At 40.4% G+C, this 60,948-nt stretch overlaps 1 protein-coding gene across 1 annotated transcript; it reads left to right on the top strand.

Annotated features, from left to right (window-relative positions):
• Positions 1-24,843: 24,843 nt before the first annotated feature.
• Positions 24,844-37,417, top strand: TMEM64 (transmembrane protein 64). Its single transcript, XM_030943376.1, has 3 exons — positions 24,844-25,797; positions 31,315-31,470; positions 34,186-37,417. Exons 1-3 carry the CDS (start codon positions 25,030-25,032, stop codon positions 34,378-34,380), a joined length of 1,119 nt encoding a protein of 372 aa, XP_030799236.1. The 5' UTR covers positions 24,844-25,029; the 3' UTR covers positions 34,381-37,417.
• The last annotated feature ends 23,531 nt before the right edge of the window (positions 37,418-60,948 follow it).

Genomic DNA, 60,948 nt, shown 5'->3' with positions numbered 1-60,948 from the left:
ATTCTGTTAGATCTCAAACAAAACTGATTATCTTGTTCAAAAGTAAATTCTGCTTTCAGTTATTTCATTCTAAATATATAGGCAGTTGTTCATGGTAAATAAAAGATTTCATCATTGTTGTTGTTTAAAGGCTCAGAGAACACTGTCCTTCATGTATAAATTAGAGGGTTTTTAATCAAAATAGGACATTTTTTGCTCCACTCCAACTCCAAATTGATATTGTACTCTATCTTAATTTTTATTTCTAATCTGTTCATGCTGGGCTGCCTCATGCAGTTCTATATAGCTACTGCATCTGTGCCATCTTGTGGTCTGCACAAAGCTTGTAACGATTTTTACTTTGGGAATTAATCAGAAGTGCAACAGCTCGTCCTCAGCCACAGCCAAAGGGGCATGGCTCACATGGCACCCCCCTGAGCAGTGGTCCAATTGCTCTGCTAAGGAGAGGATGCTTCACAGACAGACGCATGCCCAAAATGTTTCAGGTCTGCAGGCTACTGGTTGGCAGGCACAGAGAGCAAGGCATGTCAGGATGTCATTGTGGTAATGTCCAGAGATATTTTCATCTTCAAATTGTGTTTATCTCCTACTTGGAGTTTCAGTAACTCATAGCAAAAGTATATGTAAGATTTTCTATAAGATCCTTCATTTTCCAATGCAGAGGATTTATAACCAACCCTCTGCCATTACAATTCAACTTCAGCTGTGAATCTGAATGTTGGCTGAATTCCTTATTGAGGGCTTGCTGCTGTTCTTGCCAGTCTTTTCCTTCTTTGCTTTTAGGAGTAGGAGGGTCCAAAAAGGGACAGATAGATATGATTATTTCACTTATGACCCCAGAGCTGAGGAATTGCTTGCTCTGATGTAGGACTGGCCTTTTAATCCCACCATCAGCATACTGCTTTGAGACCAGTCTCTTCCATTGAGAGATGAAGTGGTTTCATTTAACTGCCATGCAATTTGGTATCCCTTTGGCTTCTGTATGTCCAGCTGCAAACAAGAACTGCCTTTTGACTACCCATGTTTTCTTTTTCCTGCTGCAGGATGGTGGTGCTCCAGGTGGCCCTTCCATATTTTTAGTAGCTGCTGTTCCCAAAACTGCATATGCTTCCTTTCCCCTTTACTGAGAAACAACCCTGCTTCCTGCTAGTTATCCTTCCCTCTATTTTCCAGACTAAACATATTCATGGCCAGTTTATTTCCATGTCTTGCTGTGTCAGCTAAAAGTCCTTTTCCTTCCCTGAGGTTTGGTCTTGATAGCTTTACAGAGAATAATTATTTCTTCTTTCAGCTTTGATTCTGCTGAGCTAATTAAGTTAAACTTTTTAATGTTTCTCTCATTAAAAGAAGCTGTCAGCTCCCATATCATGTCTGCTTCTGTGGACTGGTACTCATTTGCTTCTCTTTTTCAAAGTAAGGAACAAGGATTTTATGCCACCTTCCAGAAAGGGCTCACCAGGAGAATGTCATTATATGTCCTGACCTCTTTGCTAAAATTAGTGCAGAATCACAGAATGGGTCAGGTTGGAAGGGACCACAGTGGGTCACCTGGTCCAGCCTCCCTGCTCAAGCAGGGCCATCCCAGAGCACATGGCACAGGATTGTGTCCAGATGGTTCTTGGATATCTCCAGCGAGGGAGACTCCACCACCTCTCTGGGCAATTTGTTCCAGTGAAAGGTCACCTGCACAGTATAGAATTTCTTCTTCATACTCAGGGGAACTTCCTGTGCATAATTTTCTGCCTGTTGCTTCTTGTGCCCTTGCTTAGCAACTCTGAGAAGAGCCTGGCTTCATCCTCTTGACACTCTCCCTTTAGATACTGATAGATATTGATGAGGTCCCCTCTGAGTTGTCTCTTCTCAAGGCTGAACAAGCCCAACTGTCTCAGCCTTTCCTAATAAGTGAGGTGCTCCCATCCCCTCATCATCTTCATCTTCTTCTGGACCTGCTCCAGGAGCTCAGACAATACTTTTGTTTCTTTGAAAATAAATCCCTGGTTCATCATCTCCTTTCAAATGATCCACTTGCAGTCTGCAACACAAATCTCATTGCAGGTCCAAGGGGCAGGATCTTACAACATATTTCATGAAAGATCATCACACTATTTTGACTCCATGCCCTAAAGATCCTCCTGCATGATATTGCAGCCTTCTGCTTTGTCACCTCATGCCAATATCAATTAAAAGTAACAAAGTAGGGATGAAAACTCTCTTTCTGTGGTTGTTGTCTGTTTCTGCTCAACACAGGAACTCGCTTTCTTGAAGAGTTTGCAGATGACCTGGCAGGGCTGTCAATTGGACTTGAGTCCAGAAGATTTTGTGGTGTTTGTGCAGCCCTGAAAACTCTTCTGAAAGTGTCCATGCTGAAGGGAAGTGGGAGGCATCCCCTTCCCTGAACTTGCTGGCTACTGAAGCCCTCCCTGGAGCATACACTTGCAGCCCAGGAGAGGATTTGCCCTGGAGGAAGGAAGGGAACTGCCTTGTAACACTGGCTGGGTAATGCAGCTCAGGGTCCAGAGCAGCACTGCGTTCATTTGCTCTGCAGCCCTGGAGCACCTGGTAGGAAAATCCCCTGGGAACATATCGGGTTGAGGGGGGAATAACAGCGTAAGTGCTGGTACAGAAAATTACTAACCCACCCCAAACCGCCAAGAATCTCTACTACTAACCTCCTTCAGGCATAGCAATTTTATTTTCAACAGAATCAGTTTGTCATCTGTCTTGTTCCAAACTTCATGCATTTTTCCATTTTTTTTGTGAGTTTCTTTACCATTTATCTAGCAGATATGGTCCCAAGTGACAGCACATTAAATGTTTTCCTGGAGTTCAGATAGATGAGATCTGCATTTCCTATTTAGATCTCTCAGCACATCAGAGAAGCTTGGTCTGGCGTGCTCTACCATTGGTAAACACAAGCTGCCTTTGATGTCATTTTCTATTAACTTCTGTGAGCCAAAATTATTAGAGATGTGCGGTGTTTCTAATCAGAATTCAGAATTCCCACGAGTCTCATTTTTTATTTTTATTTTTGTTCCCTTCACAGTTGCTGATACATTCATGAGTAGCAATGGAAGTGTAAATAAGTATACATATCATGTTCCTGAAAAGCGGGAGATCAACAGCTGAGATTGCTGAACTCCATTAATCTACAGATCAGGTGCAGCACAAGCTACAGCCTTCAGAAATGCTGCTTCTCTGGAGAAGTCAGGACAGGAATAGCTCATGCAAAGGCTCCAGACCTAGGGCTCTCCCCTGCCCAGCTGGGTGGCTTGGGCACAGCCACGGGCTGTCCTCTGGCCACAGGGGTAAGTGCTCTGCACAGCGTGGGCCCTGCTATGGAGTCAGAACAGCATGTGGCTCTAAGGTTTTTATTTTCAGTACCTGACTCTTGTCTTAACTTTCATGGATCTGCTATTTTTCTCTTCTCACCTGGTGCAATTTTTGCCATAAAAAGCATACAAAATCCTACAGGTTTTCACCTTTCAGCAAAATGACCCAGGCTGCAGGCATGCTCTGGTTTCCCCTTTGAACACAAATCTGCCAGGAGACAAATACTCCCCCTTCCTTTTAGGTTTTTCGGTCATTTTCTCCAGTCTCTCAGAATTAAAGTGCTAGAACAGTATATTTTCAGCAAATGTGCCTTCTGATGGCTCTAAACCAGAATTAGTTGAATAGAATAATAATATTTGAATAATCTTTCCAACTTTCCACATTAAAGTATTTGCTCAGAACTAAAAAATAAATTATCAAAGATGTTCGTGAATAATGATTTGACAGAAGTTTTAAAACATAAAAATGACATTGACAAATATTCTACCTTAACATGTAAAAGGGACAGAAAATATATGTTACTTTTTTTAGAAAACAGAGTTTATATTATTTATATTTTGGAGAATAAACATGATGCTTGTATTAATTTAAACTCATTTTGAACTTATCACATTTAGATAAAAATCAAAATTGTCATATGATGAAACAGCATGAAGGTGGTTTTTATAGCATTCTTCAATAACATTCTTCTTTGGTTTATTTGCATTGTTGTTGCCAGTGAGTTTCTGACATGGAACACTTCAGAAATTCTGAATCTTGCCTAACAAGTCATTAAAACTAGAGATTTAAAGCTGTGCAAAGCTAGTCTCCTATTTCCCTCTGCACGACATTCAGCAATTTTGTTTAGTCTTCAGAAAGCTGCAGTGCATGGAAAGAAGTTTAACAGTCATATCTGGTCCCCATCTTATCTTCTTTCCCTCCATTTTGTATTTCAATTCCTAAAATTCAAAGGGGGTAAACAGGTTAAATGAGAGCAGCAGAAATAAAATGCATACATGTACAAACCCCATCTGCACAAAGAGCACTGCCCACACTAAGCCTTTCTCATGGATAAGAATTTGGGAATTAACAAGGGTTAGTAGCATTTGTCGTGTATTTGATTAAACCATGGAAGCTATTAACAGGATGATGCCCAAAGATACCTACTAATGGGCTATCAATTCCTGCAAGCCACAAATTAAAGCAGGGAAAGTGCTTAGAGAGAGAGAGAGACATGGGCAGTGTTTGCAGAAGCTGGCACGGTCTGTTGAACACTCCTGCCTGCTGAATAGCACTCTGTGTTTAACTGCAGCATCTTTAACAACTCAAAGCTGTTAGCTCTCGATTCTGTTTCTTAAGTAGAAAGTTATTTATTTTCAGAAGAGATTACAAGGAGGTAGCTTTAATTTTGATGAATATGAGATGAAATCCTGTGGTGGATACAATGCATAAAAAATTAAAAATATGGCAGATGTAATAATTCCCCTATTTGTCTTTGATTTGTCAATATGATTATTCTTAGGCAATTCCAGTTTCTTGACTGATCAAGGATTAAAGTCTGAAACCTTTGTAGAGAGAATAACATTTATGGAGATGTGTAGCAGATGTAATTTTCCCTTTCTATTATTATTTTTGTAAATATTCACAGGAACCCAGCTGAGGTCTCTTCTATCTCTAAGAGACAAGATCTTCATAGCCCCAGGGGTCTTGGTCCAGAGTAGTCTTTCCTTTCATTTGCCTCTACAATCATGTTATTCCCATACCAGCTTCCTTCCCAAAAACCTTCTTGCTTTGCACCTTGCAAAGCACTGGATGGTCCATCCTGGTGCTGGCTGTCCTGCCTACCTGTTCAGCAGACATAAATGGGGAACAGGAGTCTGCCTGGGAGGTGGCATGCACTAGAGGAAAATCAGTGCTGAATTTAAGGATAGCTGGTGGATGAGTTATATAAAGTCTCCCTCCCTGACTTGTAGCTCACACTCAAACAGTCTGCACTGCTCTCCTAGCTTCTTGCACGTGGCAATAAGGTGGGTATTTATGACAGAGTCCTTGACTCTCAGCATAGCCTTAATTAACAGCTAAGATTTACCAGCCTTACTTGCTTTGTGTTGCCAACAATGAGGAACAAGGCAGTTAAACAGTAAACAGAAGTATTTATCAGATGGATCTCACTTGAAAAGGAAGCAAGTTATGTGTAAGAAATGTCAAAGACACTAAAGCAGCCCTTAGTAAAGGAACATTACCACAGCCCCCTGCAGCCTGGGAATAACTCATCTGCCAACTCTGTACTGTCTGGAGAAGGGGCAAAAGTACATCTGCAGAAGACTGAGGACCTAGAGAGGCTGTAGCCTTGTCTCACTGACCTGGCGAGATTCCTGAGCTGCACAGAGTGTGTGCACCCTCTTCTCCTCCCAAATGGGCAATATTTGCTGCACAGGTGACATGTGCCCAGAATGTGCTGGTCTCCTCATTATAACCCCAGAGCACCTCAGCCCCTGCTGCTTCTCGTGCCGTCCTTTGGGGGAAAGCCACGCTGCCTGCAGTGTGCACACAGTCTAATTACACTTCCTTGGCAAAGGTCAGATTTTCATATGTGTGCTCAGTAATAAAAGTCTGCTAATCTCTGGCAATAAGCCTTGATTCTCATATTGGTTTTTGTTTTACATTTTTCCCTGTCCTTCAGAACGTTTGTTGCTTTTAGAATCAACCAAAACCAGCCTGACAAATATTTGTCAGTAGTTACCTCTGACAGTTTCCTACCCACAAATCTTTTGTTTCAACTCCCTTTGGCCCTGCTGTGTCCTGCCTGTCTTGCAAGCTGATCATTATTTCTTAGTTCTTTTCTTTGTGTTCGTGAAAATGGGTTTCCAGCTAAAGCAAATCTCCATCCACTTCAATTGTAAAAGCAGGCAGGGAAATTACACAACAGGTCTGCAATGTGACTCCATCCTCCCTCTAATTCCCTATTAACCTCAAGAGAACCAATTAATTTTTTTACCATGGTTCAAGTACATCCATTCTTTGGAAAGCTTTTTCTTGTTAATTGAGATACTGTCTATGTATTTTTCAACTTCAGACCTTACTCCTCCCTTCTAATTTTTTTAGATAAGCTTCTTTTCCTAATCTACCCATTTCACTCTGATCACCTCTTTAAAAGCAGAAGGGCCTCATTTAGCCAGCACTCACATCCAGTATGAAAAACTAGATTAAAGCTGGGGTGTGCTGTAGGTTTATAGCACTTACCAGTATAGTTTGATATCAATATTTAACCCTTAGGCAATCTTCCATCTGTAAAATACAATGAGCTGTAATGTCTGTAATACATTTTTGTACTGACAGATGGAGTAAGAGACTCATGCCTAGAAACTGTGATAGTGGTAGTGGTAGTGGTAGTGGTAGTGGTAGTGGTAGTGGTGGTGGTGCAAAAGTCTGTCCAGCATTTGAATAATTGTGTCAGATGAACAAAGTATAGAAAACAAAGGATAAGGTAAAAAGGTAAGAAATTTAAAAAGGTAAGAAATTTATTCCAATTTCTCCTTTGGGAAATGAAGCTTCATTAAAAACTAAATTATCTGAAAAATGCACTGCTTTTCATGAAATTCTACGATCAAAAGAATTGAAAAGCATTTTAACAATGCTTTTGTGTGTGATTAATTTGGATCCTTTTCAGAATAAATTTTTTCATGATTGAAACTCAAACCTCTTTACTAGTTAATTATCTTAGGGTAATGCATTTAAAATTTCCTGAAACAGCTTCTCCTCTAGAAACTGTCTTTTAAGAAACTATAAAAAGTTGATTTTCTTCTCATTCAGAATGAGCACAGTTTTCAAGGAGTCAGAACTTCCCTACATACTATAATTGGAGTGATGGTATAACAAAGGTAATTTGAGAGTCTCAGTGGATATGATAGGAAAATTTAGAAATTAATTCCAAGGATTAAGAATTAGTTCCTACATGCTTCTATCACCTCTGCACATGTAAAATTTTGTGGGAAAGGTAGTGCTATGTTTTTTGTTCTGTGTCTTTCCAGAAGAAAAGCCAAGTGCTCTTGATCTCTCTCTTACTCTTGCTGATGTCTTAATACTGATGTCAGTCTACATCTATATTATTGTAAATGCTGACTGAACCTGTGTCACCATATGTTTAATGCTGGTGACCTTCAGGCCACCTCACAGAAATGTGCTGGTGTAAAATGCTAAATATGTACCACTGGAATACATTACTGGGACACACATCAGAGCTAGGTACTTCATTATTAATCTTACAACCCACGAGTCACTTCCATCACGTATATTGCCACCAGTCAAACCTTCTGCACCTGGAAATCTGCTGATTCTGGGAACTTTACTAGCAGGTCATGGGACAGAGTAAAACACTGGCTAGTTCTGCTGCCTATACAGTTTTAACAAATGAGCTTAAAGCTTTGCTTTGTTCCCAAAATAAGCAAATTCAAGCAAGCCTATAGAGAAGAAGGGTGTGATTAGTTGCTGATGATACTTGCACAAATTTCAGTTGTGTTAGCACATCTCCAGTTACACTACAGCCACAGGTTTAGACAATTATCTTTTAATTACCAAGATGGTAACTGTTTATTCATTATCACTATATATCAATTAACAGTAATAATGGGAACTGAGTTCTCCTTCTTATTGGAGATTTTCTCTCTCTTTAACTCAGTGATCCTTTCCTTGTGCTCACTTTACTGAGAATGTAACTCACATGAGGAAACAACAGCATAATGGAGAGTGCTGCCTATGAAATTTTCCCAAGCCAGCCAAATCATTTGGTAGCTGTACTGGTTTCAAACTTATAGGTCTAAAAACAAGTTTTTGCTTTGGTTTTGTACTTCAGAAATAGGAATCAGAGGTATCCCTTGGTACTTATGATGTGGGTTCCCCAAATAAATTCTTTCTTCTCTTTTCCTCTTCTTCCTTTCCCCCTTCCTTTCCCAGGTTCCACTGACAAGTCCTTTTTCTACTTAGAAGATACTAGAAGAAGATTAATCTAACTAGTATTCATTAACAGCTCCATCTTTAACTTGAAGGATGAAAGTGGTTCTTGATTGGGTAAGGAAGTGAATATGAATAAAGATCATTGCATATAGAAGACAGGGTCTGAGGTCTGAGAACCTCTATACCCAGGTACAAAAATGGCTGCATATGCTGGTTTGGAAAAGTTAGCTTCAAAACTAGAGGGATGGGATTTAAATTCATCAGCAAAACCCCTTGGAGTTAAGTCACTGCATTTTTGAAATACTGAAATTTAGCAGAGGATGAGTTTGGCAGCTGTAGAAACTTAAAAGAACAAAAGAATTTATACTTCCTTGTTGTACAGACAATTTTGCCATCAAAGCAGGCAAGAGATTTTGATTCCTCTCTTCACTTTGCTTTTGTGTGTATCTTGCAGGAACTAAAGTTTATAGTCTCTCAAACTGTACATCAACACTGAAAAAACCCCCATGGATTGGATGGTTTGGCAGAGGTTCTGAAAAAAAAACCATCAGTGGAAAGAAATTTGATGCACATTTGTTGGCATAGCAGTGAATATGAACTGAATTATGCATAGAAATATCTTCTGTGAGCAGGAAAACAGCATTAAGACACTCTGTTTCCCTCAGGACTTCATATGTAACCAGGGGCAAAATTACAGAAATATTAATTTTCTCCTTTGCTAAGGTTATGAGCAGGGTGCAGCAATCCTCACCTTGTGGCACTCTTGTGAGACATGTTCTTCCCATCATTTCTAACTAAGCAGCTCCTGAATTCCCTCCTGTTTGTGGTCCCAAAATTCTCTTGTAGGCTTCAGGTGTACTTAGAAATCATAAACACATTATAAATACATGCTGAGTATTCTGAGTATTTTTCAATAGAGAATTGAGAAATCCACTCTCTTGTATTTTTCTCCACGACTTCCCTTTCCAATGCCCTCCAGCAGAAAGAATAAAGCTTAACAATTTATTTTTGGCGAGCAGCAAAGGGAACATTCTAAGTGCTGAATAACCTGAACTAATCAGGTTATTTTAAGTATAAATGGCAAGAGAATCTAGATGAAAACACAAGCACTTCTTTTATTGGATGGCTGTATTTGCACTGCTCTTTCTTTTAGGTGCTTTGGCTCTAAGTATTCCTATTACCTTTTCCTTGAGTTCCTGGTCCTCAAGCTGGCTCTTTAAAGCTATACAGGTTATAAAGAACTATAATTTTGCGAAATTATATCTGCTTAAAGGGGGTAAACTTGCTAAGACATACCTGGAGATGGGCAAAAGATAGATAGTTTTCATCAAGGTCTCACTCGTGGCCAAAATCTCTCTGGGTAATGCAATTAGAGTTGCTAATTCCTGAGGCTTTCCCAAGAGGGAACCTGGCCTAATTCAGAAACTGATGGAGCTCCACCCGCAGAGCCAAGTGGGAGGGAGTCTCACCTGCTGCAGTGTGTGCATCCATCCAACTGCCTGCCTGAAACCAGCACAGAGCTGGTCACATGCAGGGTACTGTAGTCTGTGCAGTTTGCACTTCTTTCTCTGGAGTTATTTGCATTTTCCTTCTCCTGAGCTAAGGGAAATCACAGTGGACATCTTTTCAGTGGTCTCAGAAGAGACTCCCCCTCCCACGTTACTGGCCAGTGAGAGTTCCATAAAGGATGAGTATTTGACAGGGTCCTGGGCTCATATTGTATATAATACAGATAAAATCAACAGTTTATTATAAAGGGCAAAGATTAATAATATGCTCTCTAGGAAAATCTGATTGTCATGCTGGTATTCTGAACATGAGACAACGACAGACAATATACATTATTATAGGGTCATGATGGCCCTAAGCAGATTAGTTTCACTTTGAATCTCTCCTAAAAGATATGTGGCATCTTTAGATTGACTGGCTTGTAACATTTTTAAAGGAGCCTTACTGAATGCTGAAGAGGGCTGCCAGAGAGATGTCCTTCAAATATATCTTTTGATTTTTGTCCAATAGTTAAACAAGTGTTTTTCCAGAAGCTGGCCTGTGTTGGCTGCCTAAAAAATGCTCAGGAAGGAAAAAAAAAGAAGAATTTTCTGTTTTATTTTTAAGCTTTCTCATTCCTTAATTAAAATCTTAATAATGACACAGTCCTTATTTTCTTTAATTTTTTTATAATTTTTTTCGTTACCTAGGTTGAAAAGTGATGTCTGAAGTAAGCACCAGGAATAACGCCTTTGTGGCAGCTCCCCTTTCCTGAAGCTGCATAAGCTGTACAGGCTTTCTTGCACATACTAGTTTTGGTCTCCTCTGCACTTAAACAGGACTGTTTCAGTTCTGCAGAAACAGAACTGCTTCAGTTCAGAAGCCTGATGAGATTATTTCCTTTACAGGGGGTTCTTCTGTCTTAAAGTCATGTTTATTCTTTTAATTTTGAATTGTGCTGCTGCAGAAATATAGGAAATAAAAAATAACCACTGTGGTAGCAACACTACCTGTGCTAGTACAGGGTATGTTTAAATTTGATTCCAAAAAATCTGAAAATGGAGGATCATGTTTATGTGATAATCCACATCTTAAAGGAGAGGACTTAATGCTGTACTGGCCATATATGCCAACAATGAGGAAGAGCCAAAAAATTTACCCATGTCATGAGTTCCCCTAAAAGCAAAGGTCTGTTAGAGACAGGCTGCTTGGCTTCCCTCAGTGTGCTTCTCCTCTCCCCTCTCCTCCCCTCCCCTCTCCTCTCCTATTCCCTTGCTAGGGTTTCCTCTTGCTTCAGCTCTGAGAAAGAAATCTCTTGGCTGTGTAGTTTGTCCCCCCAGCTGACCAATTTTCCCTTCTTTTGCCCTCATGGTAAAGCACAGATGCTGTTGCAGACACAGTGGAGATCTCCTGCAGATCCGTGTGCTGCATCTGCAAGTATGTGACACCAGCAGAGCAGTTCCATCACTCTCCCCCAGGACAGCAGGCATGGCAGACCCTGTCACCACACTGATCATTTCCCTCCTGTTGTGTTGCTTTGAAATCACAGCTTCCCTTTTCAACTCTGCTTCCAAACCACAGAGACAGTTACAGTCTGTGTGAGGGCAGGAAACATGGGGAAATATTCTGGGGCTTTTTACATGTACTTTGTTCTGAACTAAATGCTGGCATGAAGAGGAACAGTTCAGCATCCATCAGGTGTGCTATAGACCCACCACCAGCCACAGGTGACCTAGTCCAGGCTCGTCTTAACAAACTACTTCAAACCAGCTGGTTTTATGTTAACAAAAGGAAATACAGGCTACATATGTGAATTGACTTTCTTAGGAGTTCTGGGTGAATTGTGAATCCCACAGCTGTTCCCAGGGGTGGCAAGCACAGCCTTTTCACATTCCCAAAGAAAGGAGAGCTTCCTGTGCTCTGAAAATAACCTCATCAAAATTTTGCACATCAAAGCATATCATAAAGATACTGGGTGCTTTTGTTAAAAAAAAAAAATAGAACACTTCTTTTTAAAGCTCTCCTTTTGCTGAAGTTTCTCTCTCCTGTGTGCTTCCTTGGGACTTGTCATGATTTCCTACCATCAATCAATCATACTCCCCAGTGAGTCAACTCATCCGCTCATCTTCACCTCCCTGCAATTTCCCAACGAGGTTAGAAACAGCAAATTGCTGTAATGTTAAGTAATAAACCCCAACCTTTTTATGACTTGGCTGTTGCTTATTTTTCTCTAGTGGATACCAATAAAATAGAAAGAGCTGCCTTGAGCAGCACATCTGAGAAGCTGGAAAGCTTTTAAGTGCGACAGGTTAGAAGAGGTCTTCAGAGACAATCTCTGGTACTCTCTAAAATTAACTCCTTGGGGAAATCCTAAATAATTCTGCATAATTAGAAACCTTGTAATTGGATGCAGCAGAGTTACAACTACTTTATCACCTCTGTTGAAGCAGCCTTCTGTTACACTGAAGGCTAAGTAAGCCTGACTGCTTCTGTCTCCTACTCTGCACATGCAAAATCTCTGATGCCAAGGAGGATAACTTCTTTTATAGCTACTGTAATGTCCTATTGAATCAGATCAAGTTTTCAGCTATGTAACTACTTGTTGTAAAGAATTTTATAAATCTCCCTCCTCCAGTTCGTTACCTGTTTAGAGAAATAATTCCTAATGATGGGACAATACCCTGAAGAAAGAGGCAGGGAGGGGAGACAGGTAACATGGCCCTTAACCTTCTCCTGGTCCATCCTTCTTTAGCCTCTTCCAGCATGCACATGGATTCAGACACAGTGTATGAAGCCCCACACACAGCACAGTTCCCAGATCTAGATAAGGGTTGGATCCAGCCCTGTTTGTGTTTACTATCCACTAGTGACATTCTGTGATCATGGTATATGTACTGAGCCAGAAAATATATTGTGAGAAATGTGTAGCAGAGAAATGACGAAGAAATGTATTCAAAGTAAAAATATATTCTGAATAAATGTTTTCTGTATGCTATCTGAAAGATACACATTGCAAATAAAGTCTTCTGAGAACATGAAGAACATATATGGGAGTAGTCATCCTGGACTTGCCAAAGGAAAATCCTACCTGAGCAACTCCATTACCTTGAATAGACTCAATTTGTAATTTCTGAAATAAAGGAATAACAACAAAGATGGGAAAGGGCTGCTTAAACTTAAATAAGTAAAGTGGTATTAAAAAATCAAGACAATAAAAAAAATGCTTTGTGGATTCCAAATGTCAGTGTAATGAATTGTTCCTCAATTTGGTGTGTCTCTAAAGGGTAAGCTTACAAAAAGCTTCCTCATATCTCTTGAGAATTGTCCTGGGTTAAGGTCAGTCCCTACTGGGATTGACTTTATCACTACAAACTAAGTTTATCATCAGATGTCTTAATTCTGAAGCAATCTTCAAAGATATTGCCTAAGAAATGTAATCTGCCTTCTGCCCAGCAAATGGAGGAGTGGACGAGTAGTGACCGATAAAGTAACATGAGGCATCTGAAGGGCTAAAAGTTTAAAGTGCATGACAACTTTTAAAGAAAGGGGCAACTAGGAAACAATAGGGTGAAATCATAAAGACCAAAGGTGTTACAGACACCCAAGATACACAATCTTTGCTCTCATCAGAAACTCAACACCTCACATGCAGTTTTCTTGCCAGTTTTCTGATTTCTTTAAAGAACTGCTTCATTAGACTCTTCATGAGATATTTCAGAAAGAAAGAAAAGAAAAGAAAAGAAAAGAAAAGAAAGAAAGAAAGAAAGAAAGAAAGAAAGAAAGAAAGAAAGAAAGAAAGAAAGAAAGAAAGAAAGAAAGAAAGAAAGAAAGAAAGAAAGAAAGAAAGAAAGAAGAAAGAAAGAAAAGAAAGAAAGAAGGAAAACAATAGCTACTGCAAAACAAATCAACCACAAAAACATGAAAGCCCCAAATAACTTTTTAATGCTATGTATTCAAATAAGAAAGATGTGATCCTTTTTTACACTTGTCAACCTCTGTTAGCATAATAACCATGCATAAGTGAGAAAAGTAGTTTGTATTTGTAACACAGTTTTCCCTGGAATTAGCCAATTAAATTACATTGCTCATAGTTTAAGTCCATTTGGAAATTAAGCACCATGTAGCTGCTCATTCGAAGCCCCTTCTCTCCCCCCAGCCCAGTGGAAAGGGGAGGAGAATCAAAGTAAAACTTGCAGGTTTCAATAAGAACAGTTTAATAATCAAAACCAAAGTAAAACACAGTAATAATGGTGAATTATAGTAATAATGACAAAAAAAAGGGAAGAACAAATGATGCACAGTACAATTGCTCATCATCCACTGACTGTTGCAGATCCCTCTTCCTGAACCCTGAATGGTCCCCCCTTCTGTGTAACTCCCCCAGTTCATATACTGGGCACGATGCTCTGTGGTGTGGAATATGCCTTTGGCCAATTCAAGTCACCTGGCTATGCTCCTTCCTATTTTCTTTTGCATACCTTGTCTCTGGCAGAGCATAAGACAAAAAAACCCCAAACCCAAAAAATCCCAGCCCAACCAACCAAAAAAAAACCTCACAAACCAACCCTAAATGCCTCCCCCGCAAAAAAACCCCACCAAACAAACAAACAAAAAAAAACCCCACCAAATCCCAAACCAAAAACCCATTGACTAAAGCAAAGTCCTTGACTTAAACACAATTTAGCAAGAACCAAAACATCAGTGTGTTATCAACATCATTCTCATTCCAAATCCAAAACACAGCATGGTAACGGCTTCTGAAAAGAAATTAATTCTATCCCAGCTCAAACCAGGACAGTTACCTATATTGAACCAAGTCTTCACAGTTTGGGATCTCTGCACATTGCATGTCAGTGCTCCTCAGGGCAGTACAGGCCCTTAGTGACAGCAGGTGCAGTTTGTCCATGGATTCAGACAAGAGGTAATTTACGCCTCTGTCATTACTGCTGTGCATGTCTATCCTTTGAGGAGATTTTTCTAGATCTAGATGAAGGAAATTCCTAACATCTGATTTTGTGGGGCCATAAAGGCTTCTCCTGGAATCCAGCAGTTCTCTTTTGGCACCTTAGTTCAAGGTATGTGATACAGAAAAAGTCTGTAGCTTCACAGGTCAAGGAAAAAGGCACCATATCCTTTTTCTTACGATTGCAATAAGTCATTGTGGAATGGAAAGGGTCATACAGAGGTGCCATGGTCATGCCAGAGTCTTACTCCAGCCATGTTAATTCCTACAGAGCATATAGTGTGTCAGAGAGAATCATCAAAGTCCATATATTGGGTGCACTTGGTTGCTCATTGTACTGAAGGATAACATTAGCATGGCATACAGTAACTACTTGCTCAAGTTATTAAGTATCACACACAGTCAACTCCAAATGATTTTTGTCTTTTTATTTCTAGTCAAATAATTATTTTATGGAAATTTTTATGCACTGTATAGGGGGTGAGGTAGAATTTACACTTTAAAATGTACGAATTTCATAGCAAAACTTTTCAGTATTTTTGTATGTCTTGATAGATGTGAGACTAATCTGGAAGATCTTGATGTCTAAAGAAGAAAATTAGGAATACTTCATATTAAGGCAAATTTTTGCTGGAGTGATGTGGAGTTTCATTCAAAATTCATTAAAAATTGTGCATAACAGCTCTTCACTATTTCCTTTGCTCTTAAATGATTCCTGTATTATTTGACAAATATCAATAACACACATAAAGAAGAATTAAACTAAATATTTTTGAAAAAAAACCCTTATTCGGTTATCCAGTTTCCAGTGAGGAATATTATGGTGGTGCTGCTGTGAGGACAGAATGGCATCTCAGCTGGTCCTGGATTAGTACTGGTGCTTGCTGCCCATCTGACAGTAAAGTGATAAAGCAGCAACAGCTGATGAGGGGCATGAAGAAGGTAATTTGAAGAGATCTGCATGCCTGAAGCAACTGGTGTAACTGCTTGATAATACACACCTGCTACTCCATGGCCATAGGCAGAATGCCAGGAAGAATGCAGAGGAGGAAGGGAAACAGGAGTGAACCTCCCACTGCTATTGACTGGAAACAGAATAAAGGATGATAAGTGTTACCACTGGGACCATACAGAATGACAAAGCTAACAGTTTTCTAAACATGGAGCAGTATAAGGCATTTATATATTCAAAAATGTTTCATGAAGGAACACAAACAACACTGAAAGAGTGACTTCAGACTATGCCAACAAGATTGTGAAAAACAGGAAGAAAATTTTGTGAATTCCTCCTGTTGCACAAACTTACTTTTAAAAATCCTCTTTACATCTTTTAAGAAAAAAAAAAGTACCCACAAAAATAGAAATATGTATAATAGGAAAAAAAATCCGTTTTTTATCCCAGTTTTGGTACTAGTTCCCTGTGTTTAACCTTTTGTTTTATTTGTGATCACAAGAAGTATGAAGAAAGCAAAGATTGTTCAGAGGTTTTACAAAGATAGCTAGTTCAATGTTGTAGAAAGTTTTAATGTGCTCTTTCAATGAAGAAGATATTCTCTGGTCAAGTCAGGACTTCTACAAATGTTATCAAGCCCCCCAAGATTTGAGTGGCTCAAGATTTGAATCAAACTTTGCAATTTGTTTTTTGGTTGTTTCCCAGTAGCTCTAGCTGGACAGTTATGATTAAGCAATTGCATTGCGAATGTTGTATGCTTGGCTAATCTTTTGTTTTAAGAAAAAAGGAAGACAATCCCAAGATGAATGGGCTGTCTGGATGAGAGCCACCAGGAGTGAAGTCAGCAAAACTCAGCAGTAACTGGGGAAAAGGCAATTCTGGCAGTCACAGATTGTGACCATTGACTCATTGACCACCTACTTAAAGCAGACCCCAGACTCAACTGGAGGGAAGAACTGCACATGCAGACTAATTAGCAGGAGGAGCAAGAGATACAACTAATAGGAATTTGAGTATTAATTAGTAAAATAAATATGTATTCTGTAACCAGTGACTGCTGATGCCTTTGTTTGTTAAAATGCATAGTCTTGATGATCAGGAAGCCAGCCTTTTGTGGGTTATCTCCCTACATTGTGCAAACCAGAATAAAAAATTGAAATACCTCAACTTGGTGTGTGAATTGGTGCTGCATATCAGGGAATGAGCAGCACAACACAATGGTTCACATCAACATTTGTGGGAGCAATAATGGGGAATGACTCCATTTTGAGGCTGAGAACTTCTTCCTGGGCTTTGATATGCTGCTGCTGTGTTTATTTTCTAAAGCAACACCTGGGTTTGCAGACTGCCTGTTTTGCCTGATGACTTGGAAAGCACTCTAGAGCAGATTCATTCAAAGGGACTATATGCTTGATTTACAGTACACATATTTTATAAAGGCAATTTTAAGTGCTTCAAGGGACAGCTGGAGGCAATATATCCAACACAAAATGCTTATACAGTGTTTTGAGAATGGAAAGTACACAAGAGCCAGACAGTTGAAAAAAAATACTGTGCCCAGTGAAAACTGGTAAAATTGAAATTGTTATAATAAAGATTAAGAAGCAATGGTATAGGTGGCTCAGACCTCCAAACAAACACATTCAGAAACAAACTCTAAATCCAGGTAAAGAACTGAAGAAGGGATGAGCTATAGAGCTTATCCATGGAAATTTCTGTATGCCTTCAGGTTTTGTGAATGTCTTTGCCTGAAAATGTCTACCAGTGACATGTCTAGCTTTTCTGTGTGTTTAATAATGTTGTATGCAACTATTTACAACATTCCTTTGGGGTTTTTTGGCTGTAGAGAGAACAGTTTTGACGACAGTACCGTCAAAGTGGGCAGACCAATATATCTACTTACATGACTAACACCTGTGTGCTGCCAAGTCTTTGAAAGATCAAGTTTGGAAACCTCCTTCTGATGTTATCTAATGATATCATTTGAACCAGGTTTACTAAATAACTTCAGTTTAAACACATGCTTTTGGGTATCAATATATGAGCATTTTAAGTCAGTCTCAAAGTCAATAAATAGTTTCAACACGTCTAAATATTTTTCAACACAGCTATTTTGTCTCTGTTGAACCTGCTAAGAGGTACCATTTGGAAATATTTGTTTTCAAAAGTCCAAAATACCATGCACCTGGACTCCTACTTGCCTAAGCTGTGAGCCCTATAATAGAGATCTGCTCTCTACACAGGCCTAATATTTAGCAAACACCCTAATCTTAATTACTGTGTGCAAGGCTGTCTCTTCCAGCATCACAGGTTCCTTCTTCCTGTTATGGAAAAGCTGCCCTCGAGTGCAGGAAAGGGTGCACAGAGGTTGTCGTGGATGGAACAGGTTTGGGGTCAGAGGGAGCAGGCTCCTTCATGCACAGACCTAGTCCCTCTACCCTGTTTCTCATCCTTTTTCTGTATAACTCCACTCAAGTAGGACTAGAAAGCATTTTTATGTTTACAGCATCTCTTGTGACTGGAGGAGAGGAGGAACAGGGCCAAAAAGAACACACAGCCCTTTTTCATGTGATTCCCTATCAAGACTAACATCCTTTAAGTCCTTTCAGCCCTCTCCATCTCATCTGATCATTCATTTATTTGTATTCTATGTCTCTCTCCCCAGATGCTTGATACTGAGCACCTCTTACAAGTTCCTGTGTGCCCACTGAGCCTGCTGAGGACTACTGAATGCTTCAAAAGAAAGACAGGACACACCAAGCCTTGGGCAAAATCTTTGCTGCAAATTTAATGGATGGCTGTTATTGCAACTACATTGTGTCCCCAATCTCAGCTGCTGGAGTAGGGGTGCAGACACCAGAGCCTAGAAAAAACAGACAAGAAGTGGAGTTTCCAGTTCACAGTTGTGGCACGTAGGAGGTGAGACCATTAAGAAGAGACTTTTCCAAGCCCAGTCATAATCTACATCTCCTTTAAACTATACAGTAGAGAAGAGCCAGGCTGTCTACTGAACTCTGATTTTGGGGGCTTCTAGTTAAAATGCTCTTTTGCCTGGGGCTAGGGTCATAAGAGTCAGAATGGGAGGCAAATTAGGCTTAAAATCATGTTTTCACCAGTGTTGAATAAAAAATGTGAATGTTCTCTCAGAGGATATTTGTAACTCATCAGTTAGCCTAGCTTGAAACTATGAATAATAAATAATTTAGTAGATATGCTACAACAAGGATTATAAACATGCAAAGTGATATAAACAGCGCCTGGGAAACACTATAGGGAAACACTCAGATGAGCTCTGCCTTTGATTTTGGAAGCTGAGATTTTTTTTTTAATCCTCATGCTCTACAAAGGCATAAACCCCTGCTATGTTCAATGCCTGCCAGCACCATACTGTGGTTTCTTAAATAAAGAAATAACAACAAAGATGAAGAAGGACTGCTGAAGCTTTGCTCAGTAAAAAACAATTATAAACCAAGAAAACACAAAGAAATTAATCCATAAGCTTTTTTTTTCTTCTGATCTAAGACTGCTGTAACTGATGGCCTGATTTATACCCTCAAACTTAAATACATGTTTGTTTATCCAAGCTACAAACTTGATTGTTTGCTTCAGAGCTGACTTGAAGCTAACCTTAAAGCTGCTTAATAAAGCTTAATAGTAAAACTCAGTCAAATGTTAGTGTGTTATTAAAACAGTCTCTGCATCTTGGGTTATCCTTTCATGTGAAATACTTTTACAAAATCACTGAACCAAAAATATTAGGTGAAACTGACCTCCAATCCATAACCTGCTAGGACTGTACCCTTGCTGTGGAAAAAGTGAAAATGCAGGCTACTTTTCTGTGCTTTGCAACTTACTGAAATATACTTTAAAAGCAAATATGTGAAAGAGATAGATATATCTTTTACATATGGGATTGCAGATGTATCAAAGGGAATGCAATAACTTGTTGAAGAATATCAAACTATATTAAAAGACATAGATGTGTGGGAACTGATGAAAACATGACATTAAGGATGTGCTAGCATTTCTATTTACTTACAGCCCTCCCATTAAAAGTGCCCTGAGCATGGTATATATTTAGCTACAGTTCCTCTTTTAGTCACTTCAAAGTGGAGGAGAATCTGGGTGTAAACAGCCTCAATAAACGACTTCACCAAGAGAATTTCCTGTTCCTCAGATATGCTTTTCTCACTGTATTTTGTTTCATGATACCCAAAATTCCTTTGGAAAATACACTTTCTAGATCTTAGTGCTCCCAAGAATTGCCTCAAGCATTCTCTTGCATGAAAATGAGGATTCCTAGTTTGTGATCCTGGTAGAAGTAAGTAATTACTTGGCTAACATTTTGAGGTGCATCTAATGATTTCACTATGCAATTAAGGAGGACACAATTAATTTAATACTTGGGACTTCTTCCACAGCATGCCCTTTCCTAGGGCAACCAATGTTAGTCTAATCCTCAAGAGGAATTTTGCAACTTCCAAACTTCAGGCTATTCTGCATTACACCAATAGCCCCTGACTAAGGCATTTTTGGGCAACAAAGCAGTAATTTCAGGGAATGAAAAACTGGCAGAAGTTTTTTCTCCCAACCAAAGGATGTCCTTTTCCAAGGAAGAATTCCTTGTGAGTCTTTCAGATTAATCAGCTTAATTTTTCCATTGCTTCAACAGGTAGGCAACTGTAGATAGATCAAGTATGCAGCTGTATTTTCGCCTTATGTATATGGAAAGGTTTCTCATTTCCTCTTTCTGGTCTAGGACACTCTAATGAATATCAAAAATCCTCACTTCCACTGAAATGGACTTGGTTTTGATGTGTCACTATTTACATAGTAAGTCATACTAGAGTGATGCCTCAGAATTTTCCTTTTCAATGTAGATATTTCAGCACATTGCTTACTGTATTTAATTTTTATTCATGTCTTACATAGAGTTGTAATCAAATTGGCTTGAAATGTTTCTTGTAAAATCGTTGTATAAACCATATTTCTTAAGTAGACGCATGTATGAAAATAAACAGATTCATTTTCTGAATTATATGAGTTGATGATAGTATAACAAATCCTTCAGTGTTTTTAACATGATTATATGACACTTATGTGGGAAATTGGGATTATATATCAAGTAATAAAGTTTCTGTAGACACCTAATAAATCAAGCTGCAAAATAACACAATCTGGATTCTCACCCCAGGACTTAAAATCTCTTTCAGGGATAAATAAGGTTTGTGCTATTTAATATTTTTGCTTGTTTATATAAAGATTTTTTCTAAACTAGGTAGCTCCTGGTGAAAGTAACACAAAATTTGTTATCTATCTTGATAGGTATTGGTCCAAAAAATTATAATATTAGATGATCCCAAGTTGCAAATAGTGCCCTTTCTCTTCTTATACCTCCTGTTCTGATGCAGTAACTTCAGAACTATCACCTTTCATGGGGAATCCAAGCAATGTCATAAAATGCTACATGATACCTTGTTTTCCTTCAGCACAACTGTCATTCACTTTGACAAAACTGTGAATGCAGATGTATTTAAAATACAACAATCCAAATCAGTGGGGCCCAAGCTGTGGGGCTTGCAGACCTAACTTGGTCTACCAGAATAATTTCTCTGGTCATCACTTGCTCCTTGCTAATACTGTCCCCCACATCTTTGCAACTCATACTCTGTTTAACAGCAAAAAGTGTATTCCCTGCATGAGTTTACATCCACCTTCCTTCAAGTGGATGTAAAGGAATCTATACCAAGGAAGACTGCAGGCCAGATGGAGGAGCTTTCAGTAAGCCTGCTGTGGCCTAAGAAACATTACTCCTGACATAGGGAAGCGCACTCAAGGCTGCACTTCCCACCAAAGGATCTCCACAGTAATGCTGGCAGACTAACAGGCATTTAGAAGTACACTGGTGTTATGGTTCTTAATATCATTTTCTCAAAAAAGTCCTGCTTCTCTCTCCCAAAGAGCAATTCAGAAATAAATATGGCAAGTTTTCAGGAGCTTCAGAATTAATTTAGGTCCTGATCTTCAGCATCCCTATTCACTGTGGACCAGTTGCATGGACCTAAATGAGTCATGCCTTTCATTTCAAATTGACTCACATGTTTAGTTGGGTGTGTTTGCATGATAATAGCCCTTCAAATAAAAAATGAGACAGAAGAATCATAGTTTCAAAACACAAAATAGCATTTCTAAGTTGCTTGTGCCAGGACAAGGAAATATCCTCAGCCTACACTGCAGGCCAGGAAAAAACACTTATCTGGCAAAAATTCTTTAATATCCACTACCATCTATATAATTGTGAGAGCATCTTTCTACAGAAACACCTTTTCTTGAAGCAGAACACTTGAAGCTGTTACCCTGTGCCTCTCAGGTTTTACATGTATTCATTGAGAAAGACCAAAATTAAATATTAAGATAGGTAAGAAAACAGCTCACATGATAGATGAGATAATGAAAATCTAAGTAAGTAGATCCATCTAAGAAGTATAGCAGCAGTATTAGTTGATGTAATGCAATAATTTAAACACATATGAACTAAATTTATAATTCTTATTCCTACTACTTCAAATAATTTCCAAAAGTAACAGCTGTGCTTTTTAAAAGAACAGGTTAAACAGCATTTGCTGCAAATTATTCACTAAATCAACTATCTACCTGGGGAAAAAGGAAAAACAAACAAAAAGCACTATTTTTTTTTTTGAAGGACAAAGTGTTTGTCCAGGAACTGTGTGCTCAAGAGCTTGCCTAGTTTTTTAAGTGTAGTGATTGGACAGATAACTGCTTTTCCGCACAGATCTTGCCTTGCTTGTATCATTGCAACTGCATCATCCATGGTGCAGGAATATCCTATGATTCACTGACGAGTAAGTCTGAAAGGCAGACCACTTTGTCCGGCATTTTGTCTAGCAATGTGCCAATTTGGCACATTTTCAAGGGTGTGTGAGATTGTTGCTTTTCCCTTCAGATGGTAAGAGCGTGCTGGGAAGGCTCAGAGGAGCCAGCTGACACTGCCTCTCATCTCTGTAGCTGTATCCTCTGTGCATGAGGGAGCAGCTACCAGCCCCACCCAAGTCTTGCTGAATTCCTGTGGCCTCACTTGAATGTTTATCCAAAGATGCTCCATGACCGTGGTCTGTGTCACTCAAAATCAGACTATTTGTTGCCTTTCCTTCCTAAGCTATTGCTCCAGGGAACAGAAGAATGCCAGGATTAGCTATTTTTGGGAGCCCTGGTGATAGATAAGGTCAAGGAGATTCAGCCTGTATATTCCTAGGGACTGGAAAAGCATGTCCACTAACTAGTTAATTTTTTTTTATGGGTTAGAGTGTAATATCAAAACTGTCACTTAGGTAGACCATTATGTTCTTCATACTCTCTTGTGGTCACTTTTCAAGTACATTTGCTGCGATTATAAATACAGAACTCTGTAGATTTTTGAGTGACAGCCAGAAATTCATTCCAGCTCAGAGTACAAGGTTCTGCACTTTAAATACAGCAATGGAGGGGCAGTGAAAAGCTGTAACTCTGTTAGACACTTCCACACAGACTTTTTCCTGTTTGATGAAAGTAACTGCATTGAACAAAAATATATGCAAGCCGAATCCACATCAAAAACATATGTGCTCTTAGTAAAAAACCAGAAATCAGTATTTTGTCTTCCTGTTCTACTAACTTCCAGCTGTTCTACTAACTTCCAGTTTGCTGAAATGCCTTGCTGAATGTACAAGCATGCCCATCATCCTTTACCAGCTCCAGTGCAGGGTTTTGTTGACATTATTATTATTATTATTACAATTCCGGATGTACGCCCTGCCTGTGTTTGCATGCAAGCAAAGAGTGAAGACAAAATCAAATGCTCTCACTCAGATACAGGTAACAGCAAGTAAGCAGGTTATGCTGGAGATATTTATCTGCAATTTCCCTGCTGTACAGAGTTTTTATTCTGGTGTTGGCTCTCAAAGATATCTGTCATTTTCTTAGGCTGATTTGCTGGTTTGCCCAGATTATATTGTTTCTACCATTGCACTTTGCAAGGGCATAATTGCAGTACTTAAAAATATGTTCTTAGTTTTGATATCTGTTTGTTTGTTTCCAATCACCCTTTAACCTTTACAACCTACACGTATTCTCGTTTAATACACGCTCGCAAATTTCCCAGCAGGGGAGCATAACTCCACTGGAGTACGTTGTATACATAAGCGTTGTAAAAAAACCAAACCCTTTCTGCACCTTGCCATTAGTAACACCAGAGCAAAAGCGACCGACGAAGCTATCGAGCCTCAGCGAGGCTCCTGAGAAAACACTCCTCTAAATGGAGCCCTGACTCTATGTCCAGGCTGTTTCTTTCTTTCTGGCAATGCCTCAAAACTCAACCTCAAACCGTGCCAAAGTGGGTCTGAGCCTTGGGGCATGTGAGCCACGTTCACCTGGCGCGGAGGTGCCGCGGAGCCCGGGCGCACCGGCTGTCGCCCCTCGGCTCAAAGCCCGGTCGCTGGTCGGGGAAGGCTCGTTCCACCGAAAGAGACGGGCAAGCCGGGATGTTTGCGGTACAAAGCCCTCACGTAAGAGAGGGAGACGTGTCAAGGGAGCGCAAGAGTACCAGTACAGCCAGAGATGCTGGAACCCCGCACTCCCCTGACGGAAAACAGTCCGCTTTCCAGCACGGCTCCCTCCAAACCCTGCGGGCCACGGCTCTGCCAGGAATGCGGGCTGCAGGCACCGGGGCCGAGGGGGGTGTGCGCCCCAGGGCGGCTCGGGCGAGGCGAGCGGCGGGGCCCCGCTGGGGCACACCCGGCCGGCGGGGCGCTCCCGGGGCGGGGCGGGAGGCGGAGCCTTGGCGCCTCGGCCGAGCCCCGCAGCGGGGCCGGGCGCTGCTGCCGCCGGAGCTTCGCCTGGCCTCCTCCCTCCCGGGCTTGCCACATCGGCACCGCCGTTCCGAGAGGGCGCTTCCCGGAGCGGAGCGGAGCGGGAGCCCAGCGCGGGGAGATGGAGCCGCGGTGCTGCCGCCGCCGCCGCCCCCGGGACTCGCGCTCCGCCAGGGCCGCTGCTGCCGCTGCCGGGACGGAGAGAGCGGCCCTGCCGCCGTCTAACGCCGCAGCCCCGGCGGCGCGGCCGAGGCGGGAGGCGGCGCGGAGGCCTCCCCGGCCCCTCCGCCCGCCGGGCGGCGGCGAAGCGCGGCCCCTTCCTCCCCGCCCTCCCCGCCGCCGCTTCCCCGCCCCCGCCCGGCCCTTGGCCGGGCTCGGCAGCCGGGCCATGGCGGGGCGATGAGGGGAACGGCCGCCCCTGCCCGCAGGCTGCGTGGGGAGGCGGGGAGCGAAGGGGCTGCGCGGCTCGGCGGCGCTGGAGCCGGGCGGCGGGGCGGGGGATGCTGGGCGCGGGGGCCGCGGCGCTGCAGCTCCTCTCCCGGGCCGTGAAGCAGGCGGCGGCGCAGGGCGCCCGGCAGGACCTGGGCCGCTGGCTGTCCCGAGCCGCCGGGACGGCGGCGGGAGGCGGCGGCAGCGGAGACACCATCGGCTTCATCCCGGCGGAGGCGGCGGGGGCCGGCGGGCTGCTGCTGGGGCCCTGCGCGGACCAGGACGGGCTGCCGCCCGCGGAGCTGCTGCTCTGCCAGCTGCCCGAGCCGGGCGGCGGCGGGCATGGGCTGGCCGAGGCCCGGGGCTGGCGCTGCTCCTGCTGCCTGTTGGGCACCTGCTGGTGCAAGAGCTGCCTCAGCCTGTGCGTCCTGGCCGCCGTCTGCTTCGCCTCGCTGGCCCTGGTGCGCCAGTACCTGCGGGAACTGCTGCTCTGGGCCGAGAGCCTGGACAGCCTGGCCGGCGTGCTGCTCTTCACCGTGGGCTTCATCGTCGTGTCCTTCCCGTGCGGCTGGGGCTACATCCTGCTCAACGTGGCCGCCGGCTACCTCTATGGCTTCATGCTGGGCATGGGGCTGATGGTGTTCGGCGTCCTCGTCGGCACCTTTGTCGCCCACGTGGCCTGCAAGCGGCTGTTGGCCCGCTGGGCACGGGCCAGGATTCAGGGCAGCGGGACGCTCAGTGCCATCGTCCGTGTCGTGGAGGGCGGCGGCGGCCTCAAGGTGGTGTTTCTGTCGCGGCTGACGCTGATCCCCTTCGGGCTGCAGAACGCCGTCTTCGCGGTGAGTCCCTGCCTGGGCTGTGCGACCAAGGAAGACAGGTGCTGGAAGGATGTCTTTCGGCACAGTGGCTGCTGGTTTTGGTAGAGGTTGCCTCCTTTCGTGGGAACAAGCCGTGGTTTCTCTCTCTTTTAACAACAGTAAAAACAACCCTATCTGCCTGCTCTTCTGTGCACGCAGAGAGACAGCAGGCAGATTTTTGAGGTGCCTTGCTCACTGGCGTTGTGTTAGAGTTGCTCTATTGTCCTTCAAAACTATATCCTGGTGTTAGAATCACCAAGGTGCCGCATAGCAAAATCTGTGGAGAACTCAACAGTTATGATGTGTTTCTGCTTTAAAGTGATCCACTTTAAAACATGGCAAGAGTCGAGGAAAATTCTTGCCAGGTCTTCCTAAACTACTTAATATAAGTAATCATATTGGGAAAAAAAAGAAGTGGACAGATTAAAATTCTTTCTCGATGTGGTTGGTGTTTGTACCATGCGTCTGGCAAATCCATACAGGACGTTAAGTCCATGCACACAAGATAGGTTGCAGGTTTTGGGCAGAGCAGCTTGTAGCCTCAGACTTGAAAGGGGACTGTACTCTGGAGTGGCACTGAAAGTTAGTTAAACTTGAGTCTGGAAAAGGGTTAGTCTTGCTTTTCTTTCTGCTTTCAGGTGAAGATTAGTACATTCATTTGGTCTCTGATCATCTTAAAGGAAAAAAGTAAAGAACATGGATGGTGGTTTGTTATTGTGCTGCTGATGACAATTTCAGACCCTCCTTTCTTCCTGAGTACTTTGTCTGAAGGATCTGGTTTTGGCTGTGTTATGCCTCAGTTGTATCTACTAACTTGGTGAAGTCAAAACAAAGCAAACTGGGTTGTGAAATACTTCAAATGTTATCAGTAATTTGTATATTCTTTAATGCAAGTGACTATCTAAACACGTGTTTTGGTCTGCCACTTTGTTATAGCCCACCCTGTCTGCAGTCCTGATCCTGTACCCTTCCGAAGCATTTGCTTAATTTTGACAGAATCATCTGGCTGCAATTAGCAGGTCACTGAATACCAAATTTGTTTTTTAAGTAAAATTTAATCCATGCAATTTTGGGGTGTAATATCCAGACCAAATATTTTAAATTGCGGTATATAAAACTGTGTGTGCTGGAGCATTCATCTCCAGAGCTGTAATCTCTATCCATAAGAACCGTAGCAACTTGTAATTTCTTTTTAAGAAATCCTTTTACCATTTTCTTGTTAAGAATGAGAAACTGAACAGCTGAACCTTTGCTATTTTATTTGTTAACCTGTATTACTGAAGAGGGTTAGACCTGTCCAGTGGGGAGAGCAGAGTCCCTCTTGGAGCCCAAGGTCCAGGTGCAGATGAAGCTTCTGCTGTTCTGTGACCCTCCTAAAGTGGGGAGAACTGTTGTGCTCTGGTTGTTCACAGCTTTGGGAAGTCACTTGCAGTAGTCAACAGATGATACAGAGTAGTATTGGATCTAAACAACAGACCAGAGAATTAGCAAGTTAAAATTATTTCCTTCCTGCCATAACCCTTCTGTTGGAAACACGATTCAGCAGAGTATTCAGGCCAGTTCAATATTAAAATGATGCTGTAAATCATTGTGGTTTGTATTCTCCGTATTCTGCAGGCTAAATAATTTTCTTTCCAAGTGGATGGTTTCATGTTAAAATAATAGATAGGAAATGAGATGAAATGAGATGCTTGAGTTATGCCAAGTAACTTGGATTTTTTGGCCAATTTTAGTTTGGTTATGTTTATTACTCCTGATTTACTACTTTATTGCATAGTCAAATAAAGCACAGTGTATACTCAGTTTTCCACTGAGAACATTTAATATGAGCTACTAGATCATCAAAAAGTGATACATACATATCTAGGAATTCAAGACATTTTCTCATTTTGAGTCAAATTTAAGTTACATAAAAAATACAGTTTTCTGCCTACACGGACCAAGCTGTCATTCCCTTGAAATCTCACTTATTTGAAAACTTATCACTTGTTTTAAGTTTAAAATGCATTTCCCCGTGCTAGCAACTTGAGCAATGAATTTTAAAAAGATTCATTTTTAAGCAACAGTGAACTTGAGCAAAAGTACACATCTTTAACTTCCCAGTGGTCTATGCATGTTTTCTATGTGGATATTTTAAAGTAAACTGGAGATACCGAGAATACTTAAATGAGAGAGAAGGAAGGAAGTGACACAGGAGGTTCAGGGAAAGGCATAACCTTGATGTGAGCAGGGTCATCTGCAGGGCTGGGATTAAATGATTTCTACAAGCACTTGTTTGGTGGTATGTACCATCTGCTGAGGGCTTTCGGGAGGTTGGTGTGTAGTGGGTGTAGAGAAAGATGGAAGAGCTTCTTAGGATTTGATTGGTGAGGGAATCATATCAATTGAGACAGCACAAGAAGAAAATTAACACAAATTCCTTAGTGTCTCACCAGCCAGACGTGAAGATCTTGCTTCTTGAAAGGTCGTTCTGCTGGTAGAGGGGTGAGATAATGCATTTGCTTGCCTTTCTGGAATATAGCACTTGCTAACTGAAAGTGTTTTTGTATTTCTTTTTAAGTTTTGCTTAATTGTCACTCCCGATGCCAGAGTGGCCTGGGCTGCTGGCATGGGTTTGAAAGCTCTTACTGATGTGTTTGCCCATGCACAGCTCTCTCACCTTGCCAGCTCTGGAGTGTTTTCAAGGCAGGTCTGTAAGGAGGCCTGGTATGCAGGTTATCATCTCCTTCCCACGAGTTTGTTCTTTTAGTGAGATTTGTGCAGCCTGGTTATTTGCAGTGCCAGATGTTAGTTAGATGGGATTTTGTACTTCCTGTCTTCTCTTTAAGGGGAATATTACATGAAAGAAATAATCTGATTAAAAAAATCTGAGTGTTCAAGTGTGCACCTCTGGGTTCAGAAATGCATACAGTGAAGTCGGAGTTGAAGAAATGGTACCTGCTTTGCAAGAACACGCGTACTACTTCCTCTGCTTGTTGGAAAGTTGGCAGGTGGCTTGTTTTTTTGTATTACTGGCATTTTTTTAGGGGGTGGTGTTGGCTGTTTTTTGGGGGGGCAGGAAGAGGTGTCTCTGGGGGGTTTTGTTTTGGGCTTTTTTTTTTAGGAAAAAAAGCACCAGAGTTATCCTTTGCCTTTGGTCACTAAGCCTACCTGATCTGAAACACAGGAATTTGTAAAGTGAGGGACGAGAGATTGTGCTGCAATCCTTAAAGGCATGGGAGCCCCCAGCAAAATCTTGACAGAAGCATTTATTCCTTGACAGTGCTAAGCCCATCCAAGGCTTAATTGGGGGGGTGGGTGTGGGTTCTGGCTATTGTTATCAGTGTAATTAGGTAGTTCTTAATTGTATTTGAATACAATTTAAACGTGTTTCTGTTATGGTCCATAACACAATTGCATCCATCCTTGGTTTGGGATTTCAGGGTTCATTTTTGCAGTCTTGAGCTTTCACCAGAAACAGAGCCCTGGTAGGCTCTGTTAGGCAGCCTGGCCATGCAGATACCAGTTTGGCAGGTTCATATAACAGGTAAAGTTCCTAGAAAAATAAGTATGGAAAGCTGTAAGTTTTATTGATGATTTCTCAAGTTTCTTAGGCAGGGATGCTGCCCACTTCCTGTGCATTCTGGGGAAAGGGATACAACTATAGCTCTAAACCTACAGTTCAGTTAAAAGGACATCTCAAAAATTTTTTCACCTTCTCCTTAGCTTTCATTGCAGTGGAAAGCACAAGCTGCAACTAAGTGTATCCACTGGGGCATTCTCCCCTTCATTTGGAAATAATCTCTCTCATGACTCAGGAGGTCCAGTTGTTTCAGGACTCATCCAGGTGTGCAGCCATGTTGCTCTGCAACTGAAGTGTTCTTAGTACATCTACAGAAATGAGAGAGGTGCCAGGAGTGTTAAAGCAATCTTTGGGAGCTTTCCCAGCTCCATTAGATGTAATGATAGTGCCCTACTTAGCAAATCTTGCCTCTGCGTTAGTATTTCAGAAACTTTTAATAGCAGCTCCTTCATTCCCTTGGCAATATGGGAACTTTGGACTATGCATTCTTATTACATGGCCCAGATTACAACAATGCTTTAAAAAGTCTTTTGAAAGTATTGGTCAAATGTGAAGTTCTGACATAATTATGTAATCCTTTTTCATGATAAATCTAAATTAATCTTGTCTAGAGAAGGAAATACAATATTTGTGGTGCTGGTATATATTTCAGTCTGTGGGAAGTATAATATGCAGTGTGAAGTTTGGAAATGGCTTATTGGATCTTGTTCCAGTGAATTATTTTTAATCTTTATGCTTCATTGCATTCTGCTCCTTCATTGCCCTTCCTCCCAAAAACTTTCCACTGATGGTAGTTAGAGCTCTGAGAATTTAGCACTGTGACTTTGACAGTAACTAAAGTTTATTTTAAGAATAGCATGATGAAATGAGTAACATTGCTGCTATTCTTCGGTCTTCAACTTTGTACAAAACTGGCAAGGTCAATAATTTCCATGTAGGCTCTCAGTGTCAGAGCTGTTCTTAATTAGATCTCTGTTATTATCAACTGAATTAATCTGGAAAATTTTTTGGACTGCTTGTTTTCAAAATCATTGTTTTCATACTCATTTTTAATCCAGTTTCCTCTTTTCTTATGTAACTAGCTTTTGATCTCATGACACTTGCCTTTAATATTTCCCAATGGCTGCTGATGCTAATTTAGCTGGTACTGTGTACTTTGTTCTCGTGTAAGCTTCTGCGTGCACCTGTTGACACAGAACAGAAACTTCACAGCAAAGAGAAGAAGATACCGAAGTATTCTTAGTGTTTTCTCCAGATAAATTAATAAAACCTATAGCTATGCATAGTATTTGTTCACTAATTGAAGTGAGATGCAAAATACCTTTGGTAGACAATCTTAATGATACTGCTATATATCACTATAGCTGTAGATGGATATTGGTCATAGGGATCAGTGAAAGGCATGTGTATCTTAATAAGCTCATAACTTGCCCTGCATAGACGAATTGAATCTGCCATTCTGTTTACCTGGATCCTATTTAAAACAGTGACATTTTGAACAATTACCTTTTGTATTATTTGCCATACGCATAAATGCAAAACTGATGATTTTTGTGTTAGACTTTCACATTTGATAAAATAATTTCTTCTCACAATTAAATTCTCATAAATCCAAGGACTCTGTTTACCAGGTAGAAATAAATACCTTCAGTGAACAGGGTAATTGCACCCCTAGTTACTGACTGTTGCACAGAGATGTTGCATAATGTAAGGTGAAATCAAAGCTAGTAACTTTAAAAAGGCCAGATGAAAACTATATACATACTGTATCATTCTATTATCTTCCCCCTGTGCATGAATCAAAGTTTCAGTGAAGGAATGTAGGGTATTCTTTAATGTTTTTGCAGGGATGGTTGTGGGAAGTGGTAGTCTGGTTGTTTGTACACATAGATTGTGTTGAAGCTGCTTTTGATTTCTTACTCTTTTTTTAAACTCAGATTACAGATCTATCACTACCCAACTACCTGATGGCTTCTTCACTTGGGCTGCTTCCTACTCAGCTCCTGAACTCGTACTTGGGCACTACCTTGCGCACCATGGAGGACGTGATTGCAGAACAAAGTGTTAGTGGCTATTTTGTATTCGGTTTACAGGTCAGTTAAAATAACTGCTTTCATAGACCTTGGTAATGGTACTATCTGTCTCTCTGTGATTTCTGATGATTGCTAGATACCCAGAAAAATGGGTCCCAGTGTACTGATTTCTTTAGATTTAGTTTTATGCTCTGAGAAAAGTGTAATTCTCTCACACCTCACCATAAGACAAAGCAGAACTTACTCAGTGTTCTCTTTTTCTGATACAGTTTTCAGTAAGTTTTCTTCTCTTGCTGTCCTAGGGTGACTTTATGATGCTTGTATCCCCAGTATTTGTTCTATTTATGCTGGATATTAAGTTGTGCACATTTAAGACTGATTCTGAGAGGTGCGGGGGGAAAGAAGTGCGCAGTTTGTTTTTAGAGGCTGCATTTGCTCCCCGCAATTCTCTCTCATGGATTGTGTTGTCTGCAGCACAGACAGCAGGTAAGAGCTCTCCTTTGCTTTTAGTTCGTTTTTTTTTTTAGCTATTTTAGCTAGCTGAGGCAGAGAACTTCCCCAGATTATGGCTTTTCTTTTTCTTGGAACTGATTTGCCTTGTTCTGGACTGAAAATGCAGAAAACATTTGCCTTCTAGGGTAACCTGCTGAATTTTAGACTTGTCAACCACCCCCACACAAAAGCAAGTGTGTGTGTAGACCCTAGGACTTGTGCACTGTTCACTGTTAGCACTCAGCATACCCATTTTGCATAAATATTAAAGATATTAAAAATGCTGTAGAGTACTATTTCCCTAATGCCTAAATCAGAATATCCTAATTTTATAAGTGAGTAAATTAATGAGAAGTATATCAAGTACCTTTACATGACCTTTAGCTCTTGAAATAATTTATCAGTAAATTTTGGGTATAAGCCTTAAGTGTGAGACCATTATGAGCATAGAGGTTATGGGTATTTCTGAATTATATTATCTGTTAAAATCTCCTCTGATGGTGACAGTGCTTCAGGCTGTGTTTGACTAACAATTACAATGGTTTGCAGGCTTTCAGTAAGAACTGCAGTAATTTCAGTTTCTCAGTTTTTACAGTCATAAAGCTGACATTTAACAATGCTAACATAGAAATCTAAGTCTAGGACCATTTTAAACATACCTTCCTCCCTTCCCCTGAAATTTGTGCACTCTTAAATAGAACTGTTTCTACTGAATAGAAATAGAAGCTATATAATTTATAGCTTTCATGAAACATCATTAAAATGCCTTTGTAAGTGTGGCATTAAAATGCCTTTGTAAGTCTTGATAAATCAAAGAGAAAATAAATGGTTTCTTGATCAGCTCTTATTTTAGTCATGAAATGTTATTTCAGGGTAGTAGTTTTTAGTGGCCTTTTCCTTTTTTTTCCCATTTATATATTTTTTTAATTGACATTGACTCTCCTTTGCAGATTATATAGGTTGTAACGTAAGTGTTGCTCAGGTAAGTGGTAACTGGGTAGCCTGAATGTTTTAAAAGGAGTACTAACCTCCTTGAGACCAGTCCTTGGGATGTGACTGAATAACTGAAGGGGAGGCCTTTAGTGGAGAAATTATTTGCATTCTCCCACTGTCTCTCAGGCTTCTGCCGAGTGCTTTGCCTGGGTGAGCTTTGATGGACTTTGATTTAGTAAATAGCTCTGAAAAGCCTTCACATTTCATGGTTGTCTATGTATATAAATATATTTTTTAAATTATTTATCTAGGGAACTAGGTTACTGGTAGCAATATTTCTAAACCAAAGCAAATTTAAATATTTGGGTAAGCTTCTAGAATAGAAATTTTCCTATATATTCAAAAATCAGTGTGTATAATATCATTGTGAATGTTACATTAGCCTACTTTTGAAATGTGTAGCATAAATTGATGAGGAACGTAATTTTCACCCCAAGGGTAGTCAAGCACTGGAGCAGAGTGCCCAAAGAAGTGGTGAAATCTCTATTCTTTTAGTTTTCAAGACCTGACTGGACAAAAGTTCTATTCTGATCCTACAGCCAGCCCTGCTCTGAGCAGCTGGTTGGGCTAGAGACTGCCAGGGTGCCTTCCAGCTGCAGTTGTCCTGTGCTCATACTTGCCATACTTGTCAGTTGTCTTAGTGATAGTCCAGCACTGTCTGCCATGCTGACAGGTGTTTTAAGCAATAGTACTCAATGTTAAAGAAAGCAGCCCTACAGTTAGTAATGAAGTTCAGGTTTTAGACTCAGAACTCTAGGTTCTGTTGTAAGTAATATAACTTCTTTGCCTTTTTGAAAGGAAGCTGCAGATTCCAGCTAGTTAATATTCTTTTAAAAAGGCAGAGGAACTTGCTTCTTTCAAAGGGATTCTCACTATGAGGCACCTTGCTTTTTATTTGAAGATTTTATGTTTGTTTTTTTTTCCTAAGGAGGATCTCAGCTAAAAACTCGACTGGTGTTGTATTGAAGAGAGAAGGTGTAAGGATTGCTTTATAACAAGTATATGGCGTTCAACAGAAAGAAAGAAAGTTATCTTTTCAATGTATATAAATATTTTAAGCTCTGTGTGATGTCTATGTTCTGATATGCTGGTTACATTGTTAGCATATGTGGTTTAGAGCTACTCAGGGGCTAAGTTCATCTCCCTTCCAGTGTCTTGCATGTGAAGCTTTGAGTCAACAGATGCCTTCATGAATCTTTACATTGACAGCTTTTTATTTCATTCAGATTAGTTGCTTTGTATTCATTCCCACAGCCTGTGGAGCCTACAACACTCTTGTTTTATTTGCAGATTGTCATAAGCATAGGACTCTCGTTTTATGTCGTTCACCGGGCTCAAGTGGAACTCAATGCAGCAATTGTAGCCTGTGAAATGGAAATGAAGACATCACTTGTTAAAGACACTCAGCCAAACATCAATGGCTCAACCACATACTGCAACAAGAGGACAGTAGCATTCTCTGGAGGGGGTGTCAATATTGTGTGATTTCAAGTATTAATGACTAAGTAAGGTTTTGTGAACCTCAGCTAGAAATATCTTGAACCTTGCCTAGAAATATCTATGGACAATTGAAATGGATTTTTAAAAATTACAAGTGATTACAGGTTGTACTGTGGCACAAACCAACTGACCAGCTCTTTAATTGCACACGGGGTGACTTCTAGCAAGACAAGGAAGATGGCAAAGTAACTTAAGATGTAAATGCAAATTTGGCTGCACCTTTGGTCATTTATTATGCCTGTCATGGCCTGTAATCTGCACTTTAAGTAGGTTTTTTTTCCTTTGCTCCTATAAACTGAGAAATGCTTCTATAAACAAAAGAGTAGCACAGAGGTAAATATTTTTCTGCTTAGCATTATTTATAAGGCTAAATAATTATATACAGTAGAATTTTATTACTGATAAAGGTGAATGAGAAAGTATACAATTCAATGTATGTTATTCTTGAATGTGCTTTTGCTTAGGAATTGCTTCCAGAACATGGAGTGTATTATTTAGCTAATGATGGGACCATTTGGCTTTTTCTTCATTTTTTTATTTAAAAAAAACAGAACCCTATATAAAGTTTTGGTTGAATGTATTTTTCTAAGTCATTACAAATGTTGCAGAGCCATGCAAATGTATTCACACAAGCTTAAATCCTACATTGTGGGACTGAAGTGCTCTTAAATTACATTTTAAGTTACACTGTGTAATATGCAAAGTACAAGGGAAAGTGCAGAAGTTAGATTGCAGTGACTATTTGAATGACACTTAATTGGTTTTGCCACCTTGGTGATTGTAACAAAGGGCTGTTCCACATTAGTCCTATATGTGATATTTTTAATTGTTAAAAGGAATGAAGTTTTTCAGCTCACATGACTGCATGTTGTAAGGCTTCTAGAACAGGGAGTTAAATATCTGCTCTAAACAGAATGGTGGGGTATTAGCAGTACTAATTTTACAAGAAGGTGGCCTTTATTTTGTAAGTGAATCCCCTCTCCCTTTAAAAAGCTTTAAAAATTCACTTTGGTTGGCACATCTTTTGTACTAGTTTTACATTTTTTAAAAGATGCAATCTATTACAAATTTCATTAGAGTGAAGAAACGAAAACTAGAGGTTCTACTTGGAAAAAGAAATAATCCAGTAATGGAGAGGACAGCAATGTCTCTGAGACTCAGGAATTCTGACTCCATTTTTGCAAGACAACACTATATTGGATACTGCTCCTTTTACGCCTGCTGTGGACAGTTTTTCACTGCATTAAATAGACTGGATAACCTGGCAGTAACTTGTGTGTGTGTCTAAAAGAAAAACAACAATAATGCCTGAACACGATGTTCTGTATGCGTGAGTTTCATGTAGATATACATACCAATGTTCAATGGCTCAAACACATGCAAGTCATCTGGTACAAAAATAATGTAAAGTTTGGCTTCTTTTGTAGTTATTTTGTGTGAGTTTTTAAGGATGCTTTCAGTCTTCAAAATTTTATGTTATATCCTAACAGTACGACTGTGCCTCCTTTTTGTAAGGTTGGTTGTAGGGTCCAAGCATTTTTGTCTTCCAAACAGTGGGTCTTCAAGGCCATTGGGAAGCAGAGATGTGAGAGCCTCTGACCGCCTTACTGAGAGGACGTGCAGCACTTGCGTAACCGAACATCTGCGCGTTCCTTTGTAGTGGGAGTTCCATTTTGTTCCTCAAATACGTGTCCTTTGCAGATTGCTGTTCTTGGGTCCTGCAACCTAAAGAACTGAACTAGTCCAGTGAAAGCAACAAAGTTCAGATTGTCTCCTTTCTGTTGTTTAGTGGCTTGGTTTTGGTTTCTCTTTTGGTTGGGTTTTGTTTGGGGTTTTTTTTTTTGTTTGTTTGTTTTTGTTGGGGCTTTTTGTGGGTTTTTTTGTTTGTTTGTTTTTTGGTTTTTTGTTTTGGTTTCATTTGGTTTTGGGTTTAGTTTTGATTGGTTGGTTTTTGAAAAGGCAATCTGTATCTACCTGGAAGTGTTCATTTACACATCTCTGCCTCTGACAGCTCCTGTGTGAAAACAAGAGAGCCAGATAACTTTTTGATGGCGTTATTTGTCATCATAGTATAATTGAGTCCTTTCTTAACTAAAGAGTTTTTTTTCTGTTTGTTTTTTGTGAAGAACAGTCCTTCAGTGAACTGATCTGACCTTTGCTCTATCTTGCCAAATGAACAATAGTGTTTTGAAGAGGGTAGCTCTTTCTTTGCATTTTTTAACTAACTTAAGGTTGCGTTGATTATTTGAAACATTTCCCAAATATGTATTTTGAAGTGCTTTTATTTCCATGACATTTTGTAACCAGAGTAACTTCACTATGTGAACACTTTTGTAGTATGGAATTAGTTCTTAAGACTTTTGCATTTTGCTTGATACTTGTAATATTTGTGTACAAGTTAATGGGAAATGTGCATTAAAAGGAACTTTTCTGTACCATGCCAATCATAATTTTATACAATAAATTCACTCAAATTTCTTTAAAGGAATATGTATTAAATGTTTAAATTGCTATGACATAGTTGGAAAGAAGGTGCAGTGGAGTCTCATCTTTATGCAGCCATACAAAGATAATTGTCAGCATCAAAGGAGAAACAAGTTAGACTTTAAAGATGAATTCCTTGGGTGGGGAGTTACTGACAAGGGAAATAGACTCAATTTTTACTTTCATTTAAATAAATACATCCTTAATTCTATTAGGTACTTTACAGGTTTGGTATTTGCAGCTGCCTTTTTGATAGAAGAATAAGCATACATGTGCTTATGAGAAACATACTACAAAACTGCAAGAGGATTGATATTTCTGAACATAACAGTAGCAAAAGTGATGTAATTATTGTTTTTTTAAGATAGGCTCCCTGCCTAGTCTAGTTAAAACCCAAAAAGGTATGAATCTAGTTTAAACATTATGTGGCAAGTCACCTTCAAGAATATTTTCTGGGTTGTCATGATGGTGACATTTCTGCTTTTTGTATATGAAAGATACATAAAGGGCAGGTCATAAAGAAAGACTCTCAGCTGCATGGCACCAGTTTTTCTTCTGCCTTGTGGTAAGTGCAATTGTGCAGTAAATTTGTCAAAATTTAACTTTAAACTAAGCATCTATGAGAAAATCCATTTTTTAGTCCCAGAGCTTTATATACTATTCTCATACTGATTTTTGCACAGTAACTTGGGCAAGCATTGCTGAGGCCAAGTTTGAAGAATGGAAAGCTGCTCTTAGATTGTGTGTGGCTTTTGTCCCATACTGGATCCTTTTTGTTCATTTTCAGCTTTCCACCAGAGGCTGATACAGTTTGGATTTTGACTGACTGAGATAACGAGTCATCAGTTGTCTCACAAATAATCTAGGATAGGATGCTTAAGATATAAAAGAGTTGCCATTCACATTGTGATCATTTTTAATGGCACAAGTAAAGAACTTGGGTAGCTCTGTGATAGGCTTTCTCACAATAATTCAGAGCTGGTACTAGTCCTGTCTGTGTAAGATGATGGTTTGGGCATAAGGGGATAAGAATCGATTGCAGACGGGGAGCTGATGCAAATTCTGGCTGTGCTGTGTAAAGCAGCTTGTCTCTGTCCTCTTCAGTCCTGCAGAATTAGTGATGTGCCTGGCAGCACAGGGGCAATGAGTCTAACAAATTCTCTCTTCATGGACATTAGCATTTGTCTTGCACTACCCTGCTGTATTGATTTTTAATTTATATTAATTTATTAGTGATAAGTAGCAAGAAGCTGAGTCTGCGGTGTCAATCTTGTCCCTTTCCTACTACAATATATTATCCTGGTGTATTTCTAAACTTAAAATTACATATTAATGAAGTCCTAAGTTCATTAGTGTAAGTTAAGTCCTCCTTGCTAGCCAAGTGACTAATATGTAGTTCGTTGGCTCTGGATTCTTGATTCATTTGGGAAATTAGCTGGGCCAGATTTGCTGCTGTGAGGGTGAAAAGTCCTCTAACTTTCCTTCTAATTATTTAGAGCTTCAGATGCATTGCTAAAGAAATTAACAGAACAGGCTTAATGTACTGGAGGTTTTGCTTTGTTTTAGAGCAAAAGTCATTAGCAAGGTAGTGGAAGGGTTTGTTCTGCCTGATTCTGAGGCTTGAATATCAGGTGCCATCCTTTTTGGAAGACGGTGTTTCCAAGATGTAGACAGTGTTTCCAAGACATAAGCTTCCACATAAGCTTATGTCAGTCGAGGTAATAAAGGACTATAAAACTTGGATATTCAGTTAGTGTGACAAGTCTTTTTCCATCATGCAATCTCCAGCCAAGCGCAGTTTGGTATTGGTGAGTGTAGTGCATTGCTTCCCATCCCTCCTCTGCAGGAGGAAGAATTTAGAGAGCTGCAAGGTGTTCAAGCTGAAGGGGAAGTTATCATCTGGGCACAGTGGACACTGTTTGAAGAGTTAAATTAACCATAATGTTGCCAGATCTTTAATACACTTAAGTGCCTTGGTTTTGTAATTACCACATCCTTCAGCAACTTCTGCTTCTTACCAGCTGGGGTAGCCTGGCCCAGGGGCAGGTCAACATTTTCCCTTCTAGAGAATTCTAGCATGCTTTGACTTTTAGACCTCTTTACTTCTGAAATAATCTTCTGCTGACTTTTCTGTAAATTAGAAAGGCTTAGTTTGTCCTAATAACAGGGTAAGATCACCTGGGATGCAAATCTGTGTACTGAGTGGTGTTCCTGCGTGTGCGTGAGCTCCCTTTGCTGAATGTGAGGTGTTTCCCTCTGTTCCCTGTAAGCTGCAACTATTCCCCTAAAGTCTGTAGGTGGGTGGGTGGTTGGGAGGAAGGACGGAAAGGCCTGCCGTGATGAACTGTTCTAATAACAAATTTTCACTGTGCTTTAGAAACTTGATTGCTTAAGATCACAAATATTCTCCGTTTAATGTGAGAAATGGTAGGTGGTGAGGGGAATAGACTAATGAATTCTCTGATTTTTGTGAGGGAGTAGGAATTTGCTTGAAAAATTATGAAGTACCCAGATGATAGAGGGTTGTTTTTGGTTGGACTTTTGGGGGTGGAGAGGGATGGGGGTGGTACTACTGAAAGTAAATAACACTGAAATGGCAACAGTATGAAGCTTTAGACCTTGACTTTTTTGACTGTTTCAGGTGTCTCTTACAGTTATGGGGGATAGAGCCTCAGAAGAAGCTGGAGTAAACACTCAAAGTGTTTCTCGAATTCTGGAGAGCTGCTGGACACACACCTCTGCCTCCAGGACCTGCTTTTTTAATTTGAGCTAGAGAGGTGCAAACCAGAAGTAATGGCTAGATCTCATCAAAAGTGGAACATTTATTGCTGCCCTTTTAATGTCTTATGCAGCAGCAGCACATGGCAGATGGTTTGCCTGCCTGAAAGGCTTCCTTTTTGCCTTGCTCTGCTTTGCCTGGCACAGGTGGTGGCTGGGGGAGGAAGAGCTGTGCACTTGCCATTTGCTTTTCCACCAGCTGGGTAGGCAGAGATTGCTGAGCTGAAACCAGAGGTTGCTCTGTCTTTCATCCCCAAACCACTACGAGTAACTTCCTTTCCCTGTGATCTAAAAAAAAAAAAAAGAAGTTACAAAACCTAAGCAAAATAAATGATAATTTTAAGAAAGCCCCCAAACACTGCCACCCATGAAAGCTTCAGAACTGGTAAAATTCATACCAGTAAATTAATATTCTATATATTCTCTGGTGGATGTAAATTGAGGTACAAAATTAAGCTTTTTCTGTTCAGAAAGCTGTAGTAATCTCTTCCACTTTCAGCAGCTCCTGTGTGAGGTCCTGCAGTCTGAGCTTTGGGGGACCAGTGCTGTGGTAGCTGTGCAGGGATTTCCTTGCAGCTGACATTGGACAGAATCACTGATTTCCAGCCATTCTAATGTGGTGCTGAATTTCAGGGTTTCACAGCTGTGGAAGTCATAGCCATATGCACATGTGCAGCTCCAAGGTCATATAGATTGGTGCTTTACAAGCATTTTGTGTTGCACTTGTGGTGTGTTCTGTGGGAAGGCTGCAGTGGTTGTAACACGATGTGTGTCTTTTCAGGTTTTAGCCAGAGCACAGTTGATTTTTGTGCAGTGAGTTGAAATGTATTTCTCTGACTACAGCATGCCTCTTTCCCCTTGCCCCCATAGCAGTTTCTCAGATGTTGTGTGGTTATCATTTGGTTTGCAGGCAAATAGAGGACTCTGTGATGTGTACATGCTGGTCCATCATTGAGCAGATTTTTTTTGGTGGCTGTCTCCTTTCAGCTGAGGAATCTATCCATCTTTTTTCCGCCTAGTTCACTCAGTCTAATGACAGACATTCTTCTTGCAATGGATGCTTCCTTTAATTAAGTTGGGCATGGTAGTGTTCTTTCAAACAAGCTTGGAGGTGGGAAAATGGCAGGGTCTGGAGAAATAACTCTGGACTCTTCAGAGCCCTGGCATTTGCAATGGAGAAAAGTCTTGTAGTAATGAGTTTCAAAAATGTTTTCATAAAGAAGCATTTTGAGAATTTAAAATTTAGAGGAGGAAGGGGAAAGTTGCAATTAGTGAAAAGAATATTAGTATACTTAGCAAGAGGTAAAAACCCTGGCAGCTATAATTAGAGGACTTTATTCTCTCCTTTTCAGTGAGTCATTCCAGAAAGAATGGATTAAATGTATTTTTTTAATCCTTTTTGCTTGTTAAAACCCGAATAGGAAAAGGAAAGGGAGTCACAGAAGAATGTATTAACAACGCAGAAAATGCAGACTCGTACAGATTACTGAATATTAACCTTGAGACAAGGCAGATATTTGCTTTTGTAAGTGGCAGGTATGTTGGTACAAAACTACTTTTCTTCATTATATCTGCTCTGATAAACAGAGGTTCTCATGTTGCAGTTTGTGCCCATTGCTTCTGTTACTGAGCACCTCTGGGAAGACTCTGGCTCTGTCTTCTCTTCCTGCCCAGAGTGGAAGCTCTGGGCTACAACTCCCTCAGAGGCACTTCTGCTGTGTAGGAGCCCAGCAGGAACGAGCAGGAGATGCTGGTGGGAGGCTGGTGCTGGGGGCTTGAGTACTGCAACAAGAAAAGAGAGCAGAGGTGCAAAAGGTCATGTTCTTGCATTCAGCCCTGCAGGTCAAAGAAATGCACAATTCCTTGGATTTGTTGTTTCTCTGTGATTGTAATGACATGCACGCACTTGAATATTTATGTTGCAAAAGAGTTATTTGTGCATGAAGATCATGGATGAGGAGAAAGGCATCTCCAAATGCTGACCTGGCTAAGTTATAGCTGGAGAACAAAGAGAATATGAAATCCCAAGTGACATCTCAGACTAATTTTGTTTTTATTCTGCTGCTGAATATGCATTTTTGCCATTTCATGCAGTAGCTTCTAGACACATCCCCAAAACTTGTATTTTTGAATTGTTGTATTTAAATGCTTAAATTAAGCATCTATATCGTATATGGTTTGATTCCAAGATTTTCTCTTAAATACCAGGTAATTATTAAAGTGTACTTTTCAAAGTGTCAGCTTAAAGTAATATTGGTAAAAATGATACCAGCATATCAGCTATTCAGAGCAGAGTGTTTTTCTTCTTAGAGGTATCTGCAATAATGACAATTAAGACAAATGTCCAAACACTTGCAAATAAATGTTTTAAGTACAGTGAAATTACTGTGAGTCATTTTCAGATTCATGCTGCCTTGGCAACTGTTTTATTTTTCCTATTTTGTAATGTTAGTGGGTATTTAATAGTAGCAGGGCAACAGTAAATGCTGTCAATACAAGAGAAGGAAATAATTTGTCTGAACTACTCAAAGAAGTCCTGTTATGTATAATAAGTATTAGATACCTTGAAAGCAGTTTCTCTAAAGTAGCTTTGTGCCTAAAAGATGCCTGAAGCCATGTGCTAAGTGTCTCCAAAGCATTTCAGCACCCAATTCCACTGAACACCCCTGATGTTTTCCAGTGCTTTTAAGGGGCTATTTGTGACCTGCTGCCTCTGTATTACTCAGTCCAGTGTTTGGAGAGGCACAAGAGGATCAGAATAGGAGGGCTGTGGTGTCTTCTGCAAAGCAGCAATTCCCTGATCCTGATTCCCGCTGATTTCTGAACTTGTCAGCTTTAGGGGATCTTCACTCGTGATGAATTAAGATACTGTGATAAATGTGTCATGCCTCTTGGAGAGGTACAGTCTCTTGTTAAGTTGCCTCAGGCATGCTTCCCTCTAGTTTGGAACAAAAGAATTAGAGTTTTATGTACTCTACTTGAAATCTTGCTGAACCCTAATCTACCTAGATGTTGTCATCTTAATGCAGACTGCAGAACAAGCTCAGAAGTACATTAAAATAATTCACAAATGAAGGCTGTGGCTGTATTGAAATATTGGACAGTGAACCAGACCTGCTCCCTATCATCATCCTAAATTCCTCAACCTAAATCATGTGGAGGTTGTTAGCTGGAGCTGCAATGCAATTCAAAGCAAAAGCACTGCTTGCTATATATGGTTTCACTTTGCTCTAGAGATCCCTCAGCATATGTCTGAGATGATCCTGAAGAAAGTAGTGCTGACACATTTTGCTTGTACTCTTTGTACTAGATACAGGAAGAGAGAGGAGGTGTGGAACAAAGAGGTCGGGAAACTGGTTGCTCATATATATATTACACACACATATATATGAATATATATATATATATTCATATATGTACATATATGACTGCAGATTAAATAGGCTCACAGCTTTGTGATCTCAGGCACACAGACATTCTGGACTTCAGAGTCCATATCTTTTTAATCTGAAAAAAGGACCTCAGCAATAGTGCTGTTTCAATCTATAAAACAATTTTGCACACAGGGTTTTGTAGGATGCTGTATTTGTGTGCTTGCAGGTCAAAAACCACTTCTCAAAATCTCATCCCTGCAAAACCAGCCTAAAAGTCTGGTCTCAGAGAGTCATTTTGTGAAGCTAACTCTGAGATGCTGCACTAGTTCATTGCAGGGAGAAACACCAAGAAGCCATGCTGCTAATTCAGAAGTCTGCTGTTTGCATGAATATTCTCCTGCTACTATTTGGAAAGGATGAAATTTTGCAATAAAAAACTAGTATCAATAAGAACCGTTTATTATCTTGTGTCAATATTATTACAATATTAACTTCACATTGATTCCAAGAACTCTGTTATATTTAGATTTGTGTCCTCTGACATATACTTAACAGTTTCAGGATTTAATAATAAATTTAAATACAGATGGCAGCCACACTGGAACTAGACAGATTATCTCATTTTAAGATACTGGAACTGGAGAAGATAAAAGCAAAACTAGTTGCATTTTATAATTTCAGCATAATTTAATCTTATATAAATTTAAGGTTTTATATCAGTATGTTCATATATATGCATTAAATGCATAATCATATGCATTAAATCTCTAGCTCTTACTTAAGTAATCTCCAACTTTCTTAAAGGCTTAAGAATATGCTTAGATGAAAAAATCAGTATGCTAAATATTTCAGATTGGAGGGATGAGAGAGAACTCCCCCACTGTATCTGACATCCTCCCCTTGCTCTGGTTAACCAAAAAAACCCCTAATTTTCCAAGTGTATTCATGTGTTAAAGGGTTTTTAATCTCAAAATTCTAATATAATGCAGAAAAACTGCTTAAAAATTTCCCTTTACAATCATTTTCATAGGTGGCAAATAAAATCACATATTTAGTCAATATTAATAATTAATAAAAAAGAGTAATAGAAAATAATCCTCTGTCACTTCCTTCATCTATCCTCTCCTTTGAATACATGGAGGAAATTCCAGGTAGCATTTCTGGAAAATTTTAATCTCTCACTTAAAAATAATTGAGGTCTGAACTCAACAGAGAGGTCTGTATAGCAAGGTAAGTTCCTGCATCTTCACAGAGCAATGGCTAAATAAAGTAGTGCAGTATCTCCCTAAGAAAAGTCTTCACTTAAATGGTACATTAAATTAAACATTTTTACTCATTTTCCTATTAGAATAATATTCACTGGAGAAAACCACTTACAAAATATGTGATGTTACATTGTAGGTTACACAAAGTGAATCCCTCTGTCAGTATCTTGAAGAACAGTATGTTATACTCTAGATCAGAATAAATAAAGGGAAAATGTTCACTGAAAATATAAGGAAGTTTTTAGGTGGCATGGAAGCAGACAGGCAGCTTTTTGTACAGCACTTATTTTAGCACATCTTTCTCTTTCCCATTTTCCTATTCTCAAAATGGATTCTTTGTATTGGTAAGGTCAATATTTGGTTTTAGGTGTGGGGTTTTTTTGTTTGTTTGTTTTTTTTTTAAAGGGATAATGATTTCTGAGGGTTAGGAATCTTTTAAAACTCCTATGACAGCAGGAGTTGTTCCCATCACTTCAGTGGAGCTTCTTCTCCTCTGGAAGTTTGTTTTCCCTTTGTAACGCTGTTTGCCTGGCTTTTCACTTGAAGCAGGAGAAAAGGCAAAGATCTGGTCTGCTGCCACATGCGCATTTGCCTGTAACAAGAAAACAACCTGATTCAAGACTGACAGTGGGGGTTTATTAAAGGGGTTGCTTTGGGATAGAAAACTGCTTTATATTGTATCTGTATTCGTTATATTAGCTTGACCTATTTGTGTGCTCATCAGTAATCATTTCTCTTTAGAATTGAAAAGAAAACTCTGTGTCTTGCTAGGCAGCTTCCTTATATTGATCACCAAGTTTGGCTACTTAACGGAAGAGATTGATTAGTGTGCTCAGGATGAGGAGTTCGAGTACACAGTTTGTAGTCTCCTTGACTGCCTCTTCCCAAAGAGGGATTTGTGCAGGAAAAGAAATAATTATTGACCTTGTGGTGTGTAGCATATGAAAGCGAGAGAGAGAGAGAAAGAGAGGAAGGAAGGAAGGAAGGAAGGAAGGAAGGAAGGAAGGAAGGAAGGAAGGAAGGAAGGAAGGAAGGAAGGAAGGAAGGAAGGAAGGAAGGAAGGAAGGAAGGAAGGAAGGAAGGAAGGAAGGAAGGAAGGAAGGAAGGAAGGAAGGAAGGAAGGAAGGAAGGAAGGAAGGAAGGAAGGAAGGAAGGAAGGAAGGAAGGAAGGAAGGAAGGAAGGAAGGAAGGAAGGAAGGAAGGAAGTTTGTGAATGGCAGGGTGGGGGCACAGGGAGAGAGTGACAGGGGTTAGGTGGAAGCATATCACCTTTCCAGGGGTCCTTATGACAGCTCACAGCTTCCCTCCATCTGGTCTTCTTGGTGCTGAGTCCCTCATCAAAAAGTATAGAATCTCAGGGGTTAATGTATGTTTTGGCCAGGTGGGAATGCCCACCTGCCTCCTCTGGGGAGGGCAAGTTTGACACTGTCCCTTGCAACACTGTGGATCCATTGCAGGGCTCTGGTGCAGGGTCTGGGGACCCCTTTGGGGGAGCCTTGGATGGGCCGTGATGTCCCTCTGTCCTTGATGTGGAGGCAGCTTGTCCTGGGGTGAAAGGGCCTCACAGCTGAGCTCTGCACAGAGCAGAGGGTGGGTGTTCACTGCCTCTGAGCAGAGGCTTTTCCACCACACACCCAAAACCTCTGCTCCTCCCTCCGCCCTTTGGTGCGAGGGTTTGCTCCAGCCTGGCAGCTCATAGCCCTGGGGCTCTGGTCTCCACCCAAAGGTGCTGAGCTTGATTCCTCTGAGAAAGTATTCTTCTTCCCCCAGCCCAGACCTGAGGCATTTTGTTATGTTCAGAGTTCAGGGCCTCAGGCAGGGCCTATTCAGGGTGTGGTGGTCTTCTCTGCAGCTTTTATACAGCTTTCATATAATAAGCAAATGTCCTTCATGAAGATGTTTAAATTATAAAATTCAGTATCTGACACACTCCCCTGATAATTCTCATGATAAAGCCACACTCAGATACTCTTTTTAATGCTGACTAATTCTTTATTTTAAAAGGTCTTACTGCTCAGGGTGCTTAGAAAATTCACATTCCCACAAAATTAAGATTGGTTTATCTACAAGCAAGGAGGGTCATCCTTTTGGGGAAAGAAGGGTGGACCCACAATAAATGCTGTGCTGAAAAAAGGAAATCTGAGGTTGAGTATCTTGTGTTTTGGGAGAAGTGTCTCTCAGCTTTTGTTCCTCATCTATAAATAGAGATTATTTCTGTTCTCTTGTGCACTTGTGCTGTGTGCTTGTGGCAGTGTGGTCTTGTTCGCAGCGTAAACCTCTACAGACCCACTCCGGAGGGATTCTGTAGCTGTGGGAGGACTCCAGGCACTGTATGAATTATGAAAAATAATAACAGATACATAGAGATCTCTAGATGACAGGGATTTGGTGATTTTCAATTCCTGAGAATATATAGAAGAAAACTCTGGAGAATAAGGATTATATTTATGTTTCATTCCTTCAGTGTGCAAGGAACCTTCTCTGTTTTTAAGGAAGGGATTAATGCTAGATATTAACCTACGACAAAATTAGTTGTAACAGCAGGGATCTAAACTCATGTGAAAGGATGGGGGAATCCATGTTTAGTCCAGCATGACTGTGATTTGGTCTCTGTGTTTGTACACAGAATGCAATCACTGGCCTACAGCTCTGCAGCACTGCAATCCTGCAGAAATATGGTATTTGTACTGCCTCAGGAAGGAGATACCAGCTCTAAATGTGTGCTATGAAATATTCAGCATGCCTTGCTACTGCAGAGAGTTTGAAAGGCTCACTGCTAATGCTGAGGTTACAGTGCCTCATTTGATTTCACCCTCAATACGGTTTGTGCCAGATGAGGATGCCATATGGACAGCTGATGTCTGTCAGGAGTGGCTTGGGGACCTAGGGTGCTGAGTAAAGGTAATTGAAAGAGTAATTAGATTCTAATTAGTAGCTGTTAAGGCATCTGCTTTCTCTAGCTTGTTTTTCCTTGCAGTATTGTGCAGTCTTCCTGTGTGACAAGCCACAAACAGATTTAATAAATGCTGTGTGATTCAGATGATGAAGCTTCACAGTTCCATGTTTTGTTGACTTTTTACAAACAAAAGTATTTTGAGTTTTGGCTGTGACACAAAAACCACATAATGAACAGTGTCAGCCATGTGTACAGCAGAATGCACATCGATGCTACTAACATCTCTCACATTGTTTTAAATAGTCACAGGAAGATGAAGGGAAAATGCAAACAGCTGTCCCAGCCTGCCTGGTTTCCTGCTGTCAAAGCTCATGGTGTGTGCTCTGTGGCACAAGGTACATTCCCTGCTGTCAAAGCTCATGGTGTGTGCTCTGTGGCACAAGGTACATTTCCTGCTGTAAAAGCTCATGGTGTGTGCTCTCTGGTACTCTCTGCAGGCCTACTTCAGTATTGTCTCTCCAGCCCTTTTCTGACCTTTCTGCACATGCCATGGTACTAATTGTTCCTGTAAGATGCTGGTTGGTTTCAAATATCTCTAGACCTAATGCAGGTGAAGCAACCACTTTGGGAGGTCAGACCCACAGTTACAGTATTACCTGGGCATGTTGTGTACAGACATTGCAAACTCCAGTGCCTGAAGAAACAGGGTCTCTTTGTGCTTATAGATGAGAAATTTCTTATGTAAAACACATACCCTTCATAAAGCCAGGGATATTTTTGTTTTCCAAATGTCTGAAACTGCTTGAGGTGCCTGAAACTTCCAGTGCTCGCGCTGATTAGGATTATCAGTCTATTTGTCTGCTTTTCTGGCTGCAGGTTAGGGGCTTTAGGTTAGTACTAGTTAAACTGAGCTGTGCTAAGAAAAGGTGTGCCTAACCTTTATGTTGTTTCTGGGCAGTATGAAGCATGGTCTAGGGTCTGACTGGTTGCCCTGGGCTCAGCTGGGCACCACAGTGACCCTCCAGAACATCACTCTAGTTGAGCTCACCTAACTTTAATTGTCTGGTTGTTTTGGTTCCCAGCAGAGTCCCAGCAGTGGAAATTCAAGTACAGTTCCACTGATCATAGGAAAAGTGTTTCCTTGAGGAGGTAATGAGGCAGTCCCTGACCTATTCTTGCTGTTCCTGCCTAGCTCCCTGCTCTCTGCAGGACTGTGGAAGGATCCTGTGGTGACTTGGCCCAGATGTGTGCTAGACATAACTCACAGCTGATTCAGCGAATCCCATCATTTGCTGTCTGGAGCTTTGAGATCTGTAGAGTAAACTTTTTAATCAACATCAAAGACATGAGATCTTGTTTCTGGGCTCACCTGCTGAAAATACAGAGTAAATGTGCCACTGGAAATGGAACCAGTCCTGTCTCCTCTTTAATCTGACTGATTCAAACTAATTTCTACCTACATTCCTGAACCCTGTCTTTTCTGCCAATAGCTTTCAGCAATCTGAAAGACAAGGTTAGACTGCCATCATCATAAGCAGGAACTCTTTGATGTTCTCAGTAAATATGTTGTGCTGTTTATGTATCACTCTATAAATAGAACCAATGTCTCTAACAGAGCAAGCTGTCCTGAAACTTTACTAAGCAGATATATTGCTTGGCAGTTTGTGCAATCTCATAGACACAGATTTCCTAGTTGCTCAGGATAGAAATTACCCAGGAATTAAGCACATATGGAGAAAAAGCTCTCATATATAAAAAGGAGAAGGAGTAATACAATAATTTAACAACAACAACAGCAACAAAAAAGTATTTTTCTAAGCATTTTAAGAGGATTGTAATGCCTTCCTTCCATGCGATAAATACGAAATTTCTTTTTTGGTCATTAGGAGACTTAATTTTCCCCTTCTATTTCCACAAATACAGCCTAATCTGTTGCCTTTTAGCTGCAGTGACAAAATCAATGTTGTAGCTAAATATATGGTTTGCCAAGAAGTTGTTCTTACAGAAGAAAACATTTTGTAGATTTCCTTGGGTCTCTTCCATCACTTGGACTGCTTATCAGTTCATATGCTCCTGTTGTTTATCAACTGCTTTTAAATCTCTGCAGGTCACATTCTTGTAATAATTTCAGCTTCAGCTACCCATAACTTGCAATATTTGGCTATGTTGGTATTCATAAAATAAACATGTCTGGGAATGTTCTCCAACACTGAGACCAACCAGCACAGAATAGCCCTTGTCCAACTGTTACACTGATTTAATCTCCAAAAAAGGGATGATTGCATCCAATCTGCCTGCAGGGAATAATCGTGGTAGGAGATAACTTCTGAGATGTGCCTGTAAATTGTTTGTGAAGGTGCTAGTTGGTCCAAGTCAAAATAATGCTTGCAACTTTCCTAAAATTTAAATGTTCAAAAAATTGAATTCTATGGCCTGGAAATTTTTCTTGATGCTGTTTAATAATTACCAGTAGACATATAACTTTTATCACTGTGAGTTCTGTCGGGTTTTTTCTCAAACTGCAGCACTTTTTCTTTCCACTAGCAAGGTCGTATCTAGATTTGGCCTGGATTTTGTTGTTTTTTGGGTTTTTTTAAACTCAGCCGTATATTGGATACTGTTTTGGATTGTATTGTGAGAGCCTTTCCCAGCTCTCATCTGGGAATATTTCTGGCTTTAGGCTGTTTTTGTTTGGTCTTGGTTTTGTTTTTGTGGATTTGTTTGGGGTTGGTTTTTTTTTGTGGTGTTTGCTTGTTTGTTTTGGTTTTTTGTTTGGTTTGTTTTGGATTTTTGTTTGTTTGGGTGGGGTTTTTTGGTTTTGTTTTGTTAGTTGTTGGGTTTTTTGTTTTACTTGTTGTCTGATGTTTTTGTTGTCTGTTTGTTTCTTTTTTAAGGTCACTTTTAGCACTTCTGATTCAAAGTGATGTAGGTCAAACCAATATCATGCCTTTTCATTATCTTCTTTTTTACATATATGACTTATGTTTGTGGCTTTGAAAAGCATAAGATAACTTTCATTGTGGATTAAAACAACATATCAGAACTTAATTTCAAACACATGATGCTTACTCTCTGAAAAACCTTACCCATTAATATTTTACACACTGTAGGAATCCAGTGGCCTGATTTGTCCATTTCACATGTTCTCCATGTCAGTAATTTAACTTTTTTCTTAAGTTTAGTTTTTAAGTATGTAACTTTGGTATTTTACTTCAGGATACAGCTCTAAAATTGTCTTTTTTCTGTTCAGCTCTTGTGAGTCTCCAGCCAGTACAGCTTCACTGTATGCATTCTCAAGTCAGCATGATTTCAGCAAGGCTGTTACAGCCCTGTTAGGATAAACGTTGAAGATTTTCTTGCAGGAAGCAGCAAAACAAAGTAGTGTTTCTGTCTTTGGATGGCTTTTAAAGTCAGAATATCTGTGAGTGTTTTTCAGTATGGATATGTCAAATGCTTGGGAGAAAAAATAGTTTTTTTAAAATTACTTCACCTGGAGATCAAAACAAGCATTTCCATCTCATATTAATTTTAAAAGTTTTGAAAACAAAATTTCAATTAAAAAAGTGTCTAATGTCCTTTTCTTGGTTTATATATAAAATAGTAAGAGCCCAAGGCTCAGATTTTAAATGGTGTCTAGTTTTCAATATATGACTCAAATGTACTGTGAGTCAAGAGCTGGAATACCTGTGAGTGTATGGATCTTTACCAGGATGAGGAAGAAAAAGCTCAAGCATCACTGCAGCATGAATATTGGTCATGGTTTGATGCCAGCAGGCAGCCAGGTCCCATCCAGGAGCTCACATGCTCCCCCCACAGAATCACAGAATAAGCTGAGTTGGAAGGCACCACAAGGATCATTGAGTCCAACTCCTGGCTCTGCACCCCAAGAGTCACACCACGTGCCTGAGAGCATTGTCCAAACTCTTCTTTTACTTTGCCAGGCTTGGTGCTGTGACCACTTCCTTAGGGAGCTGTTCCACTGCCCAACCACCCTCTAATACCCAATCTAAATCCTCCTCTGAGACAACTTCAGGCCATTTTCTTGGGTCCTGTCACTGGTAACCCCAGAGAAGATCAGTGTCTGTCCCTCCTTTTCTCCTCACATAGAAGTTGCAATGAGGTCGTCCCTGAGTCTTGTCTTCTCCAGGCTGAACAGATAAAATGACCCTCAGCTGCTCTTCATTCAGCCTCCCCTCAAGGCCATCTTTATTCCCTCCTTTGGACACTCTCTAGTAACTTAATGTCTTTCTTATATTGTGTTGACCAAAACTACACACAGTATTCAAGATGAGGTTAAAAGCGTGATTTCAGATAAGGGCAGACTAAGAGGTAAAGCTAAAGTTATGCCCAAAAGCAAAGCAAAGCAAGGAATTCATTTCCCATTTCCCATGGGCCCTCAGATGTTCATCCATCCCCAGGAGCTCAGGGCTCCATCATGCGTAGCAGTGACTTGGGAAGACAAACACACAACATCCCATATGGTATGGGATGTCCCTTTGGCCAGTCAGGCTCAGTGGAACTGTCTGTGTCCTCTCTCAGACTTGTGCCCACCACCAGCCTACTTGCTGTCAGGGCAGCATGAGAAGCACCACTCAACCATAGCCCAAGCACTGGTGTGTTGCCAACACTGCTGTTATCACAAATCCAAAACATAGCCCCAGGATCAGCTGCTTTTCCATCCCAGGGAAACCAAACCCAGTAAAATATTTATTAATATTCTGCACAGGTAATATTAGCAGTAATGCAGAGCAAAGATTGTTCAAGTGAGTTTTTAGCTCTGCCTATGGATCAAGGCATTCTGGTGTTCCACAGTTTTTTCAATGCCATAATGCAATGGTCATCATCTAGGGAACAAATAAGGATGGGGAGTATGGCATCTTCTTTATGACATCTTCTTTATGACATCTTCTTTTATTACCTCTTGGAATAAACCTTTGGAAGTCTGAACCAAGGAGGCTCAAGAGGAAACCATGGTAGACTTAAGCAGGCAGGGGATTAGGCAGCTCAGTGACAAATATATTTGTATTTTATGTAAGTCAGGCAAGTTAGGAGAAAGAAGTTTTCCTATACAGACACTGGTTTGACTTTTGGGGTGAGGTCTAAGTCAAAACATTATGTTTTTTTCATGTAGTGATTCTCAGAGACACTGTTTCTGTCAAACTTGGAATCTATGATTGATATATTCTTGCCTGGACATTTTCAGAGTAGTGATTTTCAATTTTTTGATTTTCAGACTGAGAACTTCTGGATCATTATGTAGTAAATTTAAACACATTTGCTTTCTCTTAATTTAAGGTCATGCATTTTTTAGATTAGTACTTGGAGGTCACAGAGTCAAAACTATTGCTCCAGCTCATTGCCTTCTTGTGCCTCTGGAATCAGGGTGTTAGCATAGATGACTTTTTTATCTGATCAGTCTGGTCCAGTTTCTTTAAACTACAGACTGTGCAACTTTTAAGAGCACTTCCAGTCTATAAGAGAACTTTTTAGGTTCTTATCAATTTTCCCCATGTTTTTTGGGATAGTGATTAATTTAGAATGCTAAGATAAACAGGAAACCCAAAAGCTTCTCTTCTCATCTTCTGTAGTTAGCCTTTGGGGGGATCTAAAACAGTAGTATGATTTAAGAGTACTTTTAGAGTAATTTTGCTTTTACTCATAAGAACAAAAAATTCTTCTCTTTCTTGACCTCCAGGGGGAACATGCTGACTTAGAGCTGTATTGCACTTGGTTTTGTCTCATCTCTGTATCAAAGCCTGAGAGAACAGCAAGATGAGCACTGGGAAGGATTCCCATCGTGCAATTTCATTCTACACCGAACTAAATTAACTAATCAGTGGAACAAAGTGCTTGACCTTAAACATATTGCAAGTATTTGCAGGATCAGAATCTAATATAGATTTCTGGAATGCATTCTTTGATTAAAGAGTGGAAAATAACAGGTAAAGCAAAAGACTACCTGCCTCTAAAGATTGCTTTTTTTAAAAAAAGCATGTCTCCACTGATTTATGTTTATGCAAGTATTTATGTTGCTGCATTCTCTTCTCTGCTGCAAGAATAAATATGGACAGTGTTGAAATACTTTAAACCAACCACTGATATCTTCCCTGATAGAATAACTGCATCCCTGAGAAAACTTTGTGCTGTCTATGTATTATGTGGAATTAAAACTTGAAGTTATTTTCTAAATATCAATCTCCACAAAATGGAAAAATAGACCTAAAATGAGCAGAGAATTAGGATGGATAGGAAACTGTCAATAAGGTTTATGTTGTTGATTTTGTCATTTCTGCTGCACTTGCCATTGTTTCAAAACTTTAATGTACATTTCTTGTTACCTGAAAGACATACTAAATTAAATTTATCAGTGTAAATGTTTCATAAGCAAAATTTCAAGGTTTGCTTTGCAATTAGTTTCACAGTCCAGTGAGTTGCAGAACATTTACAATGCATGGCTCTTAACACTGATGCTGCAGAAATGTGCTGAAGCAATGCCTGGTTGACATTTGTATGAATTGTATTCCTATTCATTTTTCCAGGTTGAGTTACCTGCTGTCATCTCAAAGAAATATGGGAAAATGGGAGCTGTGTAGTGAGAAACACATCTTCTTACCTTTGCAATCAAGCTCGTTCAGTGATCTACAAAAATGACAAGCTGAAGGTCACTCTTTAGCAATCCATGTAGGATGATACAGATTGACAGTCATTAGAGCAGTAATATTACAGCTGGGGTGTAAAACTGAGTATTGTTTTGCTTAATTGTTACATTTATTCTGACCTGCCTGGTAGAACACATGCACCTCTAAATTAAATATTACCAGGGATGAAATCTTCAGCTTAGTTTTGGATATCTCTTTAATTCTGTTCAGATGTGTTGCATGACCATCCCTGGCAGAGAAAATCTTAGAAGTACATCTCAAAGGCAGTTCTTGTGCTGAAAGAGCTCAGACACTTCAAACTACCAGGGAATAAAGGAACTAAGCTAGATGACCTCCTAAATTTCTTCCCTCTTTATTTTCCAACTCTCTATTAATGATTAATAATTTCTTCAAGAAACAAATTATCGTCAAGCAAATAATTTTTCTTTCCATTTTCCAAAAAGTCTTGTCCTTTTTTGTCTTACAGAATAGTATTATTTTCTTTATAATGTGCTCTTTTCTAAAATTGTTGTCTGCTTTAATTTTTTCCCCCAAGGGTCCTATATTTCCTTTTTCAGGTTTTTCTCTGTTCCTCTACTGCAATTCATTTTGCATTGACTATAGTGCTGCTGGCTGTATAAATACTGTGATATTTTTGCTGCCAGGAGAGAAGCCAGTAGGAAAATGGAAAAGGGCAGAAGTGAAAAGGTAGCTTTGTGCTTTCTATGACCTTATCTTCATATTTTTGCTAGCAAAATAAATTACTTGTTCAGAAATAAAATATTCCACATACCATTAAAAATGAGCTCACTGACTCTGTGGAAGAATTTTTACTTCTTTGCCCAGCTGCTGGAGTTTAGCTACTATTGTTATGCAGATTAATATTTACAGTTTATGAGGTAGGACCAGGAGATTTGTCAAGGAAATGTGGGGAACAGAATAAAACTCTAAATTCCAAGATGAATGTGTTTTGCTCTCCCATTCTTTAACCCATATGAATAATATTTCAAAATTGTCACAGCAAGGTTTATCTATTTCACCCCATTTTGACCTTGAGTTCTTTATATGGTCAAATAATCTTCTTGGATAAGATTTTCATCTCTACTTCTTTAGTCCTTAAAGATGCATAAAACAAAACAACAAACAAAAAGTATGAAGGAGCTCCAGAAACCTTTGTTCCAACTCTAAAGGGATGAGAGGGAGATATTTCCCCTAATGTGAGCACTACAGAGGGCAGCTTTGTAGCTTATCTTCCAGGTGTCCCCTTGCAAGCCCTTGTGTCTGTGGGGAGGCAGGTGGCAGGCACAGTGCAGCTCCCAGGGCTCTCTGCCTTCTGGGTTATACTTGCTGTGTCTATTTGTAGGTAATTTAACCCCATGCCTGTGAGAACTGAAATAGCAGCAGCTGTTCTAACTTTTCCACATGAACAGAGTGTGATCAAAAGTTATATTTGTCATCCCTAAACTAGTCTGGGGAATGCCAAGATTACAGTGCTGAATATTCATCTCACATATATATATATATATAAGTTATGAGTACTGGAGAATATGAGTGGAAGCATTACATCTGGAGACTTGGATATTTGGATGCAGATTGGGCTGATTTTGGAGGGAATATGCAATTGTTGTTATAACAAGGCTTGCTAGAGCAAGGGCCTCATTTCATCCCCCAAAAAGGCCATCGTTCCCTCAGAATGACTCAGTGTTATCTCAGACACAAAGGTGCTGGTGAAGGTAAAATACTGTAGACTTCTCTCCAAAGTGAACAGCTGGCAGGGACATAAGCACTTCTACGTATTTCATTTTGGCTCCTCTTCCAGATCGCATTTTGGAAAGATTTGCCCCTCTCTTTACTAACATCAGGAGAAGACCAGCCTCCTGGAGCAGGCAGTGGGTTCTGAGTTACCTGAAGATGAGCAGTGCCAAGACTCTCTCCCACTTGCATTGTCATTGTCCATCAGCCCGGCAGAAGGACTGTGGGGCCCTTGGCACTGCTGGGCTGTGCAGCAGTCTGAGTACTGCGCAGTAATTTTCCTGCTGGCAGAAGAGAACTCAGCCACTGACTGCAGAGTTTGGAAGTCTACACAAAGTAACTTTGGAGAGAGAAGCCAGGAGGTACTGAGCATCAGTGGTCATCCACGACAGCATGTCCTGGTCATCACCTCTCACACAGACACAGATAGACTGCTGTTGTGATGGTCACCAAATCTTTGCATAGCTTATCCTGGAAGCATTAGTGTTGAAACTGGGTTTTTTTTGCCACAAAGGACAAAGCAAGAGATGTGCCCCAAACCCACACAGAGATCTGCAGACCTGTTCTGTGCTGGTGTGAGGAGTGCTCTAGGAGCACCCTGAGGCTGAGAAGCACCAGGTGACAGCATCAGTGCTGTTGTATCATTGAAACTGCTGCTCTAAGCAGCTATAATCAGAAATAAAATAGGTCACTGTAAATCACAGGGAAACCATAACCATTATTGCTCGAATTGCTGGGTATGTTTCTCTTCACTGATTGCATTCTGCTTGCAGAAATTCCCCTTGCAGCTGTCACTAGATAGGATCCCTTGCATCATGACACATACTGCTGTGCAAGCTTAGTCCCTGTAAATGACTGCTGTGACTGTCTTTGCTGAGTGACTTGACAATGAAAATAGAAGAAAGCCAAAAACTCCATTAGCACAACAAAGGAAAATTCTCAGCAAATGATATTATACAACTGCACTCATGTATGCATATTATAACTCTCATAAATTATTCTTTATGTCAAATACTATAACAGAAATGATCCCAGCAACAAGGAAAGCTACACTTGCAGTAATTCTTGTAGAGTGCCTGGGAAATGGTGTTTTCTCAAAATCAATAATTTCTATCCTTATTTCCTTTATATGCATGAGAATTTTTGCACATTATCTCTGTTATACTCCACGTACAAGAGATGCCATTGTAGTAAAAGTTAGTAGGACACTGATGCTGCCCCAGGCTGTGTTCCTCTGTACTGCTGTGCATGTCTTGCATAGTGTATTCAAGTGTGCAGTGTGGTGGGCTCATTCACTGGATTTGATTTTGAATTATTTGTAGTACATTATGCAGTCTTTCAGCCAAAAAAAAATTATCTGAATAAATCAGAAGAGTTGGTTTCTCTAATTTCTTGCAGATATGTATATGCAATGATAGACCATGTAATTTTACCATGTAGTTTTACCTGACATACATAAGCCTAGGACTTCAGCAGTTTTTATTGTTTGCCCATGGTTTGTGGCCTCTACAGGGAGTTCTGAATTCCCTTTAAATTCATCTTCTCTCAGTGAATATGAATAAAAAGTCATATATGACAGTATTCTTTCAAATGTACATGTTCTCTTCTTGAGTTTCAAGTGAACATAGCTGCAGGGAGTAACTGCTTTGTCACCAAGAAGTCTTCTGGCTTTACAGCTTGTGGGCATTCGGTACAAATCTCTGCTTCTCCAGACTTCAGATTGTGCAAATATTGCCCTCCTTCTCTGCCTTCCAACGTGCTAAGTCTCAAATGTGAGTTGTACTCAAACCAAGGAGGTCCACAGAGGAGCAAAGATGCACCTGCAGACTGTGGAGGACCCCACGCCGCAGCAGGTGGATCCCTGAAGGTGGCTGTGACCCTGTGGGAAGCCTGTGCTGGAACAGGCTTCTGGCAGGATCTGTGGACCCCTTGAGAGAGGAGCCCATGTGGAGCAGGTTTGCTGGCAGGTATTGTGATCCCACAGACCCATACTTGGAGCAGGCTGTTCTCAAAGGACTACCCACCACGGAAAGGGACCCACATGGGGGCAGCTGGTGAAGAACTGTAGCCTGTAGGAAGGAGTCACAGTGGAGAAGTTTGTGTAGGACTCTCTCCCATTGGAGAGACCTCATACTGGAGCAGGCAAAGAAGTCCTCTCCCTGAGGAGGAACCAGTGGCAAAACCAAAATGTGAGGAACTGGCTGTAACACCCATTCCCTCTCTCCCTGCGCTGTTGGTAGGGAGCAAGTAAACAATTGGGAATAAAGTTTAGCCCAGGAAAGAAAAAGGAATATGGGGAAGGTCTTTTAAGATCTGTTTTACTTCTCATTATCGTATTCTGATTTTGATTAGTAATAAATTAGACCAATTTCCCTAAGTCAGGTGTGTTCTGCCCATGATAGTAACTGGTGAGTGATCTCTCCCTGCCCTTTTCTCGACTCACAAATCTTTTGTTATGTATTCTCTTCCCTGTCCATCTGAGGAGGGCAGTGATAGAGTAGCTTGGTGGGCACCCTGCAATCCAGCAAGGGTCAAACCACCCCACAAACTAAAGCAATATGAACTACTGTGAGGATTGAAACAACAAAGAGTAGCAGTCAGCATGCATCAGCCTCAAGCAAGAGTGCCAACAAAACCATATTTAAATATGGTTCCAGAAACAAACACCTTAAACTTCCAATTAATGTAGAACAGAAAAATAAGACAGAGCCAGTAGAAAACCAAATAAGACTTAGACAGCAGGTCAGAGAGTAGGAATATCATTGTTCAAGCAGTTGCAGAGAAACAGAGTGATGCCAGTATCAAAAAGTTTGGTGTTTTCCTCCACAAAAGTCAAATAGTTTTTGTTCCTTGATCATTTTACTGGGAAGTGTTGATGATGTGCTGTAGAGCTAAGGCAGTTTTGATTTGAGTTTTTGTTTTGGTTTGGTTTTGTTTTTCTCAGTGGAATTTTAGCTACAGTGGGAGTTGTGCAGCTGATTAAATAAAGTTTATGTGTATTATCTCAGAGAACAGCATATCTCTGGAGTAAAGGATAAATTGCAACAAAGATAATCTGTGACCTCTAAAAGCAAAAAGAAAGCTAACGTGTATCTCAGCACTAATTGCATGTGAAATAGGAGCTTCACATTTCAGCTTGAATTCAGAATGTTCAGGTGACTTTTTGTCTGTGTTATCCCCTAAGATAAAAATCAAAATATCTGGGTGTTTTTAATTCGGCTGAAGGTTGGAAGGGTTTCGTAGCTCCAGCAGTAAGGATGTGTTGGTGTAGATAAAAGGAAAGAAGCTCATGTTGCTTGCTAAGCTCAGGAGGGCTTGGACTGTAGGGGGTTGAAGCAGCTCACTGATGCCACCGAGCTGAGGCTGGTTCCCTGACAGATATTTAAAAATTTCCAGTAAAATGGAAAGAAAAATTCCCTTCAAACTATTTTCTCAATCATGGATAATGCCTACAGGAAATTGTTCTCCAGTTCTTTAGAATAAGTTAATAACAATGTCAAAACTGTAGACGTTTTTTATTGCTCTCCAAAGCTCACAGACTAATTTGGGATTTGGGTTATTTTTTGGGGTGGGGGGTTATGTTAGTTGTAGAAATATATTTCCTGACTATAATTCACTCCATGATTCACAGCCAGTTACACTGTGGTTGTGCAGCATGTTAGCATGCTGGGAATTGTGAAGGGTATTTTACTGTCCCAGGGCAGTTTGGGCAGTAAGTGTTGAAGGCAGGCCTTGGGGCTGGTCAGCATCTACTCATGCAGAGGATTAGCTCTTCTTGCTTTGGAGATTTGATCAAAACTCCTGGATGCTGTGGTGGAAACTTTACATTGTCTTTTCGGTGTGTATTTTTTTGGAAAAGGCCTGTACACTCAAAGTCAGCTTCTACCTTCAGCAAAACTGGCTTTTTCACTCAGTAGCTACAAATTTTCCATTATGCTTCCTTCCCTCTAGTGACTCTTCCTCAGATTTAGGTAGCTGGTAATCATCTATTAATTGATCCAACCAACTCAATGAAGGGGATTGTTGCATGTGGTGGAGGACAAGGAGAAGTTTGGAAATGTGGCTGTTTGTACCCCTGATTCCTCCTGTGTTTAGATACTCATGAGAATGCCCTGAGTCTGGTGATGAAGCTGTGGCTGGCCAGCACAGCTCTCCAGGACCCCATTGAGGAGGATCTCATCTCCTTCCATTCCTACATGGAATGCATTTTAAAGAATTTCCCGAGTCTCCTGCCCCCACTCCTGACCTACACTCAACAGTACTAAATGCTCTCAGATAAGGCCAGGGTTGAGGGTGGATATTCTGCCATGCCTTAGCCTAAAGCCAGGCTATGTTCAGTGCAGAACACTGCCTCTAGATCAGCGTTTGTGGGTGGCTTGTGCTGAGTGGATCTCTGGGATCTATGTGAGGGTTAGCTCTATGTGTCCAGATATGTAGTATTTTCTCTTTAGTTGTTTGATTGGAAGTTTCAGAGGGGATGAAGGAATTCTGCTAAACAAGTTAGGGTCATTACTGCTGATATCTTGAAGGAAGTTTGTTAAATCATCCTAATACAGAGCCAGGGATGAGTGGCAACTAATTTCTGATCATAAGGGGAATAAGGGCAGAAGACTAAGTGAAGAAACAACTGGTTTAGGTGAGAAAACCTTGTACTGAGCTTGCCAGGGGCTAAACACTCATGGAAAGTGTTAGCAATGAGTAATGAGCAATGAGTAAGATGGCAGCAGATGTAAAACATTTTACCAGCCTGAGTAGTATTGAGTTGCTCTGCTCTGGAGGCTGCACAGCTTCCCATTTCTGAGTTATTTTATTGGACAAGGTTATACATGGATACACAACAGTTATAACCCACCTCAGCTGGAGATTCCTTGTGGAGATTTTAAATAACTTTCTAGGGAATGTTTTGCTTCATCTGTAGCAGCTGGCTGGACAGTTTATGTGATTTATTTTCAATCGTATCTTCTGAATCTGAGGTTTTGTGAAAGTTATGAGGGCTTTTTCATCAGGGTCCTAAGCAATTTTTGGCCCTGTTTGTTTGTTTGTTTTTGTCTGGTTTCTGTTTAGTTTAGTTTTGTTTGTTTTATTTTGCTTGTTTTGTTTGGTTGGTTTTGTTTGTTTGTTTTTGTTTGCTTTGGGTGGGTTTTTTTGTTTTGATTGTGGGTTTGGTTTTTTTTGGAGGGTGTTGGTTTTGGTTTTGTTTTTTTAAATCTACACTGTTCATTAAAGTGATGTACTTAGTGGCTTGGTGTAGTGGTTTAACCCCAGCTGGCAACTAAGCTCACTCCCTTTCCGCTGATGGGATGGAGGAAAGAATCCCAAGACTAAAATGAGAAAACTTCTGGGCTGAGGTAAAGGCAGTCTAACAG

Source organism: Camarhynchus parvulus, chromosome 2 (assembly GCF_901933205.1).
Source record: "Camarhynchus parvulus chromosome 2, STF_HiC, whole genome shotgun sequence".
Taxonomy (NCBI): Eukaryota; Metazoa; Chordata; class Aves; order Passeriformes; family Thraupidae; genus Camarhynchus; species Camarhynchus parvulus.
Note: the sequence above shows the minus strand (reverse complement) of the source record. Positions and strands in the feature narration are given on the sequence as shown.

What these genes read in the sequence shown, in the direction of transcription:
- TMEM64 (XM_030943376.1), top strand. Translation starts at nt 25,030, where the DNA reads ATGCTGGGCGCGGGGGCCGCGGCGCTGCAGCTCCTCTCCCGGGCCGTG. An exon ending in TGCAGAACGCCGTCTTCGCG is followed by an intron (nt 25,798 to 31,314) that starts GTGAGTCCCTGC and finishes TTTTAAACTCAG; the next exon opens with ATTACAGATCTATCACTACC. An exon ending in ATTTTGTATTCGGTTTACAG is followed by an intron (nt 31,471 to 34,185) that starts GTCAGTTAAAAT and finishes TTTTATTTGCAG; the next exon opens with ATTGTCATAAGCATAGGACT.